The following is a 72089-nucleotide window of genomic DNA, read 5'->3' as shown; positions in this document are numbered from 1 at the left end:
CAGGTGTGTATCCTATTTCTAAGTTTTTCAAGAAAGAAAGAGAGTTTACTCCTTTGAATGAATCATTGCATAGTATTATGAATAAGTTATTGGAACGAAATGTGCTTACTCTCCCTCCTATAAAGCAAATAGATCCTACAAAGATGAATTCACCCTATTTTGATAACAAATCTTTTTGTCAATTTCATCATCAACTTGGGAATGATACTGAAAAATGTTTTGCTTTAAAAGGTAAAATTCAAGATTTGATTGATAATAATACTATCTCTGTTTCAGGTGTGAATGATAAAGGCAACACATCTGTAGCTCTTCCTAACCAAAATCTTAAGATTTTTACTGATCCATTACCTTCTCATACCTCTAATGTGATTGAGACTAATGATTCCTCTTTCTCACCTGATGGTCTTGTGTCTATGACTCCGAATGTGGTTAACTTTGTAGAGCAGCAGAAAATCCCTAAAGAGCTTTCCATCACATTTGATTCTAGTGAAACTATCAGGGCACCTAATGGTCCTTTATATATAGTTGCAAAAGTCAAGAATACACCTTGCTGTGGAGTGCTTATTGATCCTTCTTGCATGGTTAATGTCATTACTGAAGAATTTCTTTTTACTTTGCAATTGAATCAAGTGATCTATGACAAAACAAATGTGGTTGTGAAACTATTTGATGCATTTTCTTCTCCTGCAATTGGTTCTATTACATTACCTATTGAGGTCCATAACAAATCCCTTGATGTGAGCTTTTCTATTATTCCATCATCCGAACAATTTTGTGTGAAGCTAGGCTATCCTTGGCTATCTTCCATGAAAGCTATTGCTTCTCCTATTCATAAGTGTTTGAAATTTCCCCATAATGGTGAAGTTGTTACTGTCAATCATAGTCTCTTTAAACTAGCTAAAAGAACTTCTAGTGTTCCTATTGATTATTTTTGGCCTAAACAATTTCAATCTCTTCCACCGCAAAGTGATCATCTTTTCAAATCTTATCAAAAGTGGAAAAAAGATATGATCCTATCTCTAAGTGAACCTAGAACACCCAAACTTGATATTCCTATCATTCTTGAGAAAGAAGTTCTTCCTTTGAAAGATAAAACTAATGTCTTTCCTCAAGAAGATTCCCAACCCATCCCTATGGACGTGACTATGTCTATGTCTAATAAACTTTCTAAAGGTAGACCTATAACTCCTCATCATGATGGACTTGGTCTCCTTCCTAAACCAGATATTCCTCCTTTATATGGAGCAGTTCCTCCTCCTTCCTCTTATAGAGAGAAGAGACCTTCCTCTTCTCCTATCGTCCAACCTAAGAGACCACAACCTAAACACCCAAGTGATAAGGATGAGAACATTCCTCCTCCTGAATCTTCTCAACTTCCTACTAAGACTAGATGAAATCGTTTTGCATGTGAACACTGACGAAAGCATCATCTTAGAGCTCGTGCAGCTGCTTCTCAAACTTTGCAATCCCCAAAGACACCTTCAGCTAGTATTACTCCATTTTCTACTCAGTCGAAAATTGAGTCAAAATCTCCTAAACATAAGATGCATGATGGTTTTGATCCTGTGCGAGTTAAAGATCCTATTTTTATAAATCTTGACGATGATATAGATGAAAATGTTATTCATGATGAAAATGTTACTCCTCTTGTTTCTGATAGTGAATATGAATATGTTGATAACCATTTATCTAACGAATTTTCTGAAGCACTTATCCTAGCTCCTAGACAAGAACAACGTGGCTTGGAACATGAACATAGCCCTTGTTTGGATCTTGTGATAGCTCCATCTGCTGTGTTGGGTGTTCCTCCTCTAGCGTGTTTCCTGCCTTCCCAAAATATTGATCAGCAAGATCGGGAGGTGGATGACGTGCTAGACTAGTTTCATTAGCATAGCAAACTCTCTCCTCCTCTCTTGATCTCTTTTGTTACTTCTTCTATGTGTTATTCCCATTCTTCTATTTGTTGTCCTTAGTGTTGTCTACTTAAGGACGATGCAAAGCATTGAGATCTCTTTTGGTCTCTCTCATGTTGACTCAAAAGACACATGTTTTCCCTTCTTCTAAGCGACCTTCCTTGATTGGGGAATGAAGAAAAATTATGCATACATACATATGATATACATGAATTATCATACATCATACTGACCCAAAGGAAAGTGAAGTCACCTCGTGCTTTGTGTTTTGTGTCTATTATCCTTGGGTTTATCTCACACTTGGGGGCTAAATCTTTGTGATAACATGCTCCTTTCCCTTCTCATTTCTTATGTGTATCACCACCTTAAATAAATCACCCCCGATGAGGCATGTGCGATCGCTTTAACGTAGGGGACATACACTCCGTTCATATCTCTTCAAGATACTTGAAAATTTCTTGGCGAACTTAGCTTTGCCTTGAAAATTTTTGGTATTTTTCTTGCATGACTCATAGTGAGGGAACCTTACTACTGACAGTCATGGTTCTCCTTCGTGATCTTCCCTTTTACTTTGTCAATCGAATTCGTAAGATCCTTAGTTCACTAGGGGCTTGGTGTATCTTGCCTCCTTGACATGGTGAAAGTCTTTCAATGTTGTTTCCTTGTACTTTACCAGAAGTATGGGTGTACGCTTATACTCCCGCTAAAGTGGGGGCTAAATGTAGCATCATAAAATTGTGACACTTGCAATTTCAACTGCATTTGGGTCTTCATGATGGTGGCACAATGTTGAACCTGAATGGAGACCCCGAAACCTGTTTACGACATCAAAAACTGCTTCTTTCTGCACCTTGGCCTGATCTTCCTTGCACCCTGCTATCCCGGGAGGTGGGACCATGGCGCCCAGTGCCCTGGTCCTTCAAGACCATGGCACCCAACGCTCTGGTCCCTCAGGACCATGCCGCTCAGTGCCTTGGTCCCTCAGAACCATGGCGCCCAGCGCCCAGGTCCCTGGCCCTATTTTGGGCCTGGTCTCTTATTGGGCATTGGGTCTTCAAGTTTGCAATTTGGAAAATAATGTTCCTAGGTCAGCCTAAGGTCGGAAAAATCAGTCTCCTAACCCTAATTGACAAGTATATAAACTACATTTCCCCTCCCATTTGGATAGGTGTGAGAAACATATGTGTGCAAGAGGCGGAAGCGATAGACAAACATTCAAGCATTCAAGCATTCCTTCAAGCAATTGAGCATTCTAGGTATCCATTCAAGGATAGGTGTTGCATTCAAGACAAGGATTCAACCATTGAAGAGGAGATCACCTACAACATACAACATCATTACACCTTTGCATGTAAGAATACAAACATTCTTACAACAAGGTATCAATACTTGATTACATTACAAACACTTACATTTACAGCATTCTCATTTCTTGGCTAATTCCAAAACCAGGGTTTGACCTAAAGGCAAACCCCTAATCCCTAACCCCCCAATCGTCCTCTCTTTTTTGTGTGTAGGTTGCAGGTACATGGCTATAATTGAAGATCTGGAATCCTTGTGCAAAGACGAACAGATCCCCCTTCGTTTCGCGGATTTTTCGGAGGACCGTGTGCACTCCGGGCGCCATCGTCCCGTCAAATTTCGCTCAAACTTGCAGGACAACATCGTCTCAACATTTTACTGCTAATTTCAGGTCCATAGCTTCATCCCATGTCCCTATCTCCGTCTACAAGAGAATCTTTCTTACTTTTACATACACTCCTAGTTCAATCCTTCTATCTACATTCTTTACAAAAGAGGGTATCCTTGCTGTCTCAACCCTTGAAACTCATTTAGAATTCAATCTTGCATTGTGTGGGATTGGATCTTGTGAGTTTCAACCCCTCTTTTGAATGTAAAGTCTCTCCTAAGTGAGAACCGTCAATCCTAGTGACCCCCTTTCTCTCTCCTTGGAGTGGGGGAACACCTAGGGTTCGATTTTCCGCTTTACAATTACTTCAGTATAAATTCCGAGGACATTAAGAATCATGTTGTAATTTTATTAATTATTATTAATTATTCGATGCTGAAGGACAAAACATTCAATACTTCAGTATAAATTCTGAATTTCTGAGGACATTAAATGTAATATGTTCAATTTCGAGTGAAGTTCTCCCAAATGTGTTCACTTCCCACATTCGGGCCAAAATCCACCTTAAGTCGTTGATCTTTGCTCATCCAACGGACGAGGGACCAAGGTACCTATTGTGACTTTACGGGTGAGTTTTTTAAGTTTGTTTAATAATTTTAAACTTTCGTCTGAAAAAGTGCTTTACAGACTTACTTATATTTAATTAAATTTAAAACGTTTCAATTCCGGGCGACGTTCTCCCAAATGTGTTCACTTCCCACATTCGGGCCGAAATCCACCCTAAGCCATTGATCTTTTCTCATCCAATGGACGATGGTACCTGTTGTCAGTTGTCATGGGTCCCATCACTTCTGCCAGTTTTCAAGCATGTCACCATACTCGTGTCACTTTTCCGGTTTGATTTTTAGTCTATTTAATCATTTTAAACCTCCACTTTAAAAAAAGCTTTATAGACTTAATTGTATTTAATTACATTTAAAATGTCCAATTCCGGGTGAAGTTCTCCCAAATGTGTTCACTTCCCACATTCAGGCCGAAATCCACCCTAGTCGTTGATCTTTGTTCATCCAACGAGTTGCAGGTCGATGTTACTTGTTTTAAGATGTAGTGGGGCCCATGACTTCTGCCATTTTTCTGGCACGTCACCATACTCTCGTCACTTTTCCAGTTTGATTTTTAGTCTATTTAATCATTTTAAAAATTCTGCCCAAAAAAGAGAATTTTTAGAATTAATTATATTTAATTAAATTTAAAATGTCCAATTCTGGGCGAAGTTCTCAGAAAGGTGTTCGCTTCCCACATTCGGGCCGAAATCCACCCTAGTTGTTGATCTTTGTTCATTCAATGGTCGATGGTACCTATTTTTCAATGAAGTGGGTCCCACGACTTCTGCCATTTTTTCTGGCACGTCACCATACTCATTACTTTTCTGGTCTATTTTTAAAGTCTACTAAATCATTTTAAAATTCCTCCCGAAAAAGAGATTTATAGTCTATAGAGTCATAGACTATAAGTATTAAGTATAGACTTTCACTTAATTTTATTTAATTAAATTTAAAATGTTCAATTCCGGGCATTGGAAAATAGTTTGAGATAACTATTAAAAATAATTTTAATATTATTTGTACAAATTTTAAATTCAAAAATAGTATTAAACATGAAACTTAGTTTCTAGAATAAAACAAATAACTAAATAAAAATATAAATTTTGATCTACAATTTGAAAGGTAAAAGTTTAATATTAAAAAGAAAACATTCAATATTAAATCTAAAATATTAATTTAACGTTTAACAAAATTCTTTGAAAATATGTTTACGATATATCATTTTCAAAAATAGTTTAAAAATATATATAAAATTTCAACATAAATTTAGTCTATTAATTTAAAAAAACGTGCAACTGCAGTCCTCAACCTGTTAAGGCGAGAAAATTTGGAAAGTACAAATGCCAAGGTGGCGATTAATTGTTGCACAAGGAGTTGTCTACAACATGCCGCACGAAAGGAGGAAGGGGAGGATGGTAGAAAATCTTTTTCGTGATCTCATGGCATTAATGTCTTATTGTGCACATTCATTACCTGGCCTATAAGAGTTAAGATGGAGGCAGAATTTTTTACCTTTTCATCTATGTACCACTTTTTGCTTTGAAGCAGCTGCAAGTGCAGAACAAATCTGTAGTTCGTAGTTCATAGAATCATACCTTCTGTAAGACAATGGAGGCCAATTTCACACTTCGAACAGACAAGAAGTTGGTGCCCTTTTTGGGCAAAGTATCTGATAAACGAATGCAAGGACTATTTAGGTTTAAGGAGGAGAAGTTGTGGGCCGCAGCTCGACTGATGCTTGCAGAGGAGGTGGCACATATCAGTCACCGGTATCGAACTAACATGGAGGTTTACTCTCTGATTATGGTGTGGGCCTGTGAATTCGAACCGGAGCTGGAAAAGGTAAAACTCACATTGGTCAAATTGATTGATGGGGAGTTTTTGATTAACCTGGATTCAATCTTGGAGTGGGTGGTGCCAGGAGTTGGCATTCGAATTATGGAAGGGGATGACCAGGAGGAATTGCTTCCTTTTATTCATGGCCTAGAGGATGAAATCAAATACTAGTGCCGTGAACAAGCCCGAGTGGGGTGGGAAGCAATGAAACTCTTTGTTAAATTAACGAGGGTGGATGCAGTCCCGAATGCTTTGCATGTGGTGGCAAGGATGGAGGTTGGTAGGGCATTGAGAGATAGGGCTGAAGAAGGAAGGGCCATACAGCTACTGGCAAGCTTGGAGGGTGACCCCAACTTTGGGTTCCTAAACTGCATTCCAAAAATGAAAGCTGAAGCGGCAAAAGGGAAAGCCAAAGCATCAACCTCTGAGGAGGGAAGGGACTGGGAGGACTAGGGGGATAGTGAGACTGAGTGAGCGGCCTATCGACAATGAACTAGTTTTTTTGTCTGCTTGCTATAAGCTATGGACAAATTTTGTATCTTGAAACGTTTCAATTAATTGAATGAAAAAACCTTGACCGATAAACGTTTGTATCTTGCAACTTTTGAAATTTTGTATTTTGAATGACTATATAGTAATAGTATATATTTATAAAATTATAATCAACCATAATCAATGTACAAATAATTAATGGAATGAATTGAATTTTTTTTTTTTATAGCATTACATAAGAAGATCACGGTATTAAATTTATTTCCATTGTTTAACAAATAATTGAAATAATGTAGCCGGTAGCTCATATACAAAAAGCATTTGAAAGAAATTAATTAATAAAAATGAAATAGAATTATAGAAAGCATTTTTATATCCATAAGAATGTAAGAGGCAAAGTGAAACAAACTGGAATTTGAAAAATTATCATTAAATTATTTATGCTTTTGAAATTTACAATTTTTTCATCAGAGACTTGAGTCCCCCCAAAACTTAAAAGCCAAAATGAGTGAGCCTCTGGCACTCAGCCTGTTAGGGTTCAAGGACATAGGAAAAAAAAACTACAGGTAGTGGAATTGTTTACAATTTTTCCCTATGAATCTGGCCCTCCTTCCATGTAGAATTCTTCAGATAGCATAAGCTGAGAGAATTCTTCAAGCCACATGTAGTTTGGAAAGTTGTCCAGGAGAAACCATTTCTAGATGAAGTCCTTGCCAATCCGCGCCCATTTTTTGTGATGCGTCAGGTGCTCCGCATTCAGGTTTAGGAGAAACGGTTGCTTGGCCACTGTCAATGTTTGGTCAGGGAGGAGAAGCTTGGATAAATCACTCGCCCAAGGGAACCCCACCCCTACTTCTGCAAGAACGACAAGAGTAATGTCATCTCCGAGGAAGTCTTCCTTTAAAACCTTCCTCAACAGCATCAACATATCCACCTTGTCTCCTCCCAAGTCCAGAAGAGACGCTAAGAAGCGAGATGTAATATCCGTGTTAACACGGTACCTATTTTCATTTCACAGAAATTCTCTGCCCAGCACCATCCGCATAGCTTCATTGGTGAATGACCCAACCTCCTTGTAGACTGATTGGAGGGTTGGGTCTCTAATAGAGCCTAGAAAGGCCCTCTAGTCCTCTGCAGAAATGCTTCTCAAGCGGATGGGAGTGTCCATCTTGAGAAAATAGATTAACAAATTAAACAACCTGAGCAGTGAGCCTATAAACCTAAAATACCATGAGCTCTGATGATTTATCTACTAAATGGCAAAGGCTAATTGAAGATGAAAGAAGCAGAGATCATATATAAATTGTTGAAGCTCTTGATTGTAATAATTACTTCTTTAACAGTATTAACTGCTATAAAAAATTTTAAATCTTTCGTATCTCTGCAAATCTTTCCCATAAATGCATGAGTGTGCGAAATTGGAAACAGCTATGAACTAGTACCAAATTGGCAAGTATCACATTGGAAGTCGTGGGGACAGAGTGGATTGCCGTAAGTGAAAAGATATATATTAAATGAACAAAATTATGGATCGTGATTTGTGACATTTAATACGTGTCTATTGAATCCAATTCCATTCCAGGCACTTTCTGGTGAGCTATGTTCTCTTCAGAAAATTGGGCCAAAATAAAACTTCAGCCATTGATATACGATCATCGAACAGTTTAAAATCATTGATAGATTTTAGGTATGTGTCACCCTTTACGTGTCAAAGAGGCCGCACTTATTGATACATCGTGCAGAGTCTGGACTCAATGTATTATATGATGTGATGTATTGATGTGATGTGATGTGCCTTGTCTATTAATGGCAATGAATTTATGAAATCGCCAATGAATTATATATTATACCATAAATAACAAAATATTCGCCAATACATTTAAATAATTTTCAGGTGGTGGATAAAAATCGCCAATACATTTAAATAATTTTTACTTCGGAGTAAAAATTTTCGCTCATACAATTATATATTTGTTCCTTTTAACAATAATTATTCGCCTCCCACAATAAATATTTTTCCCATAGAACAAGGTATTATTCGCTAGAAATTTATGGCATTTTCGCACACTAGAAAAAAAATTGCCAATACAAAATAATTTTTTCGTCATTTAAAATTTTTTTTTTCCATCGATATGAAAATTTCCTCTAGAAAATAATGTCTGATTCACCAGGATTTTACACAGTTGCCCGAGTGGGGGGGTTTCTTAAAGTTATCCCTGGTAAGAATTGTATCTAATTTCTAGGTCTTAAATAAAATTGATTAACTTCATGTCTGTGTTTTTAGCTTTTAAATTTTCCAACACCACTCAGAATTCCAAATTATCATTCAAAATATAGAACTTAATTAAGGAATCCTATTATGTTCACGCCTTCTTTTCTTTGGAGATTGTGGTTGACTTTACGATGCCTTTGGATAGATTGATTGGGCCAAAAAATTCTCATGCATTCTACTTTGTGATTGTGAGGAGAGTTATTAGCTCACGTGGCATCAGGACATGGGATATTATCTAAGTCTTTACTAGTAGAGCCTTCAAGGAACTCTAATCCCATGTACCCATGTGGCTGCTTAAGTCTATTTTTCACTTAAAAATAAGTAGTGAATGTAACGCCCCTACTATGAGACCCAAAGGACTTAATCAGATAAACTCAATAAAAAAATGAATAATTAAAAAAAAAACGTAAAATAAACCATACATATGCATAGAGTTACGTGATACAAAATGATAAGAGAAAAGATGCATGCACAAATAATAACTAGCAATCGTCCTCAAGGCCCCATAATAATGTTACTCAAGTAATAACATTAACCAAACATATAAGAACATAAGAAACCTCATAAAACATATTAACATCATCTATTACAAGGGATCATGATACATATTACATTGCCATGAGAATATACATATGATCGTCAGTTACATTACAGAGTATCTGTATGGATATAAACACCAAGAGTACAATTAAGAAATAAGTACATAGAGCTGGATCATAATGAAATTCTTCAATCTTCCCACGAGCCATCTTGAATGTGATGCATGACTAACAAAACCAAATGAGTGCAAAAATCACTCCACCCATCCATGATGTACCAATAGGCCCACCCCTTGTACTAGAAGATATCAGCTAGACCCACGAGATGGAGGCAAGAATATGAGGGTACACACGTGACTCACAAGAGACTCACGAGACTAAGATCACAAGAGACTCACAAGACTATAATCATAAGAGACTCAAAAGAAAACCAACCAATTCTAGAGACCCAAAACAATCCAATGAAGGATAAATAACAAAAAGAGACCACTAGGTATTCAATAGGGAAGAGTGTCATCGCTAGATTTTCATGGGTTACCCTAGTCCCATCCCCCATCCTGGATTACCCTGGTGACCTCTACTGGCCCTCGGCCCCCATACAAACACTAGTGGACCACACCAACTTGGATTACCCTGGTGACCTCTACTGGCCCCATCCCCCATCTTGGATTACCCTGGTGACCTCTACTAGCCCTCGGCCCCCATACAAACACTAGTGGACCACACCAACCTTTTGAAGGGACAAGATTTGTGGATGCCATTACAGGCCTTCTCTACTTACCTCAGACCTATACAAGCATCTGAGAGTAAGAGAGAGGCAACCATTAATCTTTTTAATATGATCTAACTACCCACCCAAGTTCATTATTTAAATTTCCACTTGATTACAAACTCTCATTGAGTTACCCTAGCGACCACTTTCGGTCTCAACCCCCAATGAAAGCCACTTCCCCTTAACTTGCACCTAGGAATCTGAAATACATCACAGGGTCTATGATACCCGAAACTACAAAGATACATACCTCCTACCATAGCAAGGCTTGACTCATGTACTAGAGCAGGGTTACAAACAAGGAGGTCCAATGCAGAATAACTAGCATAGAAGTCATGCAAGACATTAATCATATTACATTAAGAGATGAAGAATATCCATACACAACAAGGAACTCAACATTGTCCTTACCCTCTGGAACCAAAATATATTAAACAACGGACCTGTGTTTCCAACTATAATAGACAAGATACAAGAGCAACTACAAGATCTCATAATGTCAAAGATAAGAGAACCATTCATGATTAAATACCAAAGAGACCATAACATTAACTATGCATCAATTAATTTTAGTTAATATTAATTTTATTAAGCCAAAAATAAAGCCACAACTAACCAATTTATTCCTTATAACTTGCACAATAGAACTAACATTTTGTCACTCAAAACATTTAAGAAATTGTAATCCATTACTACAATTTTTCTATTATTATTTTTTATCAAAAATCTAATTAAATGAAAGAATTCCAAATTTCATATATATATATATATATATATATATATATATATAGAACTGTAATTTGAGCTCATATATTTGTGCAAGAGTTGACTGAATAAATTGCATAAGTTCATATCTGTAAGTGCACAAAGATAGTGTCCAAAAAGGGGGTATAAGTAGACACTTTTTTCTAAAATCAAGTAAACTTGAACTTGGAGGAGAAACTTGAGAGTCATCCACTCAAGATGTGAAGATACTCAAAGAAAAAAGATTGTAGTACTCTGAATCTAGTTTCCAAAATACTATTTTTTTTCAAAATTGGATAAGATTAATGAGGTCAAATCCTTCCCGCACAAAAAATAACCCTGATTTTTAAAAAAAAATATAACATAGTGTCTGATGCGTGCATCAAAAAACTCATAGTTAGATTTATTATTTTGACAAATTCTTTGGCAAAAAGATAGTTAAGAGTGAGCACTAGAAGTTGTGTATTTTTTTGTAATTTTTTGTTGAGTATTTTTTTTTAATGATTTTTCCAATCAAGCACATCCTGAAAATGAGGTACCTGTTTGTGCGCGAAACATAACTTGCACCAAAACAATCGAAAATGCAAAAAGAAAAATTAATTGTAAAGAATAAAGTGCACTATAATAATATATAAAAAAAATATAAATTTGTATAAGTAGATCAAAAGTTATTGAAAAATTGGTACACGTCTCTGAGAACTATGGAGACATTGGTAAACGAAATTCAATAATAATATGTTATTGTTGTTCAAATTTTTAAAAAATTATATGGTTAGAAAGCTCAAAAGATGGGTGAAAATATGGTGGCAATTTTAGAAATACCCACTTGATGAAGTGTAAACTTGATGATGACAAAGTCGAGAAACCAAGTTGATAAAACAAAACATGTCAAAAAGGAGGGAAATGGAGGGAAATCAAACTTCCAACCCACAGATTTATCATCCAAGCCTATTCACAATCCTAAACAGTCAAAAGCGAGTATGGGCTTTCTTTTGTATAAAGACCACGTACGAGGTTTTTTTTAAATAAAACTGTGTACACGGTGTTTTTCAATAAGAAGTGCATACACGGTTCTTCCTGTGATACTCCATCATAAAAATATTAATGTGTGTGTGTGTGTGTGTATATGTATAATATATAGATATTGTATGTATATATAATATTTGTATATATTTACACACACACATGTGTGTGTATGTAATATGTATGTATATGTATATAATATGTGTATGACGTATGCATACATATATGTATGTATAATATATACATGTACGATATGTAATATGTATGTATGTGTATTGTCTTTTGATAAATTATGTGTATTATATGTATATGTGTATGTACATGTACATGTATACTAATATATATTGTCTTTTGATATTGTATTGTACATTGTATTCCTCTCTCTCTCTCTCTCTCTCTCTCTCTCTCTCTCTCTCTCTCTCTCTCTCTCTCTCTCTCTCTCTCTCTCTCTCTCTCTCTCTCTCTCTCTCGGGACCCCACACAACACCTAATGACATCATGTAAGGTCCCTTAGCACACATATGACCCCTTAAGACCATATAATGTCCTAAGGGGTTAGATGATGTCCTAAGGGGTCATATCATGTTCTAACACGTGCAGACCCATTATGCCCCTACATGACCCCCAATGATGTCATATGACCTCTTCGGACCATATATGATATCTCAAGGGGTCAAATGGTATCTTAAGGGATCATATGGTGTTTTAACACATGTGTGGCTCAATTATGACCCCACATGACCCCTAATGACATCATGTGACATCTCCATGTCCTAAGGGGTCATACGGTGTCTTGAGGTGGCAAAATGAACCATTATTAAAATATAAAAATAAATGCCAATACTACTTACCAAATTCAACACCTAAGGGGTCATATGAAGTCATAAGCGATCATACAACACCATATGACCCATAACAACACCATATGGTGTTGTAAGGGGTCATATGGTGTCTTAAGGGGTCGTAGGACACAATATGACCCCTAAGAACACATTACATGACCCATAATGACACATAAGGGGTCATATGGTGTCCTAAGGGGTCATAGGACACTGTATGACTCCTTAGGACATGATACAACCTCTAACGACACCTAAGGAGTCATATGGTATCCTAAGGGGTCATACGACACAATATGACCCCTTAGAATACAATATGACCCATAACGACACCTAACGGGTCATATGGTGTCCTAAGGGGTCACAGGATACCACATGACCCCTTAGGATATAATATGACCTCTAACAACACCTAAGGGGTCATACGACACAATAAGACCCCTTAGAATATAATATGGCCCATAACGACACCTAATGAATCATATGGTGTCCTAAGGGGTCATAGAATACCACATGACCCCTTAGGACATGATATGACCTCTAACAACATCTAAGGGGTCATATGGTATCCTAAGGGGTCATACAACATAATATTACCCATAACGACACCTAAGGGGTCATATGATGTCCTAAGGGGTCACATAATACCATATGACCCCTTAGGTCACAATATGACCTCTAATGACACCTAAGGGGTCATATGGTATCCTAAGGGGTCATACGGCACAATATGACCCCTTAGAATACAATATGACCCATAACGACACCTAAGGGGTCATATGGTGTCCTAAGGGGTCATAGGACACAATATGACCAACATGATCTCCCTTAATCTCCCTTTATCTCCCTTATTTTCCCATCCCCTCTCTCTCTCTCCCTTTTCCATCCTCTCTCCCTCCCCCCCTCTATCTACCTTTTCCATCCTTTCTGCCCCCATCTCTCTTTCCCCCTCTCTATTTCCATCCCTCTCCCTCCCTCTCCTTCTCCCTCCCTCCCTTTTCCATCCTCTCTCATCCTCTTTATCTCTCCCTCTCTCTCTCTCTCTCTCTCTCTCTCTCTCTCTCTCTCTCTCTCTCTCTCTCTCTCTCTCTCTCTCTCTCCCCCTTTTCAATCTTCTCTCCCTCCCCTATCTCCCTTGTCCATCCTCTCTCTGCCCTCCTCTCTCTTTCCCCCTCTCTATTTCCCTCCCTCTCCCTCTCCCTCCCTCCCTCCCTCCCTTTTCCATCCTCTCTCCCCCTCTCTATGTATCCCCCTCTCTCCCTCTCCCCCCTCTCCCTCGCTCCCTCTCCCCCTCTCCCTCCCACTCCCTCCCTCCCTCCCTCTCTCTCCCTATTCCATTCTCCCTCCCTACCCAACTCTGTCTCCCTTTTCGATCCTCTCTCTTTCCCCATATCTATTTCCCTCCCTCTCCCTCTCCCTCTCCCTCCCTCCCTCCCTTTACCATCCTCTCTCCCCCTCTCTATATCTCCCCCTCTCTCCTCTCTCCCACTCTCCCTCGCCCTCTCTCCCCTTCTCCCACTCTCCCTCTCACTCCCTCCCCCCCCTCTCTCTCCCTTTTCCATCCTCCCTGCCTCCCCCCCTCTATATCCATTTTCCATCCTCTCTATGCCCCCCTCTCTCTTTCCCCCTCTCCCTCTCCCTCCCTCCCTTTTCCATCCTCTCTCCCCCTCTCTATCTCTCCCCCTATCTCCCTCTCTCTCACTCTCTCTCCCACTCTCCCCTCCCCCTCCCCCTCTCTCCCCCTCTCCCTCTCCCTCCCACTCCCTCCCCCTCTCCCTCTCCCTCCCTCTCCTTCACATTTTCTTTACTATAGGAAGCGTGTACGAGGTTTTGATGAGTTAAAAGCACGTACGGGGTCCTGGGAATATTAATGTTGTCCTGTTGAACATTTTAAGGGCTAAGAGCGCATATGGGGTTACTAAAAATATCACGTATGTGGTTCTGGGACATACTTTTATTTGCCCAACAACCTCAATGGTCTTAAAAGAAGTTTTTGAGGTCGTTGAAGGCCCCACTGCAACTGTTATTGTTCTTTTGTGATTGTTTTATAAGTTGAAGTAAGTGAATTTTTTGTTTTGGATGATTTCAAATGATTGAATTGTTGTTCATATTATTTTGGTCAATGTTATTGTGATTGTTTAATAATTTTGTTTCAAAAAATAATGATAATGCTGAATTTTATGGTTATTTGATCGTTTAAGAACTTATGTTTACATATACATGTAAAATGATTCTATTTAGGACAATAGATATTGATGATGGGAAAGAACAAGCAAGGAATGATGGAACAACAAGAGGCTGAAAAGGAAAGACAAAGGTAGCGTATGAAGAAATTACACGACATAAGAACAATAGTACAAGAAGGTACATCACCCTCAACATTTCAATTCGATTTACCAAATGAACATAATGCACTTAATGCAATTGAAGAAGAGACATTTGATTTACCATATGAACATAATGCAATTTTAAAAAAAAAATAGAAATAATAATCAATTAAATGGTGAACATACACTGGCTCTATTTGATGAATTGAATGTACCCAATGCATGCAATGCATCAATGTTAACACCTCTTAGAATCATTCGTAGGAAACCAAAGTATCTAATTGACATCAATGAGAATATTTTGAAGCCAATTCCTGATAGAATGAATAAACGGACTTGTAGGAGAATGGTTAAAAGAATATGGCAAAACTATATTGAAAAATTAAATCAAACTGCAAGATACCAATTAATTGTTGAAATGATTAAAATTTTAAATTTTAGAGAGACAATGAGAATTTTAGGCCTAAGATCATTTGAAAGTAATAAAGAAAGAACTATTGTGAGAAATCTATTTGATGCATATCAAGATATTGGTTCAAAATCACATACTAAAGATTCTAATGTTACTCAATGTGTTATTACATCAACCATAATGAGCAAGAAAAAGAAAAATTGTCTTATAAGAAAAACAAGTAAGTCATTAAACATTAGTAAAGAAACATTACATAAAGCATTAGAAGGCGGGATAAAATAGAGAATCCTAACAATAATTATCTTTGGGTGTTCTCAGGTAGACTACCACACAAAGACAAGGTTATTGTTGATGCACTAAGAACATTAATTGAAAATTTTTGGCATGACAACACAAGGGTTTTGCCTAACCAAAGAGATGTTGTTAGAAGGCGAATCAGATCTAAAAATCGTGAGCCACATTCCAAACAATATTTAGATATGAATCAAACAAAATTTTATGAAATATTCCTTCAAACGTTTACTCAAATAAGAATTAGTCAAAGATTTTTTGAAATGGGAAAACCTTTTTATGTTAAGATTAATCATGTATGCACCATGTGTTGTTGTAGGATGCATATTGAATTTTCCATACACTATGATATTTATCCTCATATATGTTGTACTTTGCACACTAATGATGTTTTGCAGGAATGCAATATACAACCACCTCCTAAGTCACCAAGAGAGTTTATTTCAAGTGTGTTATGTAAAAGAGATGATAGTTGCATTTATTATAAGATGATGTGTTTGAAAGGTTATTGTGCTACATGTGGTAGTTTGCAACATTTGTCAAGATGTCTACATTTGGATAGCACACATGAAATTGGTAAGAAACTAGTTTCTTTTGAAAGTACAAGACAGTGACATATGGCATTAAAGATGGAAAAGAATTGAAGAGATGTGAGTTAGTGAAAAATGACATATGTGTAGCTGATTTTATGAGAACATTTCAAGAGAAACTAGTTTATCAGTACATAATGCATACACATAGAGCTCAGTGGTTAGATGAGAAATTCAAGTTATGCAAGGACACATTTCCTCTGGGTACTATTGTCTCTATAGTTGATTTTGCTGAAAATTATACACTACAACTTCAAAATGAAGTGCAATCTATGTATTACCATTCTACACAAATTTCTCTTTTTGTACGCATAGCATTCATGCATGCAGATGATAGCAAAAAGGAGGATGGAAAGGTTGTAAGAGAGTATCACTTCTACATAAGTGACGATCGTACAAATTCATCAGAGTGTGTGCAAGGATGCTTTAAATTTTTCTATGATAGTTTAAGGGAAAGGAACATACGATACAACCAACACTTAATATGGTCAGATAATTGCACCTCACAATTCAAGAATGCAAGGATGTTCTATTGGTTGAGTAGGATGCATGTGACAAGCGGTGTACAATATTTTTGGAATTTCATTGAGGCTGGACATGGAAAGGGAGAGCACGATGGTGCAGGAGCATGCATAAAAAGAGCACTATCTAGAGAAGAATTGAAGTACGAAGGTGGTGCTGAGTTGACAGATGCAGCAACAATTGTGCGATGGTGTAACTCTACAATGGGACCAGGTAATGCAGGTATGTCAATGGTTCATAGATTTTTTTGGTTGATATTGAATCTAACATTGAAAACTATCAAGCTTATTGTACAGTTGCAGGATCCAGTGACATGCACTCATTTCAAAGTTCAAATGCAACTTCACCAGTATTTATACTAGACAAATTCTATGTTTTTTCTCTTTATGTATGTATTTTTTGTGGGAAGAATGTGAATCACAAGAGTGGGTTGACAAATGGTATTGTAGATTGTTGGTTCCCATTGATACCTATCACATTCTCAAAGCACTGCAGTTGAACCAAATGGAAGAATCAATTGATTTTGATCATGTATTCGACCTAGTGGAACTAGGTGATTTTTGGGTTAATTTTATTGCAGGAATTTTTTGGCTGATTTTGTTGCATCAAACATTATTTTTGGTATTAATTATCATTCTATAATATGCAAGTCATGTGTACGCAGTTGTTGCAGAAGAGAACAATGAAGAAGGAACAAATTACTTTTTGTGTCGTTGTATTGAGCCTAAGAGAAAATTGACAACCACAATCATTGACAGAGAGGGTATTGAGTATCCAGTAGGGTCTATTATCATGACAAGCACATGGCTTAGGAGATACCCTATCAAGAATTATAATGTTTGGTTGTTCAAGGACTTTGAAACACACAGACATATTCTTCATTTCTCCACCCTTGTTGTTGCAACAAATATTCTATTGATTAAGTATCATGGTAGACCTCATAACAAACTTTTGTGGAAAGTTCGTGAATCTGACCATAAGGCATTACTTGACACAATATGGGTTAGAGCCAATCTAGAAGGGTCACTTGATTGATTCTACAGTTTAGGGTAGAATGATTTTAAGAATTTTGTATATATCATCGGTGAATTATTCTATATTCATTTTTTGTATATTTAAATGGCAATGACCTGATTCACACATATTTAAATGTCAAATTTTGTATAAAATCCTATGAGATGATTTATAATACATTTTTTTTATATTTAAATTGCCAAGAGCTGATTTTTCCATATTTAGAGGCAAAATTTTGAATATATGTGACTATTTTTTGAATATACGTGCCTATGTTTTGAATATCTTAAGGGTTTTGAGTTTATGTGATGTGATAAGGTCAATCATGATCATTCTTGATTTTATCTTAAGGGTTTTGAGTTTATGTGATGTAATAAATAATCATGAAGATTTGTGTCAATAATCATGATCATTCTTGATTATATCTTAAGAGTTTTGAGTTTAGATATAATTTGAGCAAAAATTGTCATTATTGTCAAAAAATTGTCAAGCAACTTCTAGATAGCGCCGGTAAGGTATGGCTCTCAATGATATGACATTTTGGGAGGCACAATAGGAGCATGCCTAGCGTAAACATGACCACTCAGATGCACTCATGATGTTTTTTGGTTCCCATGATGGATGAAATCAATTCTAGCCTATCTTGCAACTTGGCATTGCATACAACTGACGATTTTTGCAAGAGGCAAAAAAATACTACCATTTGAAAATGTCTTCAATTCATCAGAAACTGAGATAGGCCATTGTAGAAGATTCTCCATGACCCTACGGATTCAAACAAATCAATCATATGTGTTCTCAATTGAGAGAAACAGTCTCTCAAAGTTTGACAATTTTTTGGACTCGGGGCACTTGAGAGATCACGTTGGTAGGGTATGGATCTCAACATTCTGATGCTTTGGGAGGCACAAAAGGAGAATTCCTAGCGTAAACCTACCCATTTGGAGGTTCTCACAATTTTTTTTTTTGCCCACGACTGACAGAATCAATTCTAGCCTATATTGCAACTTTGCATTGCATGTGACTGACAATTATTGCAGCAAGCAAAAAAATGTTGCCATTTGAAAATGGGTCTAATTCATCAAAAACTGAGATAGGACATTGTAGAAAAGTCTCACATGACCCTCCAGGTTCAAACGGATCGATCATATGTGTCCTGGATTGAGAGAAACAGTCTGTCAAAGTTTGATGATTTTTTACACTAAAGACACTTGAGATATCGTGTCGGTAGGGTATGGCTCTCAATGTTTTGGCACTTTGGGAGGCATAAAAGGAGAATTCCTATTATAAAGCTTCCCACTCGGATGTTCACTCAGGATGTTGGTTTGCTCCCATGACAAACGGAATCAATTCTAGCCTACCTTGCAACTTTGCATTGCATGCGACTGACGATTTTTGTAGCAGGTGAAAAAATACTACCATTTGAAAATGGTTGAGTCATTAGAAACTGAGATAGGCCATTGTAGAGGAGGCCTCACATGACCCTACAGGTTCAATCTGATTGATCATATGTGTCCTGGATTGAGAGAAATAGTTCATCAAAGTTTGACAATTTTTTGGATTCAGGGCACGTGAGAGATCGTGCTGGTAGGTTATGGCTCTCGGCATTTCGACACTATAGAAGGCATAAAAGGAGAGCTCCTAGTATAAACCTAACCACCTAAGAATTCTCATGATTTTGTTTTGTTCTCATGACGAATGGAATCAATTCTAGCCTACCTTGCAACTTTGCATTGCATGTAACTGATGGTTTTTGCAGTAGGCAAAAAATGCTACCATTTGAAAATGGCTTCCAGTCATCAGAAACTAAGATAGGAAATTGTAGAAGAGCCTCACATGACCCTATAGGTTCAAATGGATCGATCATATGTATCCTAGATTGGGAGAAACAGTTTGTCAAAGTTTAACAATTTTTTGGACTCAAAGCGAGAGATCACACCAGTAGGGTATGGCTCTCGATGTTATGGCTCTTTGGAAGGCACAACAAGAGCATGCCTAGCATAAACCTGCCCACTTGGATGCACTCATGATTTTGGTTTGTTCCCATAATGAACGGAATCAATCCTAGCCTACCTTGCAACTTTGACAACTTTGACAACAACTGAGCAACTTTGACAACAACAGAGCAACTTTGACAACATCTTTCGATTTTCTTGGCGTAAATTAAGGTTGGAAGAAAAGAGAAGGGAATTAATATTTATTCATAAGTGGCTAAGCTAAATTTAACACTAGTAATATGTCTGAGGGGAACAAAAGAAATATCTTTCGCCATTTTCATCTCCATCTTTTTTGAATTTGCAGGCAAGAAAGTAACGTTCAGCTTCTCAATTTCACAAATGAATAACTTTTACATCTTTTTATCCAAATGACCCCAAACTTTCACAAATGACTTCAAATAACCATTAATGGTCCCAAATCACCTTATTTAGATAAAGCAATAGAGAATGATACGAAAACTAAAATTTAACTATTGTGAGCATGAGGGTGCTATTGCACCACTCACATTGACAAATATATATGAAAGTAATCAAAAGAATCTAGTGATCATTAAATTTTGCCATTGTGAGCATGAGGGTGCTATCACACCACTCACATTGACAAATATATATGAAAGAATCAAAAGCATCTAGTGATCATTAACATGGATCAAATTTGACCATTACCATTGAATTTCATTTTCATTGAGACAAGGAGAATTGTTGGGTTAATTCAATATTTTAGAAAGTTTATCAAATCATATTCCATGATTGCAATGCTTTATATCATAGATTTTTGCTGTTTATATTAATATTGTTGATTACATAGGCAAATATTCATTTAACTTTATAAAAGGGCGGCCACCAAATACAACGATCAACAATAATCATTTAATTGTATCAATAATTAATCAATTATATCAAAATGCACAATAATCAACACAATGAACAAATTCCGCATGTATTAAAAATGCCTATCAATATCAATGAAATGCACAATAATGAACACAATACACATTTATTGGATCGAATATCAATATTTATATATGTCAAAAAAGGCATGTATGCCAAGTCAATACAAGTTTTACAAAAATGTGGCATATGTCATGTCTAAATTGATATACAATAAAAATGTAGAATATATCTACATGTGTTGGTCATTCAATGACCACAGCTAACACTATATGATCCTATACAGTTTGTGGTGGATCATCAAAATCTAGCCTCTTCGATGCACTATGCGGCTTTGTAGATGGCTGCAAAACCACAATTGAAAAGATAAGTTAGAATCCTTTTGTAGAAAATAGTTCACAATTATCAACATAACTATGCATTTAACTATAACTTCTTTGCAATAGAAATGTAGATTACCTCATTTGTTGATCTAGGATCTATTGTCTTCTTTGTCTTCTCCTTGTCAGCCTTTGGAGTTCTCTTCAATACCTTCTTCAAAGGCTCCAAGTTATGGTCGAAACGTGAAGGGGGCTATTGTCAATTAAATACAATTAATACAATGTACTAACATATATACATCAAAAACACTAAAATCTACAATATAGAGAACAAAACTGTACCAGAGCCTCAGATGCTTCTCCAATAGAGTGAGGAAGGCTCGCCATTGATGGAGCAGTTGTCGCTATTACTCGTACGAAAAATTGATCAATATTAAATATAATTAATATAATGATAAGGATTGTAGGTTAAAAAAAATTAATATAATATATAAAACAAAAGTGTACCAGAGCCTGAGATGCTTCTCTAGTACATGGAGGAGGGCTCACCATTGATGAAGCAGCTATGGATATCTCCTGTATGAAAAATGAAAATAAGATTATAATTCATCACAAGTTCACATGTACATGTGCATACAATCATCAAATCAAGAAAATAAAGTAGAGATACATACCTCCACCCTCTTTGAATCCTTGGGTGTATTAGGTGCATTCAACATATCTACAAAGCTCAATGGTCGTTGTATATAAAACAAACAAAAAACACTAATCAGTCTATAAATTCCAACTAAGACAATTCCAACCTTTTCAAACAATTGTACAAATAAAAATGTGTTCAATTACCTTCTTCCTATGTTTAGGCATCCTTAAGGGTTTCTTTTGCTGAGGATCGGGCCTAGACACAGAGGGGGGGTACCCTAAAAAAAAAAAATTAACACAAGAGATATTAGTATAGATAATATTAAACATAATTTAACAAATCTAAAATTAAATGACTTGCATAAATTCCATCAAAAGAATACATAAAATAACGTGTACAAAATATGACACCGCATAGTTCTATAGGCCAAAATCAATCCTCGAGAGCGTGGCATTGTCAATCTGGGACATTTGGTCCCTTGACAATGCCTACAAAACAAAAAATTGTCAAGCATTAAAGAGAATTAGTATATCTTGTAATTTTTTTGAATTCAAAGTGTACTATTATATTTTAACATGCTACAAAATTTATAAATCAGGTGTCGATGTTGCAGCTGCAATAACTATAAGAGGAATATCATATGTCATTATTGCATCCTGAAATTCATATTGTTTGTATCAATTTAAATCGATCTATAAATAAAAATTCATTTACAATTACAAATTTTAAGTGACTTATAAATAAAATATTATGAATTCAAATCAACACACCTGTGTCTGCAGTTGACTAGAAAACAACATGTCCATCAATTCATCCATTAGTGCCATATCCTCAGTTGTGTTGGTCTGACATCTACTCTCGTAAATCATGCACGAATGGGATGTGGAGCCATTTGCAGTGGCCTCATCATCCATCCCTGTGCATATGCTTGAGAAAGTAGGACACACATGTTGAATGGACTCACCAGTGCTAGCTGCCCCAGGTAATGGATCATCGTCTGGTACAAGAGAGTGTGCTAACTATGTCCCATGTTGGATGATCGCATCAGTCAATGTTGTGGCTTCCTGAAGAGTCTGTAGCTCCATTGACTCTTTTAGGGCTACTGGGATAGTCACATGCACCTTGGGTTTGGGTGTTAGGGGGAAATGACTCTGCAGGTCTAGTACCCTACGAGCTCCAGGTCTATCTTGGGCAGAGTCGCCACCTCTACCATGGAACTCTCTCATGTCAAAATAATTAAGATTCTCATTAAGGACAAACTCACAATATACTTTCCTCAAAAAATACAATGGCACCTCATAATTATTACAAGGTGGTTCGTCAAAAACCATCCACCACCTATTCCAAAACAGATCCCTCATCTACAGATTGTTACACCAATATATGAAAAACCTCTTTGCATTAAGAGGTAAGGACTCACCAGTTCTAGGATCAATAAAAAGAGCACATATTTGTTTATTTAATTCTATTTTTATTTTTCACTCCCTCATATGATAATCCATTCTCATAAAATGTACAACACTTATCCCTATAGTTTCCCCATTTTGTAATCTGAGTGGAAACTACAGTGGCACCATTAGCTAATATTTCTAGGCTAGTGGCACGGGATAAATGATGCTCAATGTTAAATTTTTTCAATTTATTAATCAGTCTACTTATTTTAGCAGTATTTTTTCCTAACTGATTAAGCAATTGGTCCTGTGTAGTTGGTGTATGAAGGAGGAGCTGGAGGTGTATTTTGCAGGTTTTGTTGTGGGTTTTCATCTTGTTGTGGTTCTGGATTTTAAGAATCTAATATATTTGTAACAAAAAAAAAACTAATCAAAATCAATGATTTTAAACTCAAAATGTAAATAAAATTTATCAAATATGCAAAATAAACAATTTTTTTTTTTAACAATCTACCTCTTTTCATGGCGCTGGGAAGTGGAAATTGGCAACAAGTGTGTAGTTTAGCAAGAAAATGCCTCTCCAAACTACTTTTAGTCGCGGGTTGAAAATGAGACCCAGTCAGCATATAAAAAGATATATTGATAGGTAGCGCGTATGCGGTCTTAAAACACTAAGATCACATACGGGGTCCTAATTTCTAAGGGACCGTGTATGCGGTCTTAGTTTTTTAGGACCACATATGTGGTCCCTTCCCTTTAGGCTTGACATAAATGAACCAAAACACATACGAGGTTATTCAAAATTCAAAAACCACATATGCACTATCTATTTTTTCAACTATTTTTAGGTGTGTGTCCACTTTTTTGGCACCATCTTGGTGCACACACCGATATGTGTATATATATATATAATTGTTGAACAACAAAATTTAATGCAGACCCCAAGCAAATGACTTAGGCTAAAAATACCAACAGACGACATAACAAAGCAATCTCATAGGAAAGTCGTGGGAGAGTACCCATGGTTGTGGGTAAACCCCCCACCCCCCCATGGTTGTGGGAATGGCTTCCCACAACTATGGGTCGTGTTTTCCACAGCGTGGATGAGTTCCCCACAGCAAGGGCTCACCCCACGGTTGTGGGTCGAGCTTCCCACAACATGTGTGGGCTCCCCACAACGTGGGAATTCCCACAGTTGTGGGTTGAGCCCCCATGAATTGTGGGTAGGCTCCCCATAGCTCTACACATAGGGTCAACAAAATTTAAAAAAAAATGAAAAACAATAAATAAACAACAGAACAAAATAGACATTGAATTTATATATTTTTTAAAAAATAAGGATTCTCAAGTTAAAATTTTTAGGTAAAGAAAGTATAACCATTCGGACCCATAAATCAAAATTCACAGAATCACAAATTGAATTTATTATAAACCCAGAATTCAATTAAAATCTTTGACAAATGCATCCAGGGATAACTATAATTTTAGAACCATGACATGAATTATAACCCAGAATCACAATCACTTCAATAACCAAAATCTCCCATATAACAAACAAATCTATTTAATTTTCCCCTTACAGTAAAACAAAAACAAACTAATTATCATTCAAACTATGATGAAATTACACAAGTAAAAGGGAAAATTGAATCCCTACCTCTTTACACTATCTAGAATCAAACGCAAAGGTAGAAGTAAGAACCCCAAAGAAATTTGTGGCTTTGCCAATCATGATCTGCAAAATACAATCAACACAATCCAAAAAGCTCCACAAAAATCTTTCAAACCCCCCCCCTATGTACTTTATTTTCAATTTTTCGTCAAAAAAATCCCAAAACCATAATTCTATTTTTCCCCAAAATTTCACCAAATTTCCCCCATATTCGTTTTCAAACCCATATCTAGAAATTCACACCAAAAATTCTTCACGAGAACAAGATTTCTTCCCCTTCGTTTTCCAAAAAGTAGGAGATATGTTTTTTTTTCCAAAAAGTAACTCCCCATACAAATTGTATGCAGGATTCCTCTCATTAATTTCAATAATTAATTATATTTCGTAACTCCCCTACACATTCAAATTTTAAATAAATAAATATTAATTATTATTATTATTATAAATAATTTTCCATGAGCACAATTAAAATACCCAATTAAATATTTAAAATTCTTCTTAAATAATCATTTTCAAAATAGATAAATAATTTAGATTATTTAACTCAACAATTTGATTTAATATAATGTAGTACAAATTTTTCATTCATTAATATCTTTAATAAATTAAATTCATTAACTCCTTTATCATATTAACATTAATACTCTCTCACTATTAAATATATATAAATATTAAGCTATACACAAGAGAAATGAATTGCAACTAGCAAAAACATGAAGGATCAATGGAGATAACAACTGAGATGACCAGACAACCATTGAACAAGGATACCTGTCTGGGAACTCATTCCTATAGGAACAATAGTCATGTCAAGGGTTTGACTGATAACTCAAAATTTTAACATATCCGTTGGGTCATAGAGTACGCTCAGACCTGAAGATTCAGGTGGAGTCGATGCTCAGTACCTGCAGCTACATCATCGAGAAAACACACATACATTTCTCCAACATTCACATGCACGCCAATGGAGGAGAGTCATGACATTCTGTGTCCCTGTGAAGTGGGTGATGAAAGATCATCCCCTCGCACCCCATGCAAACTCGTACCCATACAAGAAAATGAACACAATGTATATCGCATACTTAAAGTAGACATGTCAATCCAAGGTCAATACATAAGCATATAATCTAACATCTAAACATCCATAGAGATAAAATGCATAGCCAACATCGTATCATAGAATCATGATAAAGGTTATTACATTAGAGAGTATCATCCAGTCATATAAATAGCATAAGAGGTCAACCAGAGTCAAACTGGGTTAAAGAGAATCTGATCAAGGGAGGCCATTACAGTGAAAGTGTCCCCGTGCAATCTTTTAATTATGGGTAAAGGAAAATTTGGAATCCTTTTCTACTTTTGTGGAGCGGTTGTTGCTTACTAATTGAAAATAGGCTATAAAAAAAAGGAGGGGCTTAAAATAAGTAACTATTACTTATTAGGAAAAGGGACGTGTGGCTTCACCATTTTTTGCTTCTCCTTTTTATTTGCCTTTAATTTTGCCTAAAAGTTTTATTTGTAATAAATATTTACACTGAGAGGTGTATTATACTCACAGACCAATGTAAAAACCTCCATAAATAGAAAAAAAAGTCATTTAATTTAACGTGCATTTGAATGTCGATAAATTTGTCAATTAAGAAAAAAAATATTTATTTTTTTTAATATTAGATTTAATAATTTTTAAATGCAAAGCTTTTTTGTTTTAAAAGAAAAAAGCATTTAATTTTTTTTTTTTATGGGTAATGGGTCGAAGTCGATAAGGTGTACATACCCTACCCCCTTTAGGATTTGAACTTGTAATCTCTCTTTCAAGAGCGCAAGTTATCCACCACTAGGCCAACTCAAGTTGTACCAATAAACATTTAATGTTATTTATTATTGTAGACACCTAAAATTGTCATGTCTAATTACATAAATATTTTATTTATTTAATTATCTAAGCTTAATTCTTCTATTAATTAAATAAATCTTTATTTATTTAATTAATTCATTTATCCTCTTCTAGCCTTATTTCTCATTTAAATAAATACATTTATTTATTTAAATTTTCCTTTTCCTAAATTAAATAAATATCTTATTTATTTAATTGATCCCACTCCTTCTATTAATTAAATAAATCTTTATTTATTTAATTAATTCATTAACCTTTTCTACCCATGACACATGTCATTCATCTCTTAATTCATACACTACCTACCCTCTCATTATTTTCTTATTTCCTCTACCTACCCCTTTCATTATTTTATTATTTTCTTTACATACCCTCTAATCATAGTCAACCTCTTTTACACCTCTCAATCTTATCCCTCCATTTCATATAGTGTCTTCTATATAAGGAGATGTTTCCTTCATTATCAAACCTTGGCTAATCAATTTATGCACTTGACTACACTACGCTTTTCATATGCGATCATACTTGCAACCACATTCCGTTATTTGTTGAGCTCTTGTGCACATAAAATCTGAGAGCAAATATATCAAGCAAGATCAATGGAGATAGGAAGAATGGAGATCCAAACCCTATTGGACATGTGATGGTATAATCTTTGTGATTTCATTTGATTTGCATTGTCTTAGGTAATCTTCATATGTTATGGTGGATCTTTGTTGTTATTAGGCTAGGGTTTTATGGTTGAATTCATTTAGCCTTTCAATATCATTATTATTGTTATCCATTTTCACCATATACATTTTGGCACACCCAGTGGGACTCTTGTCCCTTTTGCATTTAACATCCTTGTTGCAGATATTGTATTTTGAAGTTGCAGATCTGACATTTTCAACGATATTTTGGTATTTTCATGTCTGCGTACTTTCGGATCGCATTTTTGATTTTCTGCCGCGTCTGTGACATCTGGAATTGCATCTATGTCCTCGACAGTATTTTATTTTGCAAATTCCAAAAACCACGTCTATGTTCCTTAGTCGTGTCTATGGTGTTTTTAGATGCGTCTGTGTCCAGAAGCCGTGTCTACATTTTGAAACCACGTCTGTGTTTCACGGAAGCGCATTTGCGTCAGAGAGTCACGTCTGTGTCTGGGGTAACCGTGTCTGTGTGCATTGATTTCATTTTTGGAGTTTATTGATTCAATTTTTAGTCATTTGGTTTTATTTTGAACTAACATTTGCAAATCTAGCTAACGAAATTGGTGCAGCTTGTATTGAAAGCAAAATCATTTGGTTGAAGGCCCCTATTTTCACAAAGTCTTATGGATTTAAAATTTACCTAACTTGTGTGCTTGCAAGAAGGGTTGATTATTTCAAACAATCCAAACTACTAATAACTCTTTGTTGCAGGTCCTTGGCAAGGGTTTTTGGATTTTTATTATGTGCTTTGTTTTCAATAGACTAGCAAACACTTCAATTGGTGCACTAAAATTGAATCATTATCCTTTGTGTCTTGAGCAATAGGCTCTTTTTGTTTAATCTTTAGAGGGCCTGTCTTCCCATGTGGTCATTAGGACTACTAGTGAGAAGAGAACGACCCAAGTGGTAGCAAAAGAAAAGCCATCTTCTTCCAAACCACTATAAATAACTGTATTCATGGTGAAAACTATGAATAACATGTGTTGATTAGTTCATACCGACACTATGTCTCCCCATAAACCCGTCTGATCAAATTTATTTGATCATTTGTAGGGCATAACCCCTACCAGCTGGGAGCCTTCTGTATTTACAGAGCTAAAAGTGCCGCATGTATGGCCACACGAGTGGATGCCCTTACTAGCACCTTTTTGTTTTAGAAGCCCAAATCCTTCTAGTTGTTGGGGTAGGAGGTCAGACCTCTGGTAGTGGCCCACACACATATGGTTCTTAGTAGAGATACAAAGTTTGCCACGGGGAGTTTTTGTGGGGACTAATGCTTGGCTGACCCGAGAAGTGAGTGCCGAGGGTGGAGCCAGTGAAGTCAAGCATCTAAGTATTCGCTCTGAATAGCGTAGCCTCGGGGGTAAAACCTCATGTGGGATCAACAACTATTGTCTTGGCCAGCCATAAGAATTGTGCTTGACTTATTTTAAACATTCAAACATTCAAGACCAAACAGCAAAACAGTATGTCTTTTGTCTCTTCAAGTGTATACAAAACATTTTTACATCAAAGAACACACTTTTCTTGGAGTCATTTTGAGTCTAAACACTTGCAAACATTGAGTCCTCATCAACATTATGTCCTCTTATCACGAAAAATAGTCAAACAGTCAGATTTGGTCACAACAAAACAACTTCACAGATTGGAAAAAAATTGCACAAATTTTGCAGAAACACATTTGTGTCTGACATAATAGCATCTGTGTTGTATAACTGCATCTGTGAAGGGCAGAAACACGTTCGTGTTTCTAGAATCAACATTGCAATTTACAAAAAAAAATCTTAGAAACGCGTCTGTGTTAAACAGAACCACGTCTGTGTCAGGAAATTGCGTCTGTGCAGTATATAGGCACGTCTGTGTTCAGAATTGAAAAGATTTTGTAGTCCAACAAACAAACACAGTTGGTTTTGAAATTCATGAGCCTCCTAGGTTATTTCTCTAGGTTTTCATCTAGCATTCAACCTCTCTTTGGGTCTCACACAATCCATCATTGCTTTACACCTTACATTACATTCACATTTGTCTAAACTTGAGTCAAAAGGTCACTTGCTTGTCCTCATCATACTTTGTCAACACACTACATACAACAACATTTTGCTAAGTGGTCCCTCATCAAGGTCTATCACCTTTGGGTCTCATTTGGTCTTACTTAGAGTCAAGGTCAACTTACCTCATCAAGAGAAACTATCCTCTCTTTGGAAGTCACACCTACTCTACTACATACATACTTGGTCTTACACCTTGGACATTGCAAGTAAACCTCAGATTCATTTACATTCCATCCAAATCTTGGTCTTCCATACTTTTTCCATTTTCATCTAGTCTCACACATCTCGGTCAATACCTAGTTCATGGTTGAAACCCGTCTTCAAAAATATAGGAGAGAAACTAAAGAGGCTCAAGAGTTCGCAAACATGAGTTCTTATGAGTATGACAATGATATCTTTTTCAATTCTGATCATACTACATTACCTGACATGGATGCCTATAGAAACATTCCAAATGTTGAGAACATGGACACTACAAACAACAATGATACACACAATGATGATATGGACAACTTTTCAGTACATTTAGCAAATGTGGAAGAATCCATCATGGATCCCCGTTTCAATCAATTGGTTGAGGAAATAATGAGGAGGGATAGACAATATTTCTTACAAATGATGGCACAAAGTGGAGCCAAGATACCTCATGATTTTGACATGTCTCAAATAATGGAAAATCGACCTTTGCAAAAATCTCACTCCAACATGGATCAAAGGAGGCCTAATAGTGGAGGCAATAGAAGACCACATCTTGTTCCTGAATCACCATCATCTTTGTTTCAAAAACCAGAGGTCCCACATACACATGGTCAAGCATATGATACTCACCTTCGCAGACCATTATGGAAGTCTTATGTAGAGAAATATGCTCAATCACATATCAATGCTAAGGATCAACCACCAAAGCAATTGGATACTCAAAGGCATACTCAAAATTTGGACACAAGGAAACCCTATGTCAAATTTGGGGGCAACATATTAGAACATGACATGCCTGTAGAGTATGGTATACATGGACAAAATAGATATTTCATTCCTCAACATGAATCTATACCAAGTGGTCCATATATGCATCATCACTATAGACCTCCTCCATATGAACATGTGTATAATCAATATCATCCATATATGCAACATGCTCCTCCTCCAATTGGTGCCTCAAGCATAGGGTATGGTCCAAGAAGTTGATCTCCACCTAAGAACAATTTGGAGCAACAAATCAGGGACTTACAAAAGAAAATGGAGGACATAAATACCCCGAAGCCAACATACACAATGAGAGACATATGTCCTTATCCATTTGACAAGAGCATTCCAATGCCTCCATTTCCTACACACTTTGTGACGCCTAAATTTGATAAGTATAGAGGAAAAGGGGATCCTAAGGCACACATAAGACAGTTTTTCACAGCTTGCATTGAGGTAGCTTTAGAAGAGACATATTTGATGAGATTATTCCCATAGAGTTTAGGTGATCAAGCTATGGAATGGTTCTCCCAACTTCCACCTGGAATTAAGTCATGGGGTGACTTAGCAGAGGCATTTATTCAACATTTCTCTTACAATATAGAGATAGACATATCAGTCACTACTTTGTGCAACACCAAGAAAAAAGAGGGAGAGTCTTTTGCATCATTTTTACAAAGATGGAGGAATCTAGCCAGCAGATGCTCTTGTGAAATTCCACAAAAACAAATGGTAGAAATGTTCACCCAAAATGTTAACAAAGAGATTGGCTATGATCTAAGGAAAACTTGTTTGTCCACCTTCAAGGATGTCATTGAAAAAGGCTTAGCGACAAAAAAAGTCCTAATTGAACAAGGAGTCATTAAGATATTCAAGGAAAACAAAGATGATTTTAAAGGAAAAGATAAGCCAAGATTTTGGAATAAAAACAAGAACACAGTCAATGATGGTGTTGTTGATGCCAATACAGTGCGACCCAAATTCGTTTTTTCCGGATCAAGCTCTACAAACAATCAAGTGAATACTCAAACAACTTCTAGATCACGAAGGAAGTATACCCCATTGGGAGAACCACTTGAGTCAGTTTTCAAAAAGCTAGTGGCAAACAAAGTAATCACTATTCCAGATTTTCCTCCATATGAGCCAAAGGTGAAACCAAATTGGTGGAATGATGACGAGTATTGTGAATTTCATAAGAGCAAGGGTCATAAGATAGGAAATTGTCATCGACTGAAGAACATCATACAAGATCTCATTGATAGAGGTGACATTGAGATTGAAGGACACTCATCCAATCAAGAACATGAGATGTTTAAGGAACCATTCCCAAAACATGACAAGGGAAAAGCTAAAGCCACAGATGATCAAACAAACCATACTAGAGCATCCTACAACTATGATTCAACTATCAATCACATTTCGATGGACAATTACATCTCTACCATTATCATCAAGGACAAAACCCCTGAGAATTCTACCCAGAGACCCAAGATTGTCCTAAAAGGTGTTGGATCTTCTTCCAAACCTACCTCTGAATGTCATGTTACAACCCAAAGAGGTAAATTCACTTTGCAAGGTGATCCAGCTAAAAACACCACTTCTTCATCAACCAAACCTGAGTACGACCTTGTAGAATAGTTAGGGAAGACACTCGCGCTCATCTCCATCCTTGAGCTCTTACGCATATCCCCCGCACATAAAGCTATTCTTGACAAAATCTTGAGAGACACTACCATTCCTACTGATCTGAACGTGGACCAGTTTCAAGCCATGGTGGGATACCTTTCTGTTCCACACTCTCTTACATTCACAGAAGCTGACGATGCCTCCGTGAGCCAACCACATAATGCACCACTACACATTGAAGCCTTCATACACAAACATCAAATAAAATGAGTCCTGATAGATGGAGGAGTAGGTCTAAACATTTGTACCTTGAGCACAATTAAACAATTGGGATATTCTAATAAAGCTGTGAATTCTACAAACAAAATCACCATCAAGGCATATGATGATGAAGAGCGTTCATCCAAGGGCATAGTCACCTTACCTCTCAAAGTTGGGCCAGTTATGAAGGATGTGGTTTGTCAAGTCCTAGACCTAGATCTCACTTACAACATATTGCTAGGGCATCCTTGGATTCATGAAATGAGGGCAGTTCCATCTACATATCACCAATGCATTAAGTTTCCTCACAATGGAGTGGAGGTAATAGTTAACGGTGACCCTAATCCGTTCATATATTGCAATAACTCGAGATCAAAAACTGAGACCATCATTCCCAGTAATCGCAAAGTTGTTCCTTCTCCGACATACATTGATCCTAAGTCATTAAAACCTTCGACATCAAAACAAGGTGAGCTTAAAGGCAAATTTTAGGACAAGGGCATGGGGGAATACACTTTAAATTAGACCATGTACTTACAACAAGTCATGAGTTCACCAAAAGAATATGGAAGACCACATCCTAACAAGCAAGTATCCATCATTGTACTCAAATGGGACCCTACTACCTTTCAAAGATGGGGCGAAGTGGAAGAGGAAGACTTATACAAAATTCTTTACAAAGACCTTGAAGATGATACACAAGATCGCATCAGTCTTCCATGTGAGAAATATGGCAAAGGTTTCAAGATCCTACAAAAATTTGGGTATGATGGAAAAATACCTCTTGGGTTACAAAGGGAAGGCATCATTGAACCTTTACAACCTGAATTGACATTCAAAAAGGAATGCTCAAAGGGACTTGGTTTCTTGACTTCCAAGGTCCACACTCAAAGGACAGAAGAAGCCTTACAAATCAAAGCTGCCAAAATTCAATAAGAGGATCGCTATTCCACAGACTCCAACGAATGGGAATGGGGTTCAGATAAATCCTCCAGTGACTACGAGCTCACCGAGACATTTAGAGAGCCAGATGAACCCACAGAAGAAGAGGAATTTTATAAAAGATTCAAAGTTGGTCAAGAAACAACCCATGAGGATTCCACACAGTCCTTGTCTCAAGGTCCTAGGTTGAAATCACATAGGATGAGAACACTTGTCCCAGAATGCGCTACTAGTGATGATAATTTGGATTCATTTGCGATCAAGACTGATGAGAAGAGTGCCATCAATGACCTTGATAATTACCTTGACATACCCGAATATAACTGCATCTTCACTCTTAGCCCCGCTAACTTCAAAGACATTAAAGGCCTTCCCCTTGTTCACCACCAACTCATTGATTGGGATCATGAAGGACCTGTATAGTTTGACACATTCCAAAATGATGAAGCTTTTATTGACTATCTTGGCATACAAGATGATCTTCCCCCTGGGGACCATAAAGCGGGATACACTATAGAACTCAATAGTGTGGCATATTTTGGTGAAGGTGTCGGACCTTCTAGTCGCAAAAATGTGAAAATAAGAACAAACCAAGGGTCTTATGGCGAAAACCACACTGTGGCGCTGTCTGACCCCAAAAAAATAAAAAGAAAGGACGTATCTAAGGGCGAAAACCTCTCTGAGGCACCCGAAGATGGAAGGCTCGACATTCTCCTAGTATCATATGAGGAAAAGTCATCCATGTTGGTAGAGGAGACTATCAAAACAAACATTGGTACAGAAGAGGTTCCACACAATATATTCCTAGCTCAATCATTGACGAAGTCAGAAAGGTCAAAATTCATAAGTTTCTTCAAAGAACGACAAATCAACTTTGCATGGTCATACGCTGATATGCCTGGATTAGATCCGGATTTGGTAATGCATCATTTGACAGTTAAACTGGGGGCAAAACCAGTGAAACAGAAATTAAGAAAGATGCATCCACAAGTGACATTACTAGTCAAAGTAGAACTTGAGAAATTATTAGATGTCAGATTCATATGCCCAATTGATTATCCTGAATGGATCTCCAACTTAGTGCCTATCAGTAAACTAGATCGCAACATCAGAATATGTACAGATTTCAGAGACATCAACAAAGCTTGTCCCAAGGATGACTTCCCATTACCAAACATAGATTTGATTGTAGATCTCACAGCAGGTCATGAAATGTTATCGTTGATGGATGGATTCTCTGGTTATAATCAAATAAAGATCGCATCTGAGGATCAACACAAAACATCATTCACTTTTCCTTGGGGAACTTTTTGTTGGAATGTCATGCCCTTTGGGCTAAAAAATGCAGGCGCTAAATATCAAAGAGCCATGACTACTATCTTTCACGATCTCATGCATGTAACTATGGAAGATTATGTCGATGACCTCTTGGGCAAATCAATAGACAGAAATACACATTTGGACATACTTTCAGTCATCTTTGATTAGTTGGAAAAATACAAAGTAAGATTAAACCCTAAGAAATGTGTCTTTGGAGTAACCTCTGGGAAGCTCCTAGGATTCATTGTATCAAAAAGAGGAATTGAAGCTGATCCAACAAAAGTCAAGGCCATCCTAGAGATGCAACCACCAAGAAATATCAGTCAACTTCGGTCTTTACAAGGGAGACTCCAGTCCATACGAAGATTCATAGCGCAACTTGTAGATAAGTGTAATCCTTTTTAGCACTTGCTACATAAAAACATCAAATTCAAATGGGATGATAACTGTCAGCAGGCTTTCCAGACACTCAAAGATTATCTTTTGAATCCACCAGTTTTGATGCCACCAATTCCAGATCAGCCTCTGTTACTATACATATCAGCTACTCCAACAGCACTGGGGGCACTCTTAGCACAACAAATTGCTGAGGGGAAAGAAAAAACAGTATACTATATCAGTCGCACATTGGTGGGATATGAGCTAAACTACTCACCAATTGAGCGTGCATGTCTTGCTGTGGTCTTTGCTTCGTAGAAATTATGACATTACATGCTAACTCACAAGACTAAGTTGGTGGCGAGGATCGATCCACTGAAATACCTTCTCAATAAAGCAACACTTATTGGGCGACTAGCCAAATGGGTAATGATCCTAAGTGAATTCGACATCGAGTATGTGGACAGAAAAGAAATAAAAGGACAAGCTATCGCAGATAAGTTGGCAGATGCTCCCATGATTGATGATGTTCCTCTAAGTTCAGAATTTCTAGATGAATCCATTTTAACAGTGTCACATGTAAAGCCATGGCAACTGTACTTTGATGGCTCATATACATAACATGGGGCAGGAGCTGGCATCCTCTTTATATCTCCTCAAGGGGATTCTATACCAAAATCATACTGCTTATCATTTCCTTGCACTAATACTATAGCAGAATATGAGGCATTAACAACTAGATTACGGATTGCAGTTCAGTGGAAGATCCAAAAACTTCATGTTTTTGGGGACTCTCAACTTGTAATCTGTCAAGCAACTGATGATTACCAAACAAAGGATGAAAAATTAATGCCTTACAAAAAAATGGTGGATGACCTCAAACAACATTTCACAAAGATAGACTTTGAGTAGATACCAAGAGAGCAAAACCGAGCCGTAGATGCCATGGCTACAATTGCTTCACTGATCGATCTATCTCCGAATGAGACCCGCTATGAGTTCTTGGTGGATAACCTTTTGGTTCCTTCATATGAAATCACTCCTACTGAGATGATATGTGTCATCAGTCTCGAGTCCCAGTTATATGGTTCCATTTTCACATACCTTCGTGACAATACCCTACCTCCTGACCTATCCAATAACCAACGTCGCACTTTCATTCGCCAATCTTCTCGATATGTCATTTTAGCTGATATCCTATACCGGCAAGGTCTAGATGGCACTCTTCTTAGATGTTTAGAAAGCGACGAAGCTCAGATTGAGTTACGTGAAGTCCATGAAGGGATATGTGGTCCACATGCTAGTGGTCCTACCTTAGCCAAGAAACTCATTAGGACTAGATATTACTGGCCCAATATGGAAAAAGGCTAATATCAGTTTGTCAAGAAATATAAGCAATGTCAAATTCATGGAGACCTCATCCATGCACCAACGCAAGAACTTCAACCAATTGCGTCTCCTTGGCCCTTTTGTCAGTGGGGACTCGATCTCATAGGCAAGATTCACCCTCCATCTTCCAATGGTCATAAATTCATTATCACTGCCACAGAGTATTTTACAAAATGGATTGAAGTTGTGCCTCTTACACAAGTTACTAGAAAATAGATTGCTACGTTCATCCTCAACTATATCATTTGTCGATACGGTATTCCTATTTCCATTATTACTGATAATGGGCATCCCTTCAAAAATTAGGATGTTCGTGAACTCTGTTATTGCTTCCATATTTCCCATCGTTTCTCCACACCATATTACCCCCAAGGTAACGGTCAAGCTGAGGCGTCTAATAAAACAATCCTTAAAATCTTAAATAAGACAGTCGACGATGCTGGCCGTAATTGGTATATCCAACTTAATCCTGCAATTTGGGCATACCGCACAAGTGTCTGCACACCTACAGGAGCTACACCCTATTCACTTGTCTATGTCACTGAAGCCATCTTTCCTATTGAGGTTGAGCTACCCTCTTTACGCGTCTCTTTGCAAAACATTATCAGTGATGAAGACTATAGTGTCTCTCGCTTACAAGAACTTGAACTACTGGATGAATGAAGACAAACTATTTTTAATCATCTCAAGGCTTACCAGCAACGAATGAGTCGCAACTACAATCACAAGGTCAAGCCTCGCACATTTGAGGTAGGTGATTTGGTTCTCAGAGAAAACCCCCAAAATCAGCAAGACAGAAAGAAGAAGGGCAAGTTCGAACCAAATTGGCTTGGTCCTTACATCATTACAACAGCATATGGATCTGGGGCATATCAGCTCTCAACTATAGAAGGTGAACCTTTGGAGGATCCTATCAATAGCATGCACCTTCACAGGTTCTACATATAGCTCTTTGGAACATCCTAATTCAAAAAATACAAAAAAAATTCAAAAATTTCAAAAATACAAAAAAAAAATTATAAAACAAAAAAATCGTTACTTGGTGAAAACCTGGCAAACAGGTGCCTTGTGACAACAAAACAAAACATTGAAAAATTGAAAAAAGTAAAGAGAAATAATTTCGTCCAATGGTGAAAACCACTTCGATGGTGCCCTAGGCAAGTACCATGGTGAAAACTGGGTCACCAGCACCATGTGTAGAGACATTGCTCCTCCCTCCTTTAGGATTCGCTTTCATCCTTTCACTTTGCACACACTCATGACCTATCCATCCATAATAAACTTACCCATTCCCATTATGGCTTGTTATTGATCTACCTAAGATTGGTTAGCCATTCATAATAACCCCCTTTTTTCTCCGTTTCCATCAATAATAAATCAGATCCTATTTGTGGCTAAGGCAATATCCTACATCTAGTGATAGGTGTGGAACTGAGAACATCACATGTTTTGAGAAGTACAGTTTCTTCCAGCTTCCTTCTGTCTATCCGCGCACAATCCGTAATAAAGTTCCATCTTCTTTGAAATAAAGTATCAGTTTCATGGATTTAGTCAGTTTCAGATGAGACAACAACAACAATGGGCTTCAAGAAAATCAAATCTTTCAACAGACTTAGACAACAAATGGTTCCGTGCTATCTATCCTTTCTGTGAAAGTAAACATTGTGACCACAATCAAATAAGACTTATACAAGTGACAAGAGACACTAAATTTGAGGACTACAGTGGATGTTGGTGTCGAGTCTTGGTTTTCTTTTGATTTTTATCTTTTTTGGTGACATGTCTTTTAGCTTTTCTGGGATGTCTCTGACTGGAGATTTTATCTCCAGGATGTCTTTGACTAGAAAGGCGAGGATGCGGTATCATCACCTATTTGTATTTGTTGTCTTTGGATTGTCTTTTAGTAATGCTATGACTTGTCCAAGGATATGAGGACACTGTGAGTCTAGTGTGAACTAGGGCATTCCTTGTTTGTGACTGTCTTATCTCCATGCAAACAGGTGCAATGACTTTTTGGGTCAAACATATGCCTTGATTGTCATAACCTATTTTGCCATAATAAAGCTCAATGATGATAATGCACAAGAAGCTCTTTCACTTTCATATCTTCTGTCTTCCATCCCCCTTTCTTGATTGACTTCCATCATCCTTCTCGAGTCTGCGTAGCCTACTATCACATGACTGAGTATAATGACACACCAAAAACATTTGCATTTCATGTAGTTGCACCTGCATTACCACATATGAGCATTTCATACATACATATAGATATCACAACTGCATCACATCCTGCACACAACACCTGTTAGCACAATTTACATTTGCATTATCATATTCATCTGCATTACATACATTCACATTTGCATCATACATACACATATAAAACATAAAAGAACAAAAAAAAATATTGCATTGCATCATATACATATTTGCATCCATATCATAAGCATCACATAGAAACATACATCACATAGGTACACATGCATATAGCTGCCGCAAAGATGAATCATCTCATATATATATATAAAGTGTCATGATACAATGATGTCAAAATCATATGGCTACAATCACTTGCAGGTGTCTACATCATAATACAAAATGGTATAATACTGATACATAGGGAGCCCTCTACGGCTATGATGAACTCCCTCCCTCGGAGCCGCCCGGCCTCGATAGAATCTGAGCCCTCGAAGGACCCACCCCAGGATCATCCCTCCTATCCCCCCTATCTAGTGGTGGTCGAGGACCCATAACCCCACCGTTGGATGCCTATTTCCTCTGGCTCCCTCCCGTAGCTGTAGCTATCCATGATGGTCTACGGAAGCTCCTCGCCCGCTGATCAGCTGGCACTGCACCATAATAGAGATCCCACTAATAGGCGATCTCCTCCCCTATCCGCAGGACATAGGCATATCTAGCCCCTGTGTCCTTTGCCACTTGCCTCCCAGCCCTCAGTGCTGTCTCAGCCTCTGCGTAGTGCTAAATAGCCTAGTCTCGCTCCCGCTCAGTATCTCTGAGCTGCCTCCCTAGTCTATCCCTCTCCCTCTCTAGGTCCTGAATCTCATCTGCCTATCCTTGGCAGATCTCCCTCAGCTCATCCTCCTCTGCCTCGGCCCCCTGTACCTCTGCCTGTGGCTCCCCCTGTACGGGTGCCTATCCCTATGCCTGTGCTTGTACCGATGGCTGTACATATACCTATACCTACCTTTGTCCCTATCCCTGCACCTGTTTGGGACCCTGTGCTGCTGGCACCTGTAGCGGTAATCCACCGCAACCCCTCACAATCCGAACCTATCTGTCCTCTCCACCCTCCCTCCCCGGTGCCACCCTCCTCTCTCCAACTATACCCTGCCTCCTCCATAGGCCTCTACCCCCATCATCTCCATCATCATCACCATCCCCACCACCATCTCCCTCTAGCGGCTCTCCTGGATCTGTCAGGCATGGGAATGGATGCTCGACCCAATACACTGTGTACTTTGCATCCATGCCAACATCCTTGATCTCTGGCCACATGTCCCAGGGTAAGGGCATCATCTCCACTAGTTGTGTAATAACCTGATCATATGATAGCAATGGCCCAAACTACGCCTGATCCCTGACCATCTATGCATACATGCCTGAACCCCGTGGCATCCGCTAGATCCTGCCAAAATGCCTGCCCACCCTATCAACTAGCTGCCTCTCCAGTACATAGGGTGTCCACCCAATCAGATACCTACTCCAGAAGGTGTAGGGTAGCTCTATTGCATCATCCTCCCACTGCTCGCATCCCAGGTACGACCTCCATATAACCATATCAATCTCATCTATAGCCCACCGCCAGTACTCCAGCCTGCCAATCTGTGGCTGCGAGGTGATCATATTGTACAAATGCATGAAACTACGTTTGTGACCTCTGCCCCTGAAATGTATAGGTCGTGTCACCGGTAGATGCTCATAGGCCCACACTTGTAACAATGTGACCCCGCAGCCCAATCCCATTGATCCATGGTACACAAATTGATGAAGCTCATAATATAGGTGTGCCAGCATGCACGGTCCCCAAGCATTTTTGGTGTGTTGTGTCACTAGTGTCTCCAATGTTCTCCCCCAGCCCACAGCCAACCCTCGTGTCACTCTATCCAGACACAAGAACCCACTGATCACTCCTCCTACCACTGCTGGTAGTGCCAATCCTATCTATGTCATGGTATCCCATGCCACATGCCCTGCCCTCATCTCCAGTCTTGGATCCTAGAACACTCGTCTTAGGGAATCCTTGTCTCCATCTCGATCGTAGGGTATCAACTCCCCATCGATCGATATCCTCAGAATCCGGTATACATCCTCCAGGGTGACTGTCATCTCACCCATCGACAAATGGAATGTGCACGTCTCAGAGTGCCACCTCTCAGCTAATGCAGTCAGCAATCCCATGTTCGCCCGAAAATCAGGCACATACAGAATATGTCTCAATCTCATAGCCTCAATGGTAGTTCAATCCTCAAATGTCAGCTCAAGTCGCAACCTCTGAGTTGATGGGAATCTCTCCCATGACTCCAGCATAGGCAAATACTCCTGTAGTCAAGCAAATCAATCATGTCAGTCATAGTGGCATTCACTGTTCATCACAAAATGCTACTTTTTTGTGCATATGGTACTCTATCCTAGTAACACTCACTATTCATCACAAAGTGTTGCTTCTATCCTAGTGGTACTCCTTGTTCATCACAAAGTACTACGTGTTTTGCACTCCTGTTCATCACAAAGTGCTGCTCACATTTGCACTCACTGTTCATCACAAAGTGCTGCTCACATTTGCACTCCTTGTTCATTACAAAGTGCTGCTCATATTTTAGTACTCCCTATTCATCACAAAGTACTATGTCTTGGTACTCACTATTCATCACAAAGTGCCTTGATCTATCCTATCCTAGGGCCTCTGCTTGAGTGAATCCTCTTGAGTAGTTTCCTAATTGGCAACGTATGTTCTATCACAGAATTGTCAATCCTAGCCTTATTTGCAATTCTAGTCTTCCCTAGAGGACCTGCTTGAGTGTATCCTCTCAGCAGCTTATCCAATCGACAACATATGTTCATCACAAAACTGCCGATTTGACCTTGAAGACATAAACGCGCCTTCATGACATAAATGTGCTTAGAGACTGCATAAACGTGTCTGTTTTACACAGACGCGCCTTAAACACACAGACGTGCCTATGCTCTGCATAGACGCGCCTGGAAGACACAAACGTGTCTGCCTAGCACAGTGCGCCTGCACAGTGCAGACGCGACCGCATTCTGCACAGATGCCTTTTCCTACACAGACGCGCCTGGCACAAACACAGACGCTCCCAGCTAGCACAGACGCGCCTGGCACCAACGCAGATGGGCCTGGATGTTTTTAACATTTTTTGGACCCTATCCTAGAGCGCATTTATTACCCTATCTAGCATGCATTAATGACAACAATAAATACAACAAAGTACAAGGAGGTTTTGTGGTACTTACCGGCTCTCCTGCCTCTGCTGGCCTCTGATATCGACGAACGCGATCGAATCTATGAACCAATGCCATCACTGCTGACTGCTGCTGCTCTATTTTTCTCTGCACTCTGATCTTGTGGATGTGTGGATGACAATGAGGATGTATTTCCCTCGTGGTCTATCTTATAGACTGCCCTAGCCCTCGTTTCCCGAGTCAGTCTTCATTATCCTGTGACTCTGTCACTTTATCTGGTCAGTCCATTCTATCCTGTCTTTCTTATCAAGAGATTGTCTGCAATCTTTTTAGACATTTTTTCATCCAATCTCTCGAGGGGGCATATCATTCCCATCTTGGGGCAACTTTGTATCAGTTCATCTTATCTTCTTTGAAACAACGCGACAAGCTGCATTGTCTCAAAGAGGGGCAAAATGTAGACACCTAAAATTGTCATGTCTAATTAAATAAATATTTTATTTATTTAATTATCTAAGCTTAATTCTTCTATTAATTAAATAAATCTTTATTTATTTAATTAATTCATTTATCCTCTTCTAGCCTTATTTCTTATTTAAATAAATACATTTATTTATTTAAATTTTCCTTTTCCTAAATTAAATAAATATCTTATTTATTTAATTGATCCCACTCCTTCTATTAATTAAATAAATCTTTATTTATTTAATTAATTCATTAACCTTTTCTACCCATGACACATGTCATTCATCTCTTAATTCATACACTACCTACCCTCTCATTATTTTCTTATTTCCTCTACCTACCCCTTTCATTATTTTATTATTTTCTTTACCTACCCTCTAATCATAGCCGACCTCTTTTACACCTCTCAATCTTATCCCTCCATTTCATATAGTGTCTTCTATATAAGGAGATGTTTCCTTCATTATCAAACCCTGGCTAATCAATGTATGCATTTGACTACACTACGCTTTTCATATGTGATCCTACTTGCAACCACATTCCATTCTTTGTTGAGCTCTTGTGCACATAAAATCTAAGAGCAAATATATTAAGCAAGATCAATGGAGATAGGAAGAATGGAGATCAAAACCCTATAGGACATGTGATGGTATAATCTTTGTGATTTCATTTGATTTGCATTGTCTTAGGTAATCTTCATATGTTATGGTGGATCTTTGTTGTTGTTAGGCTAGGGTTTTGTGGTTGAATTCATTTAGCCTTTCAATATCATTATTATTGTTATCCATTTTCACCATATACAATTATTATTTGATTATTAAAAATAAAAATCATTTAATTTGGTGTGCATTTGGATATTAGCAAATTTGTCCATTAATAAGAAAAACATTTAATTTTTTATTATTAGATTTTTTAATTTTTAAATGCAAAACTTTTTTGCATTCCAAGAAAAAATATTTAATTTTCTTTATTATTATTAGATTATATAATTTTTTAAATACAAAGCTTTTTTGTTTTCAAAGGAAAAAGAAACATTTTCTTTATTATTATAAAAATTAAAAAAAAAAAAAATTGTTTCTAATGGGAAAAAAATTTCCTTTAATATTATTATCAAATTTTATAAGTTTTAAATGCAAATTATTTTTTTTGAAGGAAAAAAACATTTAAATTTTTTATTATTATTATTAGTTAGGTTACATTAAAAAAGCATAAGAATTACATGGATAAATATATCCTTTCAAAAAATATATTTTAAAAAAATATTAAATAATAAATTATCATGAGAAGATCCCCCTAAAAATTGACTTAATTAAAGTAAGTTTCTAAATTTATATTAAAAAAAAAATTATGATAAAAAAATTTGAATATTTTAAAAATTAAAAATGAAAAACCATTTCTCTATTTTTTTTTAAAATAATAATGTTTTATAATAATATTATAAAATTAGCAAAAAAATATGTATATTGCTTTGATTAAAAGTAACATATTTGAAAGGATTCGGGAGTGAAATGGTGGCATTGGATGACAGCAGGATTGGCACTGGTGATAGGATTAGGGACTGATGTGCCCTATTTTGGCGCTCAGTCCATGAAGGGTGGATCTTGGAGCGATGAAGCGGACATTGCCTTCCCCATCGAGACAGGTAGATTGCATGCTGCTCAGAAACCAGTTAATGCTGGGAAAGTAGATATGTTCCAAGGCAATAGATATTCCAGACCGCGGTTAAACTATGGAAATCCTTATTCAAGTGGTAACCAATGCCCTATTGACTCGCATAAGTGGAGGGAAAATGGTTTCATTTGGAATAACAAAGGTTGGTTTCGCAAGGCTAAGCATCTCGCATCTAAGGCCCCCCGAAACTGGTATCCACCGCCTGAACCTAGCATTTCCGATATGGCACTCGAGAGAGGCAATCCCCACTCTGACTTTTTTTTGGTTCCCCTGATTGATCATGGTAATTTCCAAAAGTGGAATGGGTGCTTCAGGCAAGATAACTCAAGGGCTGACCAAGCCAAGTTTTGGAGATCCAACTTCCATCCTAAAAATCGGAACCCTTGGTCGAACCTAGAAAGACACCCTAACTTTCGAAGAGGATCCTCCCTCCCTCAGCGACCCCATCTTCATAAACCGTTAAGAAATACCTCAAGACCCACCATCTTTTTGGATGAGAATAAAATTAATTCTGCTAGGTCAAATTTGCTTGAGTCTTGCCTTTTCATCAAGTGGGATGGTAGAAAGCGGGTTAAGGACAACTTTGAATCCTGGTGTAGAGCATAGTGGGGAAAGGATATTAACATTAATATTCTCCCGAATGATTGAATTTATGAGCAATGAGGAGAAATGGCAAGCTAAAAATAAAGGGCCATACATCTTAGATGGCATTGAACTTCACATCATTGATTGGTAGCCCAATTTCAACCCCCAAATGCATGTATTGCCAGACAACAATGTATGGATAAGACTGTATAATTGTCCCTTAGATTATTGGCACATGTTAGGATTCCCACAGATACTAAGAGGGGGGGTGAATCAGTATCTAACCGGTGTATTGAATTTCTTAACTTAAAACATGTAGAGCATATTATAACAGTGTACCGGTAAGCAAGAAATAATGCAATAAATAGAGATAAAAGCAACCACATGAAAAACACACCATAACACAATATTTAACGAGGAAACCCGGTGTGGGAAAAACCTCAGTGGGATTTGTGACCCACAATATTCACTTACTGACCAATAAGAGAATATTACTGCTACAAGAGGGGCCTGCACATGCAGGAAGACCAAGTGCCTAGAGCTCACTGCTCAAATACAAAATATGAAGTCTCACTGACTTACAAAATGGATTATATAGATCCAGTGTCTTGTACTACTTCAAAATAGCATCTATAATGCCAGATCTAGTACCAGTTTCTGCTCTTCTTCTTACATAAACCCTTAACCTATAATTCGCATAATAGGTCTACCTTATTTCGCCTAATTACATTCTACTCTCATTCATCAAATGTCCTACAATGATCTCTTATATATATGAGTCATTTTACAATGTTGCCAAGTCGGCTTTAAAAGATTTTACAATAATAAACAAAATAAATTACAACAAAAAATCCTGTCGGCCTCTATGTCGGTATGCTTCCTTTCACTGCCGGTGCTGGTGGTCCGAGTGCTGGTGTAGAGTCTGATCTTGCTAGTGTCGGTGGAATGTCTTGTTGGTGTCATAGGATTGTAAGGTTGCCATCAATGACAAAACCTTCAATCACCTACAATGTCTCATTGGAGTGTGCATATGCCAACAATTGTCCCTCGGATTATTGGCACATTGATGTCATTAAGGATATATGCAAATACCTTGGCACCTTTGTATCGACAGATGACATCTTGGAGGATAAATTATGGGGTAGCTTCCTCAAAATTTGCATTAGCACAGATCAAATCACCAAGATCCCTAACAAAGTCAAAATTATTGGGGTGAGAAAGATCTAGATCCAAAAGATTGATAGAGAAGATCAGCTGCATATTTGTTCTAAATGCTTCTCCTTGGATCATACTGATTTTAGTTGTGATGTTTTAGTCATGATACAATGAACTTACTCCTGCATGAAATCTCCTATTGAGGTAAAGCTGTAATCAGAGCCCCCTATTTCCACTGACACCAGGGAAGACTTTTGCAATGATACTCTTGATAAGGAGAATGTTCCGATAATGGAGGAAACTCCTTTGATCATAGTTCCTCCCTCCTCTGGTCAAAGCAAGATCCAACAAGATCTTCTCACACTGATGGAAAAGACTAAAACCTTATAGGCAGACATTGAATCCAAGTTAGCGGATTCACTTCCACCCTCCCCTTTTGTGCCCAGGAATCAACTGGTAGTTGAAGATGGCAATTTTCAATCTCAGGGTATGGAGACTAACACTCTAGGGGAGATAGGAGGGAAGAGTTGCCCCTTGGTAGATATTGAATTGGAAGATGGTGAAATTGAAACCTTGGAGGAGGAGGAGGAAGACTTTGAACCTGACTCTGATCTTATATTGGAGGTTACTTCAAAAGGTTTTGGGAAGTCAGATTCAACTATTGATAAACCAAATTTTAAGCCAAAAAGTGTGCGGGGCCGCAAATCCAAAAAAAATATGCTAGCAGTGGCTAGTGCTGCCAGTGGTCAAACCAAACTTAATTTAGGGAAGGGAAATGCCCTTCCCCAGGAGAAATGAAAATCCTATCTTGGAATGTCAGGGGCATCAGTGCCCCTGACAAATGGCACTTGATTAAGTGCCAGATTGATGACACCAAAGGAGATATTTGGTTACTACAAGAAACTAAATGGAGTAAGGCTGAGACTGATGCTAAAATGAGAGTTTGGAAATAGTGGAATGGGATGTTTAGGCAATCAGATGGAGCCTTTGGTGGCTTGGGAATCATTTGGAATCCCATGAATGTTAGGATCTCACTTGTTTGGGAAGATAAGTATTGGCAACACTTCCTGGTTACTATTCTTGGGCGGAATGAGAATTTCAATCTTTTCAATGTGTACGGGCCATCTTTTGTTGGTGACAAACGTGCTCTCTAGGATCTCTTATCCATCAAACTAAACAGTATTACCAATGGCAGTTGTGTGGTAGTCAGGGACTTCAATGCAATCCTCTCTGGCACTGAGAAAAGTGGGGGTATTTAGAGGACTAGTATGTCCCAGAAGGACTTTCTGGATTTTTTTGAGAAGAACCACCTTTTAGACATTGTTCCTAAAAATGGAGTTTTCACATGGACAAACTAGAGAGTGGTTTTTACTAATATTGTTGAATGGCTTGATCGGTTTCTTGTTATCGGTGAGTGGCTAGGACAAAATCTAGCTCTAGAGTCGTTGATTCTCCCGCTTATCGGATCAAACCACTACCCGGTCTGTCTGGAGGTCGCCATGGGTCAAGCGGAGGGAGGTACTCCTTTCTGGTTTGAGAAAATTTGGTTTAGAGTGCCTAACCTATATGAACTTATATCTGTTTGGTGGAATGAACCGGTTTTTGGGAATCATTCAAGACTACTCATTCTCAATAAGATCAAAGAATGGAATAAGATCCATTTCAAGAATATTCATATGGAGAAATTAAGAATTAAGGTTGAACTGGAAGAATTAACCAACTCTGTTATTACTTCAGGAATGACTGAGGATCTATTTATCAGAGAAAATACCCTCAAATTTGATCTAAATGAAATCCTTCGGTGTGAGGAAATCCATTGGCATCAAAAATCTAGGGAGTTATGGCTAAAGGAAGGTGACAAAAACACCAAATTCTTCCACTGATCGGCCATTGCCATTTGAAATAGAAACAGAATATCCGAGATTATGAGACCGGATGGAGTCACTGTCAGGAATTATAAGGATATTGCACAAGAAGTTGTAAGATTCTTTGAGTCTTTGTTGAATGGTGATCACCAGATTGATCATGAAGCAAGAGCTAGAATTCTAAACTCAATCCCATCTGTTATATCCGATAATCAAAATATAGCTCTCTGTACTCCTATTTCAATTGATGAAGTAAGGAATACTACCTTCCAGCTGAAACCGGATAAGACTCCTGGCCCTGATGGCTTCCCTACTACTTTCTTCCATCATTTCTGGGATATCATCGCTCAAGATCTACATCTTGTAGTAGAAGAATCAAGAAAGAAGATGACAATGTTAGGTGCTATTAATCACACTTTTTTTACTCTAATCCCGAAGAAACAAAATCCACAACAGATGAGTGACTTTAGGCCCATTTCTCTATGCAACACTTTATATAAGATTGTAACAAAGATCATACCTAACAGATTGAATCCCCTCCTTAAACACATCATATCAGATGAACAAAGTGGCTTTGCCCCTAGAAGATCCATTGTGGAAGGCATTATCATTGCTCATGAAATGCTTCACACAACCAGGAAGACCAAGGATTTCTGTATGATTTTAAAACTGGACATCCTGAAAGCTTATGACATGGTGGACAGGGATTTCTTATTCATTGTTCTTAATAAATTTGGCTTTTGCAAGGAATGGCTCACTTGGGTTATGAGTTGTCTCTCCTTCCCCAAATTCTCTGTTCTGGTTAATGGCTCATCTCATGATATCTTTGCCTCGACAAGAGGACTCAAACAAGGTGATCCAATATCACCATTTCTTTTTATCATAATGGTTGAAGCCTTAGGTCGATCAATAAGAGCTCTTCAGCAAGACAATCGTTGGATTGGAGTCAATGTGGCAGTAGGGGTTGAAAAAATGACTCATCTGCAGTTTGTCGATGACACTATCATGTTTGGTTCAGCCTGTAGGAGGGAGGATAGAACAATTAAAACATGCCTAGATGATTACTGTATGGCCTCCAGCCAAAAAATCAACTGGCACAAATTTGAAGTGTTTTCTGTCAACACTCTGGTTAACTTGCAAGGTGTATTATCAGGAATTCTTAATCTTAGAGTTGCAAATTTCCCAGGGAAGTTTCTTGGAACCCCCCTCTTCACTGGTAGGAACAAAACTCACTACTAGAAGCATCTTATTGATAAGTGTAAATCCAAGCTTGCAACTTGGAAAGGCAAGTGGTTATCCTTTGCTGGGAAGATCACTATGATAAAGTCGGTCATTTCTGCGCTACCGGTTTTTTCCATGGCTTGTCTAAGATTACCGGTGGCAATTGAAGATGAATTGATCTCTCTTATGAGAAAGTTCCTTTGGAATGGTTCGGATGACAAAGGGAAATTTCATTTGGTAGCTTGGAAAAAGATCAGCCAACCAAAAAAGGTAGGGGGTGCTGGCATTCGCCAAATCTCGATTATGAATTTAGCTATGGGTGCTAAACTGGTTTGGGAAATTTGTAGCGGCGGGAAGCAAAAATGGGAAAGGCTTTTGAAACATAAATATCTAGACTCCCTAGAGCCAAAAAGGATTCTCACTATAAACAATCCTCCCAGAGGCTCGACTATTTGGAATTTTATTGTGGACAATAGGGAAATCATAAGTGATCAGGTACAGGGATGCCTCCTTTTGGTTTGACTCGCGGTCTGGTGAAGATGCCCTATGTCACAACCCCTCTTTGCAACATATTATGGCAGAAACCTGTCACCTCTGGGGGCACAATATCTGTGATTATGGTTATCTAATCCAAGAAAATGGTATTGCTAGATGGAAATGGAACTCCTTGGTTCCCCTGAACTTGGATCAACATTAGAAAGACTTGTTTGCCAATATTCTCAGCAAAAGGACCATTTTCCCTTCCCCTGATAGGGACATTATTAGGTGGTACGGTTCCTCTAATGGCAAATACAAAATATCTTTTGGTTACAAATTGAAAGAAGCAGTTATAGATAAAAAAAGATTGGCCTGTTAATCTTTTTTGGCACCAACACCTCCTTCCTAAAGCGGGCTCCTTTGCCTAGTTGGCTCGTCAGAGAAAAATCTTAACTTAAGAAAGACTCCATTCAATGGGTATCAATGGACCCAGCAAATGTATCTTATGTCTAGAACAGGAAGAGACTGAGGATCATCTTCTTCTCCTCTGCAAATTCTCTAGCCAGTGTTGGTGGCATTTAATGGGAAAATTGAGAATCTTTGGCCCCTTCCCATCAGGGTTGGATAAGTGGTTTTCACAATGGCCTAAATCGTCAGGTAAGGCCGTTTTTGCTGATTTTCTTTTTATCCTTCCATCACTTCTGATTTGGGAGATTTGGAAAGAAAGGAACCATAGAATCTTCCAAGGCAAAGAAATGAACCTATTGTCTCTTTGTGGGAAAATTGAGAACCACCTGACTGAGCTTCTAAATGAGGCTACTCAATCTAAAACATTAAAGAAAAATTTGTACACAGATTGGGATTGTAAGATTAAGTTGGCTCTTCCAAATCTACTCATCCCACCGCTTTTTGGCTTGGGTACCCCGGTGGATCAGGCCAATCCAAGACTGGGGGTGAAATGGGAAGCGCCAGAGGTTGGGTGGAGCAAGGTAAATTTCGATGGTGCTTCTACAAGAAATCCTGGTCAAAGTGGTATTGGTTGTATTCTGAGGGACTATGATGGTCTCTGCATAAAACAAATCTCTGAAAAGATTGGAGTGGCTACTAATAATGAAGCGGAATTTAGAGCGGCTTTAAGAGGTCTTCAGTTATGGAAGGAGCTAGGGGTGCAGGGAATTCATTTGGAGGGAGACTCATTAAATGTGATTAATATTATCCGTTGTAATAACATCCCTAGTTGGTGCCTTAACCAGTGGCTTCAACCAAACCCTGGCGCTGCTAGCCACCTTTGATGAATTTCAGGTTAGCCACATCTATAGTGAAGGTAATGGTGAATCTGATAGACTTTCTAAATTGGCTATAGCCATTAGTGACCCCACCTGAACATTCACTGATGATGGCTTTTCTATTGGGCCAGTTGGTGATGTGGTATTGTTTCCACTGGTTGACATGTTATCCTTACTTTTTCATTTGAGGGGGGTGCTCTCTGGTTGGGTCTTGATGGTTGCGCGCTTTCTGATTGACTTTCTTTCCGCAACTACTGGTTGTGGTTCAAACCGATGCTTTTCTCCCTGGTAACCGCTTTTATTATGGTCATGGTTTTTGGTGGGTAAAACGATTGTCTAACCTGTTAACTTGTTAAGGTTTTTTCTTATCAACGAGATGTGATGCACTGTCGGCATCATTGATAAGTGTCGGTTTGGACCTCATGGCAATTAAATATAAGTGTACTTTAATTAATATCTAGTTACGACTAGATCCTCTCAAGATTTGTTTATGATCACTTGGTGCTTAAAGTCAGTCGACACCAAGTTGATGAGCTTCGGCGTAGATGGTTTTTTGGACACTGGCATATCATGCGTGTGGGTATTTAATGGACATGAATTACTTGAAGGGTGTCGTATTCTTTGGTTTGATGTCTTGCTATTTAACAATGGAATACCCTTTCTTTCCATCAAACAATTGTTTTCCTTTCTTGGTGACTCACTGTGGAGACCCCAATTCTCCTTGAAGCTACTTGTCGCCAGATGGCTTTCCTAGGCGAAATCACGGATAAACGTCTGCAAGAGGTCCTCTTCTCTCGGCATCCTCTTATTCTCCACAGCCTTAAGAGGATTTTGGGAAAGGAATTCCTTATGGCATACCACAGGTACAGAGCCAATGTCGATATCCCAACTTTTTTTCTTGCAATGATAATTTACATGGGTACTAGTAAGCAGAAAGCAAAACTGTTAACTCAAATGATGTTTAAGCATCGCCTGTTGGGGAAATTGATGTTGTATTGGATAATATTGATGCCAATCTTAGAATTTCGCTTCCCCAAAATTACTATATGTCCCTAAGCAATGGATCAGAGGTGAGGAAGCTTGTGATTATTAACTCCCTGGATTTTGAGTCTCTTCAAACAATCTGGCCAGTCATTTCTAGAAATATTGAGTTCCTGCTTAAAGCGACTGGCATACAAAGCGGCTTCACGTTGGAATGGAGGGCAAAATTTCTTCGTGATGAAGACCTAGTGGGTGTTGATGACCTTGGGATTTTGGAGAGTGGAGAGTTGGTGGATGGAAATGACTGGGGATTTGGGTGAGGAGTGGTTCCCCAATGACTATCGACTCCCTAAGGAGAAGGCAGATCATTCAAACTATGGCACAGAATGTCCCATTGTCCTGGATGTGGCTAATGTGCTTGTGGATGATGCTTCTGAAGACTCCCCTTCACTTTGGTTGTTATTATGCCCTCCGGTTTCTCTATTTTTGTGATTGTCTATTTTTGTCTTAAAACCTTTGTACCTCTAAGAGGTTAGTATCTGTTTGTACTCATCCATCCTTTAGGGCTGGTCTTTCTTGTCTAAGGAATAGAGCTATGGTAGGGGGTTTTCTTCCTGATTCTTTCCCCCTACCGCTCTTATTGAATCAGGCCTTGTATTCTCTTTTTTTCTTAATACAAGGGTGTTGCCCCTCTGCAGCTATTTACTTATTAAAGAACAAAAAAAAAATTATAAAATAATATATATTAATATTATAAATTATAATATTATATCATTTGAGAAAAATAGTCAGAAATTAAATTATTATATTAGCTTAAATTATTAATTTTACATCAATGCATAACTATACAATAGCACCACACTTTCTTATCTATGTTATAATTAAAAAAAAAAGAATGGGTAGTTTCTAATTTTTCCAGATTTAAAAGATAAGTTTCTATTTAATCATTGCTAAACGTGTTTCTTTTAAAATGCGGTGTCTATTTAATCATTACTAAACTTGTTTCTTTTAAAACACAACATGAGGGTTTATTGTCTTAGGAAGAATGCAAGGTGACCATTGCTCTATGAAGTTCAATTTTAAAAACTCATAGATCAATTGGTAAAGTTGTGTTCTAAGCACAATTTCACAACATAGGAAGAATATCATTTGTCTATTTTGTTTATTATTTTCTTTTATTTTTGTCCATTATAGGCGGGGATGAGACAAAGTGAAATGACTATTCAGAAGCCCATCTGACTATCACCACTGTATTTATATGAATACAACTATTGTCTTTTTTATTGTAATTACAAGTTACAAGTTTGATGAAAATAAGTTGGATTCACCTTCTAAAAAGTGTGATAAGAATATTGAGAAGACAACTTCTATTCTTAGATTGGTTATTATTTTTCAAAATTACATTTTCGAATACTATTTTATTTGCATGTGATGATTTTTGATTAAAAAAAGGTAATCAAAACATGTTTTAATTTAATTGTATAAAACATCGTTGGTTCCTCTATGTTGCATTTAGTCATATGTATTATAGCATAACTTGGAGGTGGAGGTTCATAAGGAAAGAGGTAAATTTCTTAAATTTGTATTATATATTATGCTTTGAATTAAGGTTGCAGGTTCACAATGTAATATGGACAAGGATGAATTTTATTGACAGAATCATTCAATCACAATCTTTAATCAAGGTTTTGTCATGTATAGTAGTAGAAAAGATCACCTTTTTTAGACAATCTCTAACTTTTAATTAAGTCTTGTTATATGCATGATAAGTCTTTTTATACGCATGATTATGGAAAGATTGAGAAACTTGGATAGAAATTTTGATTTTGTAGATGTGATTGGTAATAATCTTGATTTAGTATATATAATTGATGATAATGTTTATTTTGTAAATGTAATTGATAATGATCACTTTCATCTTTAATCAAAAAACATATTAGCATCTAGATAACAAAGAAAACAACTTTTGGACAAGTAAAACATAAAAAAACTAGAATTTTTTTTTGGTAAATTTAAGTTAAACTATTGATTCAATAGAAAATTAATGCTCCCATTAAAAATTTTATTGATTTTTTAATAAAAATAAAATTATTTTAATTAGAAAGCTATTACCCTCATAGCAATGCCAAAAAAATAAAAATAATTAAAGGTTTTCAATTTTCAATTCTATGATGTTTCTAAAATTTATTTACTTAAAAAAATTAAGATTATTGTCAAAAGTATTTTTCCATATTTATAAATATCTTTACATGGTATAAAAATTATTATTTTTAAAATATCTTTTTGTTTCCTTTGCATTCATTTCTCAATTCCATGATGCTTCTATAACCTAATTATTTAAAATAAATTAAGATTATATCAAAATTATATTTTTATATTTATATAATGAAACTATTATTTTTTAAAAATCTATAAAATTGTCCAAGGGGTCGAGCTTGGTTAAAGCATTGAGTTCTCAATGTGGAGACCCAAGTTCAACTCCCATGAGGGACACCTTTGTGTAGAATTCTAAGTTGTGACTCTTGGTCTTCCATTGGTTGTGTGGATTTCTAAGTTATGACCCTTGGTCTTCCAATTGTTGTTTCTAGTTTGGTGCTCGAAAGGAGCTAGTATTTGTAATAAGTTTTCTTGAAAGGAGCTGGTATTTGTAATAAGTTTGTAACGTGGATGCTCGAATGAGCAAAAAATGAGCTTTGTGATTCTAAGATGTTTTTATATTTTCAATGTATGATTATTCTAAAATTTAATTATTTCAATGAATTAAAACTATGTCAAAGTATCTTTTCATATTTATAAATATCAATATAGTAACAAAATTGTTATTTTTTAAAATATCAATTTGTTTTCTTTACATTTAATTCCCAATTCCATAATATATCTATAATTTAATTACTTAAAATAAATTAAGATTATAAACCAAATTAGACCTTAAACCTAAACAAAAATGACCTATGCCCCTAACACTAAAATAAAATAAATCTTAAGCATAAACTAAATTGAACTCTAAATAAATAAATAAAGTAATTAAGAAGAATAAAAATCTTTTTATACTTTCAATTCTATGATATTTCTAAAATTTATGTACTTAAATAAATTAATATTATGTCAAAATTATTTTTTCATATTTATACATATCAATAAGCTAACAAAAGTGTTCTTTTTAAATATCCATTGCTTGCATTTACATTCAATTCTCAATTCTATGATTTCTCTAAAAATAAATTAAGATTATAAATTAGAATAATTTTTCCATATCTATAAATATGAATATAGTAAGTAAATTCTTATTTTGAAAATAACTATAAAATATTTCTTTCTTCCTATTATATATAATATTTTATGAGTTCTCTAAAGTGAACCAATATGATTAGCAAAGAAAGTGGGGAAACATATTTATATCTTTCCATGAACAATAAAAATAATTCAATACTAAAGCTTGGAATATGATGAAGGATGGTGAAATTTCTTGATCTTCGCATATACATAATAAAGTCTATTAGTTAAAAAAAGGGATCGTAAAAATTCTAGAAATATTAATTCATAAACTATCATGTAATTATTATAAAATTCTTTCTAATTTCTTGAGGAGATAATTTTTTGAATTAATGTTTCAAATCACACTATACTCTATAAAAAAGAAAGAAAAGAAGACTAAGAGGTCCCTTGAAATATTACCCTAAACCCAATTGAACCCAAATCCTAAACTAAATCAGATATTTTAAAACTAAACCAAATCAAACCCTAACCCTAAGACAAGTTTAATTGCAACCCTAAGCCTCAATTGAACTCTAACCCTAGTCTTTATTAAATATTAAAACCAACTAAACTTTAACCCTAACCATGAACCAAAATCTACCATAAACCTAACACTAAACCAAATTGAACCCTAACCATAAACCTAAACCTAACTAAACAATAAATCAAATTTAACTTCCACCCTAACGCTAATCCTAATAAGATCAAATTGAACCCTAACACAAAACCACTTTGAAATTTAATCCTCTACCAAATTCAACCCTAACACTAACACTAAACCAAATTGAATTCTGTCATTAAACCAAATGGAACCTCAAGCCAAATTCTATATAAAATCAAATTCAAACTTAACCTATACAAGATTGAACCCAAATCTTTAGGTCATGGAGAATCCCATTGAAGATATAGGAATAATAACCCTAAAAACCAAAAACAAACATTGAACCAAATTGAACTCTAACCTTAATCCTAAATCAAATTATACATTAAACCGGCCTAAACCCTAACCTTTAAACTCAACCAAATTAAATCTTAACCCTAATCCTTGAATTGAGCCTCATATTAACCCTATTTTTATGGTTTTTTAATTAAATGACAACCCTAATTAATGTCCTATCAAGTGATCTCATTTCTAATTAATATATCCTCATTACACATTTTAAAACTAATATAACCTAATGGATCATAAATATGAAACCAAATTAAACCTTAACCTTAACACCAAAAAAATTAAACCCTAATATGATACCAAATTGAAGCCTAACTCTAAAACCAAACCTAAATTGCACTCTTACACTTATAAAACCTTAATTCAAATTAAACACTAACCTTAAACCTAATTAAACATTAAATTGAACTATAACGCTAAATCTTAAAGCCATCATCATCAAGTTTATCTACTTTAAATTTTATAGTATTTGCCTTTCCAAAACCTACTATCGACGTGTTGGATCAATTTTAGAATTGTTATTAGAGTCAATTAAGTAATATTAAATAAAAATTACAACTATTTTATAAATGAAATGATAGAATATTTAATTTTGTATTTGATAATGATTGAATCATGAATTAAGATTTGTTAGAGTAAAAGGTATTAGTTTACTTAATTAATTAAACCATATTGCTTTAATAATTAAGTCACCTTTTCTCTATTTCACTTAAGCTAAACTTAGGAATATTAATAATTAATTCATTATTAATTATAAATTGCTTTTAGGTTTTGTGGTTTTAGGTTTTGATCTCCTTTTATAAGGATTGATCCTTTTGTAATCCTAACCAATCTGATTATTATTATTGCATATTCTTTTGCTCTAGGTTTTCAATGCAATCTTTGTGTTTTGTGAATCTTCCATTATTGTGACAGGTTATTTGCATATAGGTGTTCACTAGGCTATGTGAGGTTGTATTCTACAACTTTTACATGGTATTGGAGCTTCAAACCTAAGACTTTCCTGTTCGTTTGATTGGGAGATTCTACCTATAGTAGTTCTTTTGTGCAATTTGGGTTGATTTGGACCTCACCATTAAATCTAGCACGTGTAAAATAGTCAAGATTGACCTTTTATTTGTCATTTTTTAATTCATGAGGCCAAATTTGTGAGAGTTTTAAAATTCATTTTTTTTTTCTGATCTAGGGGGACACCTATTTTTTGGATATATACTTTGCCAATAAAAAATCATGCCCTAGATGCCCTTGTCAATTCCATGAATTTTGATATATAATTTTCCTATTTTCGGTGACAAGGGTATCTATAGTGGGGGGTGACACCCTTTCTATAGATAGGGCGATAGGTCGAGGAGGGAGAGGGGTAATAGCTTTTGATCTAGAGGCTCCGGAACTCAAGAATGATGATATGGGATATAGCCGCCACCCCCACATTTGCCTATTTTCAATGACAAGGGCATCTAGGACATCATTTTTTATTGGCATGTTTTTCGAGACACAGAAAATCCGTATGGTCATACCAAAAAAAATTTGATTGCTGGGTTTTTAATTTTTTTTGTAAAAAAAAAAATCAAGTTAGTGCATGTTGTTAAAAGATTTTTTTTAATTAAAAAAAAAAAGTCAACCCTTTGCAGCAAAAGTACATTGCATTAGTGTTGATGTTAGCATGACATCATGCTAATGTCAGTGGTACAGTTAGCAGTATGGACAACTTGCATGGCCCCTATGACCCTCTTTGTGCCCTAAAAGAGTGGTTTTTTTTTTTTGCCCATAACTTGGGCATACGATATCGTTTTTTGGCAAACAAGATATCATCGAAAAGCTGGTTTCGTCTACTTACCATATATGTAGGTTTCATCACCTAATTTTTCTGCTTGTGTATTATACAACCATTTGAAATAAGGGGTGTTGTTTTCAGTCTCGAGCTCATAACTTTTTGCTATTTTCTCTGATTTTCGTGATTCCAGCGGCGTTGGGACGGTGTTTGATAGATCTTCACAACCATTGATGCACTTTTTCCATATTTTACTCTAGGTACATTTTATTCAATTTTTTGTGTTTTCACACTCGAGTGAATTACTTGGACATATGACGTCGTGGAAACTTCTCATTGTGTGGGATGACTTGTTTTTTATTGTTCTTCATGTATTTCTAGTCTTATGTCTTTTTTTTACATTATGAGCTTTTATTGTAAGAACTTATGATTTTGTAATCGCACTGAGATAAAGTGCCTCTATATTGCACATGTATTATGGGATCTTACACATCAGTTTTGTGCCTTATTTTATGCGTACTATGATATAAAGTGCCATGGGGGTTTGATGTTTTACTTTGTTTGCCTTCATACCTTTCTTATGTGTGTGTGCCTTGGTTTGCACACCCTTTGTATTTGCTTGTACTTTCATGTCTGCATGGTCAGATGTGCTTGGTTCTTCTTCATGCACTACTTTATGGCTTTCAGATTTTGTGTACCTGTCATACCTCTCCCTTGACAACATTATGGAGGGGTTTCTATTGTTGGTACTAATGCTTCCTTGGTTTCGTATTGGAGTGAGTTATGTATTCAGTATTTGTTCCTATGTACTAGGCGGATGCAGCAGGTGGTTTCCCATGCATTTCGGTGAGATGGAATACTTACCATATGGACACTCTTGCATTCCTTTTTCGGAGGTGACCTTTCATTTTTTTATTTGATCATTTCTTCAAACTGTTGGTACTCGTGCCATTTGTATCTTCGGATTCCAGATGTTTTGTTTCTGTTTGCCATCTGATTCAGATTTGAGTAGTGTCATTGAGGGCACTCATGTAGATTCATGTCTTCTTGATCCTGATCATCTTTTGTTTTAGAGGAGGTTCTTACTTTAGCATCATAGCAGTCATTCGATGATAGTGTTTGCAACTTCTTCATGCTTCAGTGATTCTTCATGCTCGTCTTTTGTTCCTATCTTTTGGAACATTCTTGTTTGGAGGTTTCTTAGTCCTTCACTTGAGCTTTCATCTCTTCTGGGAGAGGATTTTTGTTCCCACAGGGTTTTCTCCTTTTCTCCACTTTACAGAGATTTCATTGTACTTGGGTACCTCATCAGGCCTTGTTGTCGGGACCCATTTTGGCTTTCATGCATCTAGTCCTTAGTTGTTTTTTAGCTTCTCCCTAACTTTATCTTAAAGGGGGGTGTTAGAGTAAAAGGTATTAGTTTACTTAATTAATTAAATCATATTGATTTAATAATTAAGTCACCTTTTAGATCTATTTCACTTAAGCTAAATTTAAGAAGCTAAACTTAGGAATATTAATAATTAATTTTCATTATTAATTATTAATTGCTTTTAGTGTTTATGTTTTTAGGTTTTGATCTCCTTTTATAAGGATTGTTCATTTTGTAATCCTAACCAATCTGATTATTATTATTTCATATTCTTTCTCTGGGTTTTCAAAACAATCTTTCTGTTTTGTGAATCTTCCATTGTTGTGACAGGTTATTTGCATACAGGTGTTCACTGGGTTCTCTGAGGTTGTATTTCACAACTTTAACAAGATTGATTAATTATCATAATCAAATATATAATACAATTAGAATAGTGATTAATAGATTAAGATTGATTAATTATTCATTTGAAAGCAATGTTTTTTTAGAGTCTATTGCTAAGTTGTAAGTTTTATTACATTGAATTTCTTGCATGTATATCAATTTTGTAAATAAGGCTTCAATGTTTCATCAATTGATCAATGCAATTTATGGTCCTTATATCTATTTTAATTATTTTAAATTATAAATCTTATCATTTGTTTATATTTATGAATAACAACAAAAATAAAATGAATTACATGCTTATTTGTGTTTTTACTTAATAACTTGCAATTATTGAATGTTCTAGTAGACTAGTATTTGAAGGAAGTTTTTTAATTAATTCTGCAGTTAAAAGCAGTTAATCGACAAAAAATATGGCTAAGTTATATGATGTATTTTTCTTTTTCTTTTCATCTTTTACAAAGCTTCCTTTGGACACTAATAAAAATATCAATATTATGAATTGCAGGTGCAAGCTGAATGTAAGGGCTTACCCCTAGCTTTAAAGGTGATTGGGAGCTCTTTGAATGGGGAACCTCACTGGACCTGGTTGAACGCAAAGAACAAGCTTTCCCAGGGGCAGTCCATATCCAGTTATCACAAAGAAGGGCTTTTTAGATGCTTGGAGACCAGTATTGATTTCTTGGATGATGTTGGGAGGGAATGCTTCTTAGATTTAGCCTTATTTCCAGAGAACAAGAAAATCTGTGCTGATGCACTGCTGGACATTTGCGTTTATATTCGGAAGCTAAAGTGGCAAGATGCCTTTATCATCTTATTGGAACTTGCAAGCAAAAATCTCTTGAATTTAATCAGCAGCCCAGGGTATTTGCCTATCATTATATATGTTAAATTTCTTGCTATCATTTATTTTTTTGTACATTGAGCTGACATTGTGTCTGTAATTATCAGAAGCCAAGCAACAATCTCTTATGGAAATGCCTCTGAGCTGTACTTTTCTCAGCATGATGTAATGCGAGACTTGGCCATATATTTGGGAAGCCAGAACAGTATAGTCCATAGGAAGAGATTATTCATGCCCAGAAAGGAGCTGAGCTTGCCAGGGGAGTGGGAGATGCTTAATGATAGACCATTTAATGCTCAAGTTGTCTCTATTCACACAGGTAGGTTATTCCACCAAAAATATTCATACTTGTTCAGTGGCAAACTCTGCAAGCTATTTGAACTATTAAAATGTATTAGCTTTTGTGTTTTGTCATCAAACAACAATATTTTGATATATATTGTTTACATTGACTGCTTTTATTCTTGGCCACTAAAAGATGTTCTAATTCAATTGCATATATAATGGATCTATTGCAGGCTCTATGGCTGAAAATCAGTGTTATGAGATGGATTTTCCAGAGACAGAGGTTCTAGTGATGCATTTTTCTGCAAGCGAATACTTTCTACCACCATTTCTTAAAACCATGAAAAAACTGAAATTTGTAATGTTGTGTAATTTGAGTTCAAAGAGGACCACACTAAAAGGTTTAGATGTCCTATCTTCACTCACGCAGATCAGGAGTGTTCGCTTGGAGAAGTTGGATGCGCCCTCTATTTTAGAACAGATCAAAGTTATGCAAAAATTAGATAAACTATCTGTTAGTTTATGTGAAGGGTTTGGAAATATTTCCACATTCAGCAACACCAACCTACAAGAATTTGATCTGGACCACTGCAGCGATTTGGAGGAATGGCCACTTGACATCTGTCATATGCCCTGTGTTCAGATATGGTCTATTACCAACTACCATCTGGTTGGAAAGTTACCATATGATCTCGGAAATCTGAGCTCTCTAAGAATGTTAAGATTATCAGCATTACCAGGCCTGAAAGAGCTTCCGGCATCAGTTGGAAAACTTGGGCAGCTGGAATTCCTTGACATTTCACTGTGCGAAGGCTTGAAACAACTTCCAGAGGAAATAGGTCAGCTCCAGAATTTGAAAGAGTTTGACATGAGAGAGTGTTCTCGCTTGAGGAGGTTGCCTAGAAGTGTTTGTGGACTAAGCTCTCTGAAACATGTCATCTGTGATGAGAAGATTGGGCACCAGTGGCTGCGAGTTAAGGCCTCTTCTATCCCTGTTCTTAGAGTTGAAATTGTGGAACCGCAATTTACTCTGGATTGGCTTGATGATTGAGAAACTCCAAGCAAGTGCACATCCTATTAAGTAATCACTGTGGTACTGTGGTCTCTTTCTTAGTTCCTGCAGATGGAGCATACTGTAGATTTCACTTCAGCTAAATTGAAAGAATTAATAATGTGTATATCATCCATCTTATTTGTAATATATGTGTCAAAGTTCAACTTCATGAACAATACTCTTGCATATGGAGCAAGTTGTAGGTTCAATCCTCTTGCATATGGGGCAAGTTGTAGGTTTCACTTCAGCTAAATTGTAAGAGTTTCTAATATATCATTGTATATATCATCCATGTAAATTTGTAATTTATTTGTCAAAGTTTAACTTTACAAACAACACTCTATCCCCAATTTTTTGAGGGGCCTTCTTTGGTAGAGGGAGAAACTGCATGACAAGGAAACAATTTTCATTTGTCATACATTATTGTTGTACGTGACATTAAATACCCAAAATTTAAAAAGAATATTTTTAAAATTTTTGTGTAAGTTCTTAATAGTGAATACCATATGGTTGACACCACAGTGCTTCATTAATGGCTTTCGCGATCTCAAATGCTAATTCTGTCATTACACTACACATGAAGCTGCATGGCAAAAAATTTCATGTAATTTCATCTTCATATATTACACGCCGACTTTTCTTCTGATACAGATCAATTTATTATTTTGCAATAATTTATAGACTATCAACTTTATTTCGTTGAAATCGCTCTCAAAAACTGCTTAAATTATAAAGGTTTTCTTTCACTTTCTAGCCTATCGCAGATTTAATCTAATGCTTCGGATTCATCTTTATGCTTTCGAGATTTTCCAGTTGTCGGTTTCGCTTCTTTATGTTTCAAAGAGTTAGCTTGATCTGAATTGATGTTAGTATTTAGAAAGCAATGATAGTAAGGTCTTAAGTCCTGGCATTTAAATTTCAGACATTTTTTGACGCTGAAGTTCAGGTAGGCATGCCAGAAAGAACTTTGGTACCATGGAAAGCAGAATAATTTAATACCTTTGGGAAGAAATGTTCCTTGCTTATTTCAGTTTTGAAAGAATTTCTAGGCCTTGAAAGAATTTAATACTTGCGGCTGATCTAATTCGACGTGTATGTGGTTGTCTTGAGAGTTCCCCTGCCCTGCATCCGCGATTAATAAAATGTTACCCAGCAATCAAAATTCATACGTGCGAAACTGCTTTGAGACTTGACGCGTCCTCAATCTGCTCCATTTAAATATCAATCTGTTTATTCCCAATCAACTCGTTAAATATTAACCAGCACGAGCACATGACTGTATCGTGCCTTGCGACTTCCAGAGTCCTCAATTAACTCCATTTAAACTTAATCCAGTTTGGTAATTTACGAAATTTTGAAGTGTTGATATGAGCGTGACTTGATATTTTGGGGGCTTCTATTACCTGCGATGGGATCAATCCTCTGCCTCTGAGCTTCTTGCTATACACAAACCTCATTTCAGGTACTAAGAAATGTGAAGGCCAACACAATGACTTTTAATTCTAAGAAATGGTTAGGTACTACAATTTTTTTAAATATTTGGTAATTTTTTTAATGTGATTGGTAACAGAGGCACTATACCCCTATAATATCAAGTGAAGTATTTTTTATTCAGAGCTATGAATAGGTGAGGTTACAAATGGGAGACTTCATCTCAATTAACATTGCTGAGGCTTAAATCCGCAAGCACATTATATCAGTGAAGGCACAAGCCTAGATCACAATGACTCAGCAGAAATTTGAATCTTATGATCACAACGACAACACTATCACTTAACCAACATACTATGAGATGAACAGCATACACTAGCATTATAAATCTCATTGTTCATTTACTACTTTATCTTTATGCCCAGGTGTATAGTTTTATTTTGTTTTACATCACACTAACACTTCACACAGCATAAGCTCGAAGAGACTTCACATTCTTTGCAAATAATTAATACATTATCTTTATTAATTCCTACATAATTTCACATTTGTAATTTCTAATCTATATATCAAAGTTCTAACTAGTTCCTGCATAATTTCACGTTTGTAAATTGTAATCTATATATCAAAGTTTTAACTTCCGAAACAATCTTCTGATATCCAAGTTTTTTGGGGGCCTTCTTTTTTGACGGGGAAACTATGTGACAGGAAAACAGTTCTTTTTTTCTCATCCCTTGTTACTGTAAATGATATGGAATTCCCACTTTAGAAAACAATATTTAAAATTTTGTGCAAGTTCTTAGGAGCGAACAGGGATAAGGTGGAATATGGTTTACAGCACGGTGCTTCATGAATGGCTCTTATAATCCCAAATGGTAATTCAGTCCTTACACTACATGCAAAGCTGCACAGCAAATTTTACGTAATTAAATCTTCAGACTTTACTGACATATATTTTTATGAAATTGATTTACTTGAGTCCACAATAATTTACACTTTAATTCACTGCAATCTTTCTGAAAAACTACTTAAATTTCTATTGGTTTTGTTTCAGTTTCTAGTCTGTTGCAGATTTCATCTTTATGTTTTAAGTTTTTCAATTATCAGGTTTGATTCTTTTCTGCTTCAAAAAATGCGATTGTTTTGACATTTGCAAAGCAAAGATTTGAAGGTTTTACTCCGGGCAATGCAATTTCAAACATTTATGGGGCTCAATGATATTCACGTAGTTGCAGATATGCCAGGCAAAGTTTGGTACCATGGGAAGCAGAGTAATTTAATATCTTTGGGGAAGAAACTGATGCAGGGCAAAGAACAACCCTGCCCTCAAACTTCACATGCAAATAATCAACAAACACTGTAAACAAACAGAGACTCTCTACTAATAACAAAATTAGAATATAACATAAGGAAAATATATCCATATATTCAAAGTGAAACCACTCGATAATCACATTACAAGGATGGCCTGCATGACCTCACAATCCAAACCAACATTCTCACATTCCCCTGCGTTCTCTATTCTACCCATGGACTCTACAAGCTCTCCATTCTCTCATTAATGGCAACCCCACACTATCCCATCCTTCCTGGATGCTGCTAAACTCTATTGCCCACACTACTTGCTACCCAGCCCAACACCGAGCACCTCCTCTTCCCTTTGTTTTTTCTCCCCAGCCACACTCCCCACTTCCTTTCTCTTCACCACTACCCCCTACACCAATCCTCAATGCCTCCTTAAATTGCCTTCAATTGGTTTTCTACCTAACAGCAGCAGCACGTGGCTAATCATAAGTGCTTGGCAAGAATTTATGAGTTCTATGAACATGCCAATAATATATATATATTTATTACGTACCCCAAAACAGAAACATTCAAAGCATTATGCATAATACCTTAAATGTTTCAGAATTCTTTCAAGCATGGTAATAATGTCTTTTTTAAGGACTGATGCATTCCTTCAAATTATAACTTTCCTACGATTCTACCGAGGATCTCTCCTCATGGTGCATTAAACTTTTGTCCCTTAAGCTGCCCCTGCCGTATCTATTTTAGCTTCCTTTACTCTATGCCTTACTTTAGGAAGAGTGTCGACAACTGTTGTGGAATTTGGTATTATGCCTGCCAAGTCTCCAAAGCATCCTTTACAAATACTTATTATTTATCCATTCCATTGAGTCATTCTATCAACAGTTACATGCTAGGTCTATATTCTCACATTTTGACAGAGAATTTAAATTTTATATCTGCCAAAGATTCCCACGCTACCCTGCACTGATGGATGTCCAGATTGTTTTATTTTAAAAGCTCCCATTTTGGCACATGCTGGCAATATGCTCCTACATCAGAAACATTCCAGTCTTGAATCAATCCTAGGCCTTAATCTCAGTGGAAATACTGAAATCACAATTCAATGTTAGTGTGACTGCTCTAAACTTTCCCAGCTATCACAACTTATTGTGTGTACGACTGTCTTAAAACTTTCAGGATCTTTCTCAATTAGTTCTATTTACACATTACCTAGTTTAATAATTTTTAGAAATTTTGATGCAGGATTTAAAATTCATTGCCATGACAATCAAAATCCTCAATATTTAGACATCACCCAGTTGTTCCTAATCAACTCTATTTAAATATTACCCAAAATTCACAATTTGATGCGTATATAACTCCCTTGAGACTTCCTCTGTCCTCATCAATCAGATCCATTTAAACATCACCCTGTGTCATTCTCAATCAGATCTATTTAAAACATCACCCAGTTTTGAAGTGATGAATGAGGCTGACTTGAACTTGGGACATGGGACCTCTTCCTTGTGTTGAGAAATGTCTCAATCTTGTTGTTTTTATTCTTGAATTAAATAATTAATTGAAAAATTGTAATTATCTTTTAGTTGTCATGAAAGTTGGTAAATGCAATTGTGACAACTTGTAGAGATGTTTTTTAATTGTCAAAATAATAAAAGCATGAAAAGGGGGAAAAATAAATGAAAGTTTGCTAAGATAATGAAGATCTTTCAAAAAGAGGATAAAAACACAAGTTGAAAGAAAAAGTTTTATATTTTCTTTGTGATATGTAACTAAATGATTTTTGAAACTATTTGTGATTTATGGTTTCTCTCATGCCTATTTATTTAGTGCTTGAGTTGAAGGAAATAGATATTATTCACAGAAGCAAAAAAGTGCTAAAGAAATTGAGAGAGAGAAGTTGTATTGATGTAACTCTTTTGAAGGATTAATACAAATCTTGGGTCTCTTTGTGGTGGAGTTTTTTCCCTAAAGGGTTTCTCCATGTAAATTATTGTATTATGGTTTTGCATTATTTTGTTATCCATTACCATCTGTGATTTATTGTTATCTATTTGTTTGGTTGCATAAAATTATCAGCATATTTTCATTGTATATTTTATCTTATTTTTCAACTTTTGGTATCAGAGCCAAGTTAGCTTGATTTCCTTTCTCGGAGTGTTTGATGGGGATTTGTGATACAGTGGGAGTGTGTTGTTTTTTCTTGTAGTTTTAGATTCAGTGCAATAAGAGATCATGGCTAGCTCATCTCAATTGGACATTGAAAAGTTCAACAATTCTAGATATGAGCTTTGGAAGCTAAAGATGGAGAATCTCTTGGAAGAAAGAGATCAATGGACTATTGTTAATAAAGAGGAGAAACTAGATAGTATTTTAGATGAAGATTGGAAGAAATTAGATAAAAAGGCTTGTGGTGATATTCGTTTGTGTTTATTTGATTTTGTTCTATTCAATGTTTCAAGTGAGACTACAACACAAATTATAGAATCGAATAGGAGAGATTTACCAAACTAAGAGTCTCATTAACAAGTTATTTCTGAAAAGAAAGTTATATTCTCTTAAAATAAATGATGGAGACTCGATTGCAAAACACTTGAATTCATTTAATATAATCTTGAGTCAATTGCAGCCAATTGATGTAAAGATAGAGAAAGAGGATACATGTATTCTATTATTATGTTCACTTCTTGAATCTTGGGATAATCTTATTCTTGCAATTAGTGGTTCTTTTTCAAATGATCTGAAGTTGGATGCCCTTGTTGCCACTATACTTTCAGAGGAAATGAGGAGAAAGACTTCAAAAGGGTCTAAAGATGCATTGCATGTGTGAGGTATAACTAAAGAGAAAGGTAAGGACAAGAAAAAAGCTAAAAAAGGCAAGTCTAAGGATTGTTCTAAGTCGAAGGGAGGGTCTAAATCACCTGGTAAGAGTATATTGAGGTGTTGGAACTATGGTAAGCGGGGGCATCTTAAAAGCAATTTAAAAATAAAAAGAAAATTAATGATGATTCCTCTACTAATAGATCCTCTAATGATGAAGTTGTTGATGTTTTTATTATTTTTGCTAATATTGCTTATGATGACTCTTGGTTAGTGTTGACTGCTAATTTTGCATTAAACGCTAACAGCCTTGTGGGAAATTCGGTGATGGGGGACCTTTGCTCGAGATTCACTGAATAACCTCTGGGTTTGAGAAGTCGGTTCTTCATACAATTGGGGAAGAAAAGAGGAAGAAAAAAACTTAAAAGCTACACTAATTAGGCAATGCACCAAAATATTTTTAGAATATTTGCAGCACAAAAAACCCAAGTATGTGCAGTTTTAAGGCCTATTCAACAATCTACATGCCTAATACAATTAGAAAAGATAATCAAACAAAGTTCATTCAACATAATATGGCATACAACATTCATCTAACAGATAACAAGTTAAATGACATAGTTTAATCCGTAGAGTCTCACAACATATATCATAGAAGTCACTGAATTAGAACATAGCACAAAAGTTCATCTATTAAGCTTCAAATAAAAATAACCATAAAGGCCATAGGCACAATATGATATGTTTATCATCCACGAAATATAATTAACATAAAGGCTTGTTTCACAAAACCAAAGTTTAATAATCTCTATCAAAGTTTGAACCCCTAAAACAACAGAAAGAAGGCCTATATATAGCCTTTGGCCCTCAACAAACAGTAGGAAAGCACAAAAAAAATCCCAGCAACTGCTCCCTGTCAGGGATTTCCCTGTGTGGCGTCCACAAAGACGCATGCAATAAAAAGGTGAAAATGACCTTTTGATCTCATTATTCTAATTGCATCATAGCGACCTTTGCACCTGCCAAAACAAGAAAACCATGATGCCAATAGTATTCTGGCTCATAATTCTTCGAAGGGACATGCAGCAACTCAGAGGAGACCCAAATTCAAGCGCAAAAAGGGAATTGGGACATGAAGCATGGAGATGCCAAGTTTCTATGCTAGCACACGGAAGATGGGTGGGGTCAGGAAACATATGCCGAGGAAAAAACCTGCATCACATGGTAGCTCCATGCTCTCTCAACACAAGCCGAGAAGAGCGAGTTGCTTAGAGAAATGTCGTGACACCACATGGCACGCGCGTGAACGAACGGGAGAGCAGGCCGAAAAACAAAGGAAGATGCCAGCACTTAACCAAAATGTCGCTCGCAAGCAACTTCAAAAGAATATTAACATTCCTTGGCGACTCAATGGGGAATTCTGCCTGCGGAATGCTAGGACCCAAAATTGTTGGTTTGGAGACCAGACTTTAAGCTTGAATTGGGAAAAGTAGATCAAAGACCTACTGCAACGAGAGCCAATCATCTTCAGAGGAAATATCTAAGCTTCCAAAATCTGGCAATTCTAGTCCAAACTGATCACTTCATCAAATGGCAGGCTTGCTGGTTCATCGTGGACCATCTTCAAGAGCACATAGAGTTGAGTGAGGGGGTCCAAGAGCCACTCAACTTCCTCCACCAAGATAGGACTACTAAGGCATTGTAGGAAAGTTTGATCTTGCTACAACTGCTCAATTTGGCTCATAACTTGCTCAATCCCTAAAATGGAACCATCTTCAAGAAAAGGCAACGATAGGCCCAAGAACACAAATTTCTTGACACTTCGCTTGATATCTAGAACTGAAATCCTCAAGGAATCAAGTGTTGCTAACACTTGCATTGCTTCCTTATGTTGATTGTTGAAAATAATGTCCCTCCTAATCAATTGTTTACGATCCACAACCCCCTTTTCTATCAAATCTTAATCTAAAGTGGCATATAGCAACTGAATCAAGCTCTAGGCCACGGGGAGCTTAGGACCAATGAAAAGCATGATTATGTCAATAAGAATTCCCGCTCCAGCATAGAGAGATTGTACTTCACCTAGGAACCTTAGCATGGGTTGCAGCGAAGGGCATTACTGCTTAACCTTCTCCCAATGAGAAACATACAATTCTTCCACAATTGGGGAGAGATCTTGAGGAGATTCCAGAGGGGGGGAAGATGAGATAAGCGTGTGATTTCATCACCATTTTCTCTTATCTCATTTTGCAGATCCTTACATCTATCATGTTCATGAGAAGCTTAATGTTCCAAAGTGAGGATCTTGGTCCCTCTATCCTGAAAAGATTCCTGAAGCCATGTTATGTGATCTTGCTCTTGTTGCAATAATCCCTTTACATCCTAGAAATTCTTCTCAGTTTGTTCCAGGCTACTCTTCATCTCGTGTGTTTCTGTTTCAAACTTTCCTCTTTCCTTAGAAAGCACGACCTGCGCCTCGCTCAACTGTTGAGCGTATTCTTCCTTCAGGTGAACCTCTTCCTGCAACTGAGTTTGAATCTGGGTAGCATCTTTGGAAGCTGCTTTTAGTTGCTACACCTCTTGTTCTTTTTCTTGCAATTTTTTCAGTGTTACATTCCTTGTCACCTCTTTCCCCTTCAACTGGGAACTCACGTTATTCAGGGTGGCTTGCCACTTCTCTTTTTTAGAATTGGCTTGAGCTAATAGGCCCTGCAAATGATTGATCTCGACACTTCTAGCTTTGTCCTTCTTTCTCTAGCGGTTCAAGGACTCTTTGAGATGACTGAGCTCTGCTTGCATCTTGTCCAAACGATGACTCTTCTTGATGAAATCTAAAGACACGGCCTTCAAAGTTTCTTCTATCATTTTCACCTTATCCATTACAGTAGTGTTCGTAAGATCAACCCCAACAACATGTAGGGAGTAATCATCTGGTTTAATTTGGGCCTTCGGCTTGTTGACCTTTGAGAACACGATTGCAAAGAAGAGACTATCATTATGCTCGCTGAAATGTGTTTTCACATGTGGTCGAGCTGGCTTAGCACCATCCTTCTCCTTCCTCTTGTGAGATCGGTTAATATGTGTAGTCTTAGAGTAGGTGACTTGTTGATAATGAGTATATGGGGCTAAAATAGCTTGACCTGCAAACGCTAAACCAAGAGGGACAACATAAGGAAAAGAGAAAATGGGACCACCAAAGTTGGTTTGAATGGGTTGCGCTAGCATGGATGGGGAGAACAATGGTAGAAAAGGAGGGACTCCTAAAAATGTTGGATCAATGGATGTTGAACTGACATTTGGGGGAGGAGTGGACTCTCTGAAGCCAGGCCTACGTGAAATAGGGGTTGTAGTAGAAATATGTGGGAAAAACATTGCAGGGAAAATGACATCAGCGGTAGGGAGCCAAGAAGCGGCCTGCAATGATGCAACCTGGGATTCAACTAGTGTTCTAGTGAGTGCTAATGTAAGAGCAGTAGGGACCTAAGGAGACATAGGTGCAACTTGGGGTGCTGAGGAAGCCAAAGATTGAGGAGAGAGGAAGGGAAGAGTAAGACGTACCTAAACCATTGAAGTCGTTGTTTGTTGAGAGGCTGAAGGAACCGCAGGGACTCGAGAAGACGAACCCTTCTTTGCAGAACCCACGTATTGTTTCTTCCTGGATGGGGTGTCAGGGGTTTGCCTTTCAGCTAGTCTCTTTGAAGATTGGGAACACGACTTCCAAGCTGAGCTAGTGAAAGGAATTGAAATGTCAGCCTCGATACCTTGCTCTTCTACATTTATAACCTCTACTTCTTGTCATTGAGCCTCCTCAGGGGATGAGTTATCATGTGGGGATTCATCACTTGTGACTTTTTCATCATCACCATGCCTTTTCCATTCATCCTCAAAATGCTTGTCCAAAGGAGCGTTCCCCACATTAGCCCTGGGTTGTAGGCTTTCTTGACGATAGATCCAGAAATGCTCCCTCTTCTTTCTAGGCCAAAAATCATCTTTCATGGCCTGTAGCATGTTCCGAGGAATAGGCTTAGTCGGGTTATGCCTTTGTGAGGGAGTGCAGAAACTCAACCATGGGGGCGCTCAGTAATGGGAAAATCACTAGGACCCACATAAAGGCTTGAGTAATTCACTGGCAGATTGGTGTGGCCCTCCCATGAGCTTTGTGGCACATGCTTAATGGCATTTTTGCTGTATTTGTTGGATAGGCACCCATCTGGGACATAACTCTATACATCATCAATTACTACCAAGCTGAGTTGCACCAGCTTGGAGGTCAAGACCTTCTCGACGATACTCCTTTGTTTGAGAATGATGGGGCCAATAGCCTTGTGGTCTTCAATTATGGATGTAACATTTTCCTGACCTTATAGCCTTTTCAACCTCCACCAACTGTCAGAATATTTTGAGGGCGAGGGTTCTTTCAATGACATATGTAGGTAGGTAGAAGGGTTCCTCATAAAAGCCATGTACCCGGATAAAAAAAAAATCTCTACCCAAGAACCAGTCACAGCGGGAGTGTTCATTACACATCCAATTTACTTGAATTCGAGAAAATTGAGCACGGGGCTCCTCAAGGATAACACCAAAATCATGAAGGATGGGGACCAGAAAACAATCTGAAAACTGGTATGTGTCATAGGTGGCTAACAAGATGGGTGTCCAGGTAGACGCGGCCATCATGTTTCCTTTCTCATCATGAGTAGACAATCACATGAATTGATTGAAGAAATTGGCATTCTAGTGTACAAATAAATGAACCAAGAATGAGGCAAACTTGAACCATCGTGATTGCTTGAACTCGACCAACTGCCTCACCATTTCTCTAGCTATCAAAACAAAGAAGTCAAAATGAAATGGTTCTTTCTGCTTCTAGAATTTGAAAAGAAACTCTATCATGGGAGCGGTGATCTAATGGTCATTGCCATGACCACATAGGAACACAATGGTAGAGGTGATGTCCTTAAGATCAACTTGCCTTAAGTCACTATAGGGCGCAAGGGGCTTTTGAGGCTCAACCATCAAGCTTCGATTCAGCACGGCTAGACAAAAGAGAACAATGTCTTGCTTAGAGTACCGATAATAATCCATAGCATATTTGTCAAAAATATATGTGTTATCAATTCTGGGACAACATAACATGTCCCAAATAGCTTCTGGGGTTATAATGACATGCAAAGAGGAGCCATGTATCAAAAGAGAGTCTAGCACAAACTTGTT

At 36.9% G+C, this 72089-nt stretch overlaps 1 protein-coding gene across 1 annotated transcript; it reads left to right on the top strand.

Annotated features, from left to right (window-relative positions):
• The first annotated feature begins 49890 nt into the window (after positions 1–49890).
• LOC131074100 (probable disease resistance protein At4g33300) lies at positions 49891–61621 on the top strand. The gene is made up of 4 exons (XM_058010641.2): positions 49891–50337; positions 59642–59997; positions 60085–60296; positions 60496–61621. Exons 1-4 carry the CDS (start codon positions 49891–49893, stop codon positions 61311–61313), a joined length of 1833 nt encoding a protein of 610 aa, XP_057866624.2. The 3' UTR covers positions 61314–61621.
• Positions 61622–72089: the final 10468 nt, after the last annotated feature.

This window comes from Cryptomeria japonica, chromosome 4 (assembly GCF_030272615.1).
Source record: "Cryptomeria japonica chromosome 4, Sugi_1.0, whole genome shotgun sequence".
In the NCBI taxonomy this organism is placed as follows: Eukaryota; Viridiplantae; Streptophyta; class Pinopsida; order Cupressales; family Cupressaceae; genus Cryptomeria; species Cryptomeria japonica.
This window is presented reverse-complemented; position numbering and strand designations above follow the sequence as displayed.

Excerpts from the sequence above, each read along its gene's own strand:
- LOC131074100 (XM_058010641.2), top strand. The coding sequence starts at position 49,891 with ATGAACCTATTGTCTCTTTGTGGGAAAATTGAGAACCACCTGACTGAG. Across the intron at positions 59,998-60,084 it reads AATTTAATCAGCAGCCCAGG|AAGCCAAGCAACAATCTCTT; the intron begins GTATTTGCCTAT and ends TGTAATTATCAG. Across the intron at positions 60,297-60,495 it reads AGTTGTCTCTATTCACACAG|GCTCTATGGCTGAAAATCAG; the intron begins GTAGGTTATTCC and ends GATCTATTGCAG.